This window comes from Lucilia sericata, unplaced genomic scaffold (assembly GCF_015586225.1).
Source record: "Lucilia sericata isolate MDLA Ls3-8-SP2 unplaced genomic scaffold, ASM1558622v1 Contig001680F_arrow, whole genome shotgun sequence".
Taxonomy (NCBI): domain Eukaryota; kingdom Metazoa; phylum Arthropoda; class Insecta; order Diptera; family Calliphoridae; genus Lucilia; species Lucilia sericata.
The window spans coordinates 39,667-104,861 of NW_023995590.1; the positions used below are offsets into that span (position 1 = coordinate 39,667).

Sequence of the window (65,195 nt, forward strand, 5' to 3'; positions counted from 1 at the left end):
GTTGTTCTTGCAGTTGCCAGTTGCTGTCTCTTAGTAAGTATACAGAACCCCACAACAATTTTAACCAAAATAGTATTTTTTGGGGAAGATTTGTTCCCTTCTTTTACAAAATATAAATGCATACATGCAACAAATATATGTACATACACACATATCTTTGACTGCATGTATGTATGTCAATCTCTCCTTCATTTTTTCATATATGCCGGGTTTAAAATGAGGAAAGACAATCTGGAATAAAACTAAACAGCTAAAGAGGTTCTCTATCCTTCTATTCTATCCTCTATTCGCTAAATTTTTCTTCTTATGATTGAGTTCTAAAGAAAACTGTTAACGGAGACTGTCATAAAGCACTGTTGACAGTTACTGTTATATAAAAACCTGTCATAACAGACATTGTTCTATAGAAAACTTTCTTAAGAGATAATGATCTATAGAAAACCGCTTTAACAGACACTGTCCTAGAGAAAACTATCTTAAATGACACTGTTCGGTAGAAAACTGTCTTAACAGACAGTGTTCTATAGATAACTGTCTTAACAGACACTGTTCTATAGAAAACAGTCTTAACAGACACTGTTCTAGAGAAAACTATCTTAATAAATGATGTTCTATACAAAACTGTCTTAACAGACACTGTTCTAGAGAAAACTATCTTAACAGACACTGTTTAATAGAAATCTGACTTAACAGACACTGTTCTAGAGAAAACTGTCTTAACAGACACTGTTCTGGAGAAAACTGTCTTAAAAGACAGAGAAAAATGTTTTAACAGATACTGTTCTGGAGAAAACTGTCTTAATAGACACTGTTCAATAGCAATCTGACTTAACAGACACTGTCCTAGAGAAAACTTTCTTAACAGGCACTGTTCTAGAGAAAACTGTTTTAACAGACACTGTTCAATGGAAATCTAACTTAACAGACACTGTTATAGGGAAAACTGTCTTAACAGACAATGCTCTGGAGAAAACTGTCTTAACAGACACTGTTCTGGAGAAAACTGTATTAACAGATACTGTTCTACAGAAAATTGTCTTAATAGACACTGTTCAATAAAAATCTGACTTAACAGCACTATTCAGTAAAAATCTGACTTAACAGACACTGTTCTAGAGAAAACTGTCTTAACAGACACAGTTCTAGAGAAAACTATCTTAACAGATACTTTTCTATAGAAAACTGTCTTAACAGACACTGTTCTATAGAAAACTGTTTTAACCGACACTGTTCTAGAGAAAACTGTCTTAACAGACACTGTTCTAGAGAAAAGAGTCTTAATAACTGTCTTAGCAGACACTGTTCTTTAGAAAACTGTCTTAACAGACACTGTTCGGCAGAAAACTGTCTTAACAGACACTGTTCTAGAGAAAACTGTCTTAATAACTATCTTAGCAGACACTGTTCTTTAGAAAACTGTCTTAACAGACACTGTTCTAGAGAAAAGTGTCTTAATAACTATCTTAGCAGACACTGTTCTTTAGAAAACTGTCTTAACAGACAATGTTCTGGAGAAAACTGTCTTAACAGACACTGTTCTATAGATAACTGTCTTAACAGACACCGTTCTAGAGGAAAATGTCTTAACAGACACTGCTCTAGAGAAAACTGTCTTAACAGACACTGTTCTAGAGAAAACTGTCCTAACAGACACTGTTCTAGAGAAAACTGTTTTAACAGACACTGTTCAATAGAAATCTGACTTAAAAGACACTCTTATAGGGAAAACTGTCTTAACAGACAGTGTTCTAGAGAAAACTGTCTTAACAGACACTGTTCTAGAGAAAAGTGTCTTAATAACTATCTTAGCAGACACTGTTCTTTAGAAAACTGTCTTAACAGACAATGTTCTGGAGAAAACTGTCTTAACAGACACTGTTCTAGGGAAAACTGTCTTAACAGACACTGTTCTAGAGAAAACTTTCTTACAGACACTGTTCTATAGAAAACTGTCTTAACAGACACTAATCTTAAGAAATCAGACACTGTTGTGTAGAAAACTGATTGCCCGAATAATATAAAACAGATTTTGTTGATTTCCGAAACATTTCAAAGTTCATTATGTTTTTTATTAGGTCTGCATTTTGGCCTTCAGTGTAAAAGACCGATTAAAAAACAACAACAAATATATAGAATTAAAAGAAAAAAAAAAACAAAAAAATATATTTTGCACAGTAGCAGTTTTTGGTGTTTAATGTGAGCTTGATTTTTACAGTGAAAACAGCAGCAACTATAACGAAATCAAGAACAGCAGCAACAACAACAACAACAACAACAAAAACATGATGCAAGTCAGACCAGCCAACCATCCACTAACTGACACTCTTAATGGTAGTAGTACAAGAATACAAGAAGTAGAAGCAATAGTTGCAGAAGTTGTAGAAGTAACATGCTCCAAAACCATAACAACCGTTGTTGGTAGCAGGCTCATAAACTACACCAACTAAAGCGGCGGCAGCAGCAACAACAGCAGTAGTCAACAGCCAAGCTCTACTACTAACAGAAGCCTAAACAGCAGCAGTTGCCACAATAACAACAAAACTCTTTCTCTTAAATGAATGAAGTAAGAAGCAAGAAGAAAATTTCGAAAGAACGAATGAAAAAAAGGCTTTTTGTTCAACATGCAACAGCATTCTTCGTGTCATTGCAATGTCTTGCAATTGCCTTAAAAAAATCTATATATTTACGAGCAACAACAGCAGCAATCAGAAGAAGAAAAAAATACAAATTCAAGCTGAAAAATATGAACGACAGGGAGAAGTTGGATGGACGGACGGACTTGCAAACAACCTAAGAAAGAAAAAATCCACCAAAAAAAGTAGATATATGCAACATTGTTGTTGCATTTTTTTGAGTTTTTAATTTGTGGCTACTCGTTTTGCGCTGCAACAATAACAACCAAATAAATAACAACCACGTAGAACAACAACAACAACAACCAAATCGAAAAACCTTTTATGCGACTCTAAAAATTCTACTCTAAAACGACATTGGTAAAAAAAAACAATCAAAAGAACAACCACACTAACCTCCTCCTGACTTGTTGCAGTCACTCAGCCCATGAGCCAACCATACCCAAACTGTTGCCAGTCTGACTGTCAGCCAGGCTGACTTGGTTGGTTGGTTAGTTGGTTTCTTTAGCTGCACTGCTGCAATGTTTTGCGGGTATGAAATATTATATTTATATGAGAATTTTTGATTAATGACCCATAATCAAAGTTAATGGACTTTTTGATTATCATGTTTTTTTAAACAACATGATGGAATGCCCGCGTCTACTCGAATACTTCTTCTACTTCTGCCTCTACTCCTTGGTATCTCTCTCTCGCTCTCCTACACGTATCGTTTCATCTTGAATTTTTTTATTTTGCTGACTTGTTATTGTTTTCCTTAACATTTTTTGTGTTTATTTTCAAAAGAAAGCTTTTGTTGTGTTTTTTTTTTTTTATTGTTAAAAATCAAATATTTTGAAGGACAAATTCAAATGGTATCTGTTTCCAAGAAAATATATAGAGTTAAGAGCAGTACTATGTTTAAATAGAAGGATCTTTAACTCTTCTATCATTCTTAACAGACACCGATGTATAAAAAACTGTTTTAACAGACACTGTTCTATAGAAAACTGTCTTCAGCAGACACTGTTCTATAGAAAACTGTTCTTTACAGACAATGTTCTATGGAAACATTGTTTTCTATAGAAAACTGTCAAAACGGACACGGTTCTAAAGAAAACTTTCTTAACACACACTGTTCTAGAGAAAACGGCCTTAACAGACACTGTTTTAGAGAAAACAGTCTTAAAAGACACTGATTTATATAGAAAACTGTCTAAACAGACACTCTTCTATAGAAAACTGTCATAACAGGCTCTGTTATAAAGAAAACTTTCTTAACAGACACTGTTCTGGAGAAAACTGTCCTAACAGACACTGTTCTAGAGAAAACAGTCTTAAAATACACTATATTGAAAACTGTCTAAACAAACACTGTTCTATGGAAAACTATATAAACAGACACTGATCTATAGCAAACTATCTAAACAGACACTGTTCTATAGAAAACTGTATAAACAAACACTGTTCAGTGTCTAAACAGACACTGTTCTATAGAAAATGGACTAAACAGACACTGAGCTATAGAAAACTGTCTAAACAGATTCTGATGTATAGAAATCTGCCTTAACAGACACTGTTCTATAGAAAACGATCTAAACAGACACTGATCGATAGAAAACGATCTAAACAGACACTGATCTATAGAAAACTGTCTAAACAGAAACTGTTCCATAGAAAACGGTCTAAACAGACACCGTTCTATAGAAAACAGTCTAAACAGACATTGATCTATAGAAAACTGTCTAAACAGATTCTGATCTATAGAAAGCTGCCTTAACAGACACTGTTGTATAGAAAACGGTATAAACAGACACTGATCTATAGAAAACTGTCTAAACAGATTCTGATCTATAGAAAACTGTCTAAACAGATTGTGGTCTATATAAAGCTGCCTTAACAGACACTGTTCTTTAGAAAACGATCTAAACAGACACTGATCTATAGAAAATTGTCTAAACAGATTCTGATCTATAAAGCTGCCTTAACAGACACTGTTCTATAAAAAACGATCTAAACAGACACTGATCTACAGAAAACTGTCTAAAGAGACACTGTTCTATAGAAAACGGTCTAAACAGACACTGATCTATATAAAACTGTCTACACAGATTCTGATCTGTAGAAAGCTGCCTTAACAGACACTGTTCTATAGAAAACGATCTAAACAGACACTGTTCTATAGAAAACGATCTAAACAGACACTGATCTATAGAAAACTGTCTCAACAGACACTGTTCTATAGAAAACAGTCTAAACAAACACTGATCTATAGAAAACTGTCTAAACAGGTTCTGATCTATAGAAAGCTGCCTTAACAGACACTGTTCTATAGAAAATGATCTAAACAGACACTGATCTATAGAAAACGGTCTAAACAGACACTGATCCATAGAAAACTGTCTAAACAGATTCTGATCTATAGAAAACGGTCTAAACAGACACTGTTCTATAGAAAACTGTCTAAATAGACACTGATCTATAGAAAACTGTCTAAACAGATTCTGATCTATAGAAAACGGTCTAAACAGGCACTGAACTATAGAAAACTGTCTAAACAGATTCTGATCTATAGAAAGCTGCCTTTACAGACACTGTTCTATAGAAAACGGTCTAAACAGACACTGATCTATAGAAAACTGTCTAAACAGATTCTGATCTATAGAAAGCTGCCTTAACAGACACTGTTCTATAGAAAACGATCTAAACAGACACTGATCTATAGAAAACAGTCTAAACAGATTCTGATCTATAGAAGGCTACCTATAGAAAACTCTCTAAAAAGACACTGTTCTATAGAAAACAGTGTAAACAAACACTGATCTATAGAAAGCCGCCTTAACAGACACTGTTCTGTAGAAAATTGTCTTAAAAGACACTGATCTATAGAAAACTTTCTTAACAAACACTGTTCAATAAAAAACTGTCATACCAGACAATGTTTCAAACATAAGGAAACTGTTATGAATTGACATTGTTCTATAAGAAAACTGCCAGAAAAAAACTGCTTTTAAAAATTTATGAAAAAAATATTAAAATTTTGTTTTTTTTGTTTTTTTTTTTCATTAAAAGTTTTTTTTTTTTCAGAAAATCATTATAAATTTAACGTTATTTATATTCTCTAAAAATTAAATATTTATCTAATGATTAATTTGTCAACATTCAAAATTATATCTAAAGAAATACAAGCTTAAACAAAAAAATACCTTAAATAAACAATTTATAATAAAAAAAATAATAAATATTTTATTTTAGATAAAATATTTTGTTAAAAAATTAAAATAAAGAAAACAAAATTAAAGTTAATTAAAGAAAAAATAAATATTGGTCAGGGTAACATGATATTAAAAGTAAAAGTAATGATAAAAAAGATTTAGAAGCAAAATGGTCTAAGTAATTTTAACAACTAAGCAGGAAAGACTTAAATAAAGTAAAGGGGACTTTAAAATTTTGTAAAAATAGGAAAACAAATAAATGCTTAATACGTTTATTAAAAATAAAAAAATTTCTTAAAATTTAACATAACCCTATTTGTTTCTAACAGTATGTTTGCAATAGTATTTGTCAATTATTATTATGAATTTAAATTTCATTTCTATTTATTGTAAAAAATCTTTAACATTTTGCCCCCAAACACTCCTTCCTAAGAGGGCTTTAAACGATCATTCATTCATTTCGTTCGTTCGATCGGTCGGTTCGGTCAATCAACTGACATTTTAAAAGAATTTTTCTTGCTTGAACTAAAATACGCCCACATTTTGTCCTTAACGATTAAACAACGATTTGAATTCAAATTTAAAATTTTAAAATGATAATTTATTTTATCTCGAACAACAACAAAAACAACAAAAATGCTGCTCCATTAATTTTCTGAAGGTTGTCAAATAAAATCTATCTCTATTGTATTTAAAAAGTACGACGTATGAGTAGACAAAAAGCAAAACTATGTTTATAAAATAGTTCCATTGTTGTTTGTTGGCTGTTTTAGCGGTACAATAATAATAAAACTAATAATGAATGACGACGACTGAAACGACTGACTAAATGGATGAATGAAGTGTATGAATTATCGAAATGACTGGGAGAGAGGCGTGTGTGAATAATTGCGTTTAGTTGTTTGTGAAGAAAGACACACTTTTTTTCTAGTTTTACCTTTATATACATATTTTAAAATATTAGTCTGATGATTTTGTGGAAAAAAATTAATAATAATAGTGTGATATTAAAATAAAAAACGTGTGATAGCACACTCTCTAAATTATATATGAATAGTTTTTCCAATATTCAGATGTGGGTGTTTGGAGTTATTTTGTTACGATAAAATGTTTTAAAACCCAATGGGAAATTTTGAGCATTCTGAAGAAACGAGTCATTTGCAACTAATATATTTTAACTATAGTCTAGTCTATAGTGTAGTCTATAGTGTAGTCTATAGTCTAGTCTATAGTGTAGTCTATAGTCTAGTCTATAGTCTAGTCTATAGTCTAGTCTATAGTCTAGTCTATAGTCTAGTCTATAGTCTAGTCTATAGTCTAGTCTATAGTCTAGTCTATAGTCTAGTCTATAGTCTAGTCTATAGTCTAGTCTATAGTCTAGTCTATAGTCTAGTCTATAGTCTAGTCTATAGTCTAGTCTATAGTCTAGTCTATAGTCTAGTCTATAGTCTAGTCTATAGTCTAGTCTATAGTCTAGTCTATAGTCTAGTCTATAGTCTAGTCTAGTCTAGTCTAGTCTAGTCTATCTAGTCTAGTCTTAGTCTAGTCTATAGTCTAGTCTAAGTCTAGTCTATAGTCTAGTCTATAGTCTAGTCTATAGTCTAGTCTATAGTCTAGTCTATAGTCTAGTCTATAGTCTAGTCTATAGTCCGTAGTCTATAGTCTAGTCTATAGTCTAGTCCTATAGTCTAGTCTATAGTCTAGTCTATAGTCTAGTCTATAGTCTAGTCTAATAGTCCTAGTCTATAGTCTAGTCTATAGTCTAGTCTATAGTCTAGTCTATAGTCTATAGTCTAGTCTAGTCTAGTCTATAGTCTAGTCTATAGTCTAGTCTAGTCTAGTCTAGTAGTCTAGTAGTCTATAGTCTAGTCTATAGTCTAGTCTATAGTCTAGTCTATAGTCTAGTCTATAGTCTAGTCTATAGTCTAGTCTATAGTCTAGTCTATAGTCTAGTCTATAGTCTAGTCTATAGTCTAGTCTATAGTCTAGTCTATAGTCTAGTCTATAGTCTAGTCTATAGTCTAGTCTATAGTCTAGTCTATAGTCTAGTCTAAAGTCTAGTCTATAGTCTAGTCTATAGTCTAGTCTATAGTCTAGTCTAGTCTATAGTCTAGTCTATAGTCTAGTCTATAGTCTAGTCTATAGTCTAGTCTATAGTCTAGTCTATAGTCTAGTCTATAGTCTAGTCTATAGTCTAGTCTATAGTCCAGTCTATAGTCTAGTCTATAGTCTAGTCTATAGTCTAGTCTATAGTCTAGTCTATAGTCTAGTCTATAGTCTAGTCTATAGTCTAGTCTATAGTCTAGTTATAGTCTAGTCTATAGTCTAGTCTATAGTCTCATAGTCTAGTCTATAGTCTAGTCTATAGTCTAGTCTATAGTCTAGTCTATAGTCTAGTCTATAGTCTATAGTCTAGTCTATAGTCTAGTCTATAGTCTAGTCTATAGTCTAGTCTATAGTCTAGTCTATAGTCTAGTCTATAGTCTAGTCTATAGTCTAGTCTATATAGTCTAGTCTATAGTCTAGTCTATAGTCTAGTCTATAGTCTAGTCTATAGTCTAGTCTATAGTCTAGTCTATAGTCTAGTCTATAGTCTAGTCTATAGTCTAGTCTATAGTCTAGTCTATAGTCTAGTCTATAGTCTAGTCTATAGTCTAGTCTATAGTCTAGTCTATAGTCTAGTCTATAGTCTAGTCTATAGTCTAGTCTATAGTCTAGTCTATAGTCTAGTCTATAGTCTAGTCTATAGTCTAGTCTATAGTCTAGTCTATAGTCTAGTCTATAGTCTAGTCTATAGTCTAGTCTATAGTCTGGTCTATAGTCTGGTCTATAGTCTAGTCTATAGAAGTCTAGTCTATAGAAGTCTAGTCTATAGAAGTCTAGTCTATAGAAGTCTAGTCTATAGAAGTCTAGTCTATAGAAGTCTAGTCTATAGAAGTCTAGTCTATAGAAGTCTAGTCTATAGAAGTCTAGTCTATAGAAGTCTAGTCTATAGAAGTCTAGTCTATAGAAGTCTAGTCTATAGAAGTCTAGTCTATAGAAGTCTAGTCTATAGAAGTCTAGTCTATAGAAGTCTAGTCTATAGAAGTCTAGCCTATAGAAGTCTAGTCCTATAGAAGTCTAGTCTATAGAAGTCTAGTCTATAGAAGTCTAGTCTATAGAAGTCTAGTCTATAGAAGTCTAGGTCTATAGAAGTCCGGTCTATAGAAGTCTAGTCTATAGAAGTCTAGTCTATAGAAGTCTAGTCTATAGAAGTCTAGTCTATAGAAGTCTAGTCTATAGAAGTCTAGTCTATAGAAGTCTAGTCTATAGAAGTCTAGTCTATAGAAGTCTAGTCTATAGAAGTCTAGTCTATAGTCTAGTCTATAGTCTAGTCTATAGTCTAGTCTATAGTCTAGTCTATAGTCTAGTCTAGTCTAGTCTATAGTCCAGTCTACAGTCTATTCTATAGTCTAGGCTATAGTCTAGTCTAGTCCATAGTCTAGTCTATAGTCTAATCTATGGTCTTGTCTATAGTCTAGTCTATAGTCTATATCCAAAAGAAAATATGAACATGTTCTTTTATTTAGATCCACTGTTCAACATTAAATATATCACCCCGACAACAAGAACTTTATTTTTTTCATCTTCAACTTTCCTGGGAATTTCTCAATGAAATTATCTCGAGTCTTTATTATGATAATTAATAACATAAAAAAACCAACACTGCGTGAGATTATTAGAATTTTTTGTGCAAAATTTTTGGAAGTTCTTTGTTTAAATGAATTTATTTAAATTTAATACGTTTTTTATGTAATTTCTATAAATTCTTAAAAACTGATGTAATAAATAGAGAAATATACCATTTGGGGTTTTTTAAATATTTTTCAACAAATCTCAAACAATTTTTTTTTTTTTTTTTTTTTTGTAAATTAATACATTGTTAGCAGTTAATGGTAATTTGCTATTGTTGTTGTTATTATTGTACTATTAAGTTAATATCGCCCACTAACAAAAGACGTCATTGTTTACAAAGTTATTCCAGAGAGACAGACAGACAACCAACCCGTCTACTTGTTGTTTCTATTTATTATTATTTATGCCGTTTATACCGGTATTTTGTCAAAAATGAAGTATTTGAAACAAAAACTACAACAAGATGTACGAAAAAATGCCGGTATTTGAATAAATAGGTATTTAATAAAATAAAATATAGAAAATGTGTTAAATTTATCATAAATATTTTTATCTACTGAATTGTAAAGTATAAAGAAAGAGTAGAAGAATAATATATGAAAGTTACATTATAAAAGTAGTATACAAAGGGAAAAAGAAATATACACGCCTGGTATAAAATTGACACCAAACTGTTTATAATTTTTCAATAACATCTGTTGTCAAAGTATATACATACGTGACAAACAATCCGTTGCCAATAATGAGTTTACCAAGTTTGTTAACATTTAGACAACGGATGTGTATAAAATTTAGATTTCAACAACGAATTGTTGCAATGTTGACAACGTTGCCTTGTCAACATTACATAATGTTGTCGTACGTATGTATATACTTTGACAACGGATGTTATTGAAAAATTATAAACTCTTTGGTGTCAATTTTATACCAAGCGTGTATATTTCTTTTTCCCTCTATATATAGATAAAGATGGATTGGGATCGATTTGTGATCATTCATATTTTAGCGCAAATATCAATTTTTATTGAAAAATTCTAAAATCGTTAAGAAGTTAGTAAATAAGCGTTTAAATAGAAAAAGGAGCTCGATCTGTGATCACTCATATTTTGGACCAAAAATAGATTTTTAGTGAAAAATTTTAAATCGTTAATAAGTTAGTAAATAAGCGTTTAAATGGAAAAAGAAGCGCGATCTCGATCTACTATGGACTACACTCATATATAGTCTAGTCCATAGTAGTCTATAGTCTAGTCTATAGTCTAGTCCAAAGTCTAGTCTATAGTCTAGTCCAAAGTGTAGTCTATAGTCTAGTCCATAGTCTAATCTATAGTCTAGTCTATAGTCTAGTCTATAGTCTAGTCTATAGTTCTAGTCTATAGTCTAGTCTATAGTCTAGTCTATAGTCTAGTCTATAGTCTAGTCTATAGTCTAGTCTATAGTCTAGTCTATAGTCTAGGTCTATAGTCTAGTATAGTCTAGTCTATAGTCTAGTCTATAGTCTAGTCTATAGTCTAGTCTATAGTCTAGTCTATAGTCTAGTCTATAGTCTAGTCTATAGTCTAGTCTATAGTCTAGTCTATAGTCTGTCTATAGTCTAGTCTATAGTCTAGTCTATAGTCTAGTCTATAGTCTAGTCTATAGTCTAGTCTATAGTCTAGTCTATAGTCTCGTCTATAGTCTAGTCTATAGTCTAGTCTATAGTCTAGTCTATAGTCTAGTCTATAGTCTAGTCTATAGTCTAGTCTATAGTCTAGTCTATAGTTAGTCTAGTCTATAGTCTAGTCTATAGTCTAGTCTATAGTCTAGTCTATAGTCTAGTCTATAGTCTAGTCTATAGTCTAGTCTATAGTCTAGTCTATAGTCTAGTCTATAGTCTAGTCTATAGTCTAGTCTATAGTCTAGTCTATAGTCTAGTCTATAGTCTAGTCTATAGTCTAGTCTATAGTCTAGTCTATAGTCTAGTCTATAGTCTAGTCTATAGTCTAGTCTATAGTCTAGTCTATAGTCTAGTCTATAGTCTAGTCTATAGTCTAGTCTATAGTCTAGTCTATAGTCTAGTCTATAGTCTAGTCTATAGTCTAGTCTATAGTCTAGTCTATAGTCTAGTCTATAGTCTAGTCTATAGTCTAGTCTATAGTCTAGTCTATAGTCTAGTCTATAGTCTAGTCTATAGTCTAGTCTATTGTCTAGTCTATAGTCTAGTCTATAGTCTAGTCTATAGTCTAGTCTATAGTCTAGTCTATAGTCTAGTCTATAGTCTAGTCTATAGTCTAGTCTATAGTCTAGTCTATAGTCTAGTCTATAGTCTAGTCTATAGTCTAGTCTATAGTCTAGTCTATAGTCTAGTCTATAGTCTAGTCTATAGTCTAGTCTATAGTCTAGTCTATAGTCTAGTCTATAGTCTAGTATATAGTCTAGTCTATAGTCTAGTCTATAGTCTAGTCTATAGTCTAGTCTATAGTCTAGTCTATAGTCTAGTCTATAGTCTAGTCTATAGTCTAGTCTAGTCTATAGTCTAGTCTATAGTCTAGTCTATAGTCTAGTCTATAGTCTAGTCTATAGTCTAGTCTAGTCTATAGTCTAGTCTATAGTCTAGTCTATAGTCTAGTCTAGTCTATAGTCTAGTCTATAGTCTAGTCTATAGTCTAGTCTATAGTCTAGTCTATAGTCTAGTCTATAGTCTAGTCTAGTCTATAGTCTAGTCTATAGTCTAGTCTAGTCTATAGTCTAGTCTATAGTCTAGTCTAGTCTATAGTCTAGTCTATAGTCTAGTCTATAGTCTAGTCTATAGTCTAGTCTATAGTCTAGTCTATAGTCTAGTCTATAGTCTAGTCTATAGTCTAGTCTATAGTCTAGTCTATAGTCTAGTCTATAGTCTAGTCTATAGTCTAGTCTAGTCTATAGTCTAGTCTATAGTCTAGTCTATAGTCTAGTCTATAGTCTAGTCTATAGTCTAGTCTATAGTCTAGTCTATAGTCTAGTCTATAGTCTAGTCTATAGGTCTAGTCTAAGTCTAGTCTAGTCTATAGTCTAGTCTATAGTCTAGTCTAGTCTATAGTCTAGTCTAGTCTAGTCTAGTCTATAGTCTAGTCTATAGTCTAGTCTATAGTTTAGTCTAGTCTATAGTCTAGTCTATAGTCTAGTCTATAGTCTAGTCTATAGTCTAGTCTATAGTCTAGTCTATAGTCTAGTCTATAGTCTAGTCTATAGTCTAGTCTATAGTCTAGTCTATAGTCTAGTCTATAGTCTAGTCTATAGTCTAGTCTATAGTCTAGTCTATAGTCTAGTCTATAGTCTAGTCTATAGTCTAGTCTATAGTCTAGTCTATAGTCTAGTCTATAGTCTAGTCTATAGTCTAGTCTATAGTCTAGTCTATAGTCTAGTCTATAGTCTAGTCTATAGTCTAAGTCTATAGTCTAGTCTATAGTCTAGTCTCTATAGTTAGTCTATAGTCTAGTCTATAGTTAGTCTATAGTCTAGTCTATAGTCTAGTCTATAGTCTAGTCTATAGTCTAGTCTATAGTCTAGTTCTATAGTCTAGGTCTATAGTCTAGTCTATTAGTCTAGTCTATAGTCTAGTCTATAGTCTAGTCTATAGTCTAGTCTATAGTCTAGTCTATAGTCTAGTCTATAGTCTAGTCTATAGTCTAGTCTATAGTTAGTCATAGTCTAGCTATAGTCTAGTCTATAGTCTAGTCTATAGTCTAGTCTATAGTCTAGTCTATAGTCTAGTCTATAGTCTAGTCTATAGTCTAGTCTATAGTCTAGTCTATAGTCTAGTCTATAGTCTAGTCTATAGTCTAGTCTATCAGTCTAGTCTATAGTCTAGTCTTAGTCTAGTCTATAGTATAGTCTATAGTCTAGTCTATAGTCTAGTCTTATAGTCTAGTCTATAGTCTAGTCTATAGTCTAGTCTATAGTCTAGTCTATAGTCTAGTCTATAGTCTAGTCTATAGTCTAGTCTAGTATAGTCTATAGTCTAGTCTATAGTCTAGTCTATAGTCTAGTCTATAGTCTAGTCTATAGTCTAGTCTATAGTCTAGTCTATAGTCTAGTCTATAGTCTAGTCTATAGTCTAGTCTATAGTCTAGTCTATAGTCTAGTCATAGTCTAGTCTATAGTCTAGTCTATAGTCTAGTCCTATAGTCTAGTCTATAGTCTAGTCTATAGTCTAGTCTATAGTCTAGGTTATAGTTAGTCTATAGTCTAGTCTATAGTCTAGTCTATAGCCTAGTCTATAGTCTAGTTTATAGTCTAGTCTATAGTCTAGTCTATAGTCTAGTCTATAGTCTAGTCTATAGTCTAGTCTATAGCCTAGTCTATAGCCTAGTCTATAGTCTAGTTTGTTAGTCTAGTTTATAGTCTAGTCTATAGTCTAGTCTATAGTCTAGTCTATCGTCTAGTCTATAGTCTAGTCTATAGCCTAGTCCTATAGTCTATAGTATAGTATAGTCTATGGTCTAGTCTATAGTCTAGTCTATAGTCTAGTCTATAGTCTAGTCTATAGTCTAGTCTATAGTCTAGTCTATACTCTAGTCTATAGTCTAGTCTATAGTCTAGTCTATAGTCTAGTCTATAGTCTATGGTCTAGACTAGTCTATGGTCCAAATCGAATTTTGTGCAAAATTCTAAAATCCTTGATAAGTCACTAAATAAGCGTTTAAATGGCAAAAGGAGCTCGATCTGTGATCACTTATATTTTTGATAAAAAATCGATTTTTTTAGTGAAAAATTCTAAAAACGTTAAAAAGTCGATAAATAAGCGTTTAAATGGCAAAAGGAGCTCAATCTGCGATCACTTATATTTTTGTTCAAAAATCGATTTTTTAGTGAAAAATTCTAAAAACGTTAATAAGTCGATAAATAAGCGTTTAAACAGAAAATGGAGTTCTATCTGTGATCAATCATATTTTTGACCAAAATCGATTTCAGTGAAAAATTCTAAAAAAGCTAATAAGTCAATTACAACTTTTCCTGAGTTTAGCATACAAATTGCAAACATTTCTATCTGTCGTAAGCGAACCCAAATTGATTACAAAACAATGTATGACTTTTTTGATTAAAATGAATACGAATACTTGAGCAATAGTTTAGATTCAAAGATACAAGTTTCGTTTTTATGCAATCAAACCCCAGAGTGAGTTCATACATATCTAGTATTCTATTACTAAATTAATTTCCTACAACAATTGGACACTTTGTCAATTTTATGCGCTATTTTTTTTTTCGTTTTGTTCAGTTTTTTTTTTTTTTTTTGCAATTGGAGAAAATGTGAAACTTATTCAAAATACAAAACACATGGAAATATTTTTTTTTTAAATGAATTGAGGACAAACAATAAAAATGAATTAAATGGGTGTGATGTGGAAATCATTTGAATTTAAAAAGAATACAAAAAGAAACAACAAAAGAATGCAGATTGTTGTTGGTTGTAATCAATTTGACAAATGTCATAATTAAAATAGAATTTTCGAAAAAAACAGTTGCAAAAGCTAATAGTATAGAACATTTTTAAAGCTTTACAAAATCAATCAATATTTATCACTCTATGCTCTTGTTCTTAACACCACTGTGTCTTTTATAAATTTATTTGGCAAATTTGCATATGAAGAAAAAATAAACGTCTCAACGAAATGATTAACTGTGTGATAAATTTTATAGTTTAAATAAAATATTTGATTTCAGGTTAAATGAACATAAAATTAACATTAACATTAAAATGTTTAGAGTTATACACACATGTTTGTCGTCTTAATAACACACACACACACACAAACATGCGTTAGATATTTATTGAGCCCTCATATTGTATTCGGTATTTGTTTATTATTTCATGGATTTTCTCATAATTTCGTATGCAAAAGTTTAAGAAAAAAAACGTTTGAATAAAGATGAGATGAGAAACGACATTAAAATCGTTGTCGTCACCTTCGCTCACTCTCCACCTCCTTTCATTAGTTTCAAGATACGATTTCTATTACCAAAACAAGAAAGATCACTGAACAAGATCCATTTTCCAAATCCATATGCTTATTTGCTAAATTATCAATGATTTTTGAATTTTTCACTAGAAATCGGTTTTTGGTTAGAAATATGAGTGATCACAGATCGAGCTCCTTTTACCATTTAAACGCTTAATTACCGACTTATTAAGGATTTTAGAATTTTTCACTAAAAATCGATTTTTAGTCAGAAATATGAGTGATCACAATTCCAGCTCCTTTTTCCATTTAAACGCGTATGATCAAAGATCGAGCTTCTTTTTCCATTTAAGCCCTTATTTACTGAGTTATTAACGATTTTAGAATTTTTCACTAAAAATCGATTTTTAGTCAGAAATATGAGAGATCACTGATCGAGCTCCTTTTTCCATTTAAATGCTTATTTACTGACTTATTAACGATTTTAGAATTTTTCACTAAATATGGATTTTAGGTCAGAAATATGAGTGATCACAGTTCCAGCTCCTTTTTTCATTTAAACGCGTATGATCAAAGATCGAGCTTCTTTTTCCATTTAAGCCCTTATTTACTGAGTTATTAACGATTTTAGAATTTGTCACTAATAATTGATTTTTGGTCCGAAATATGAGTGATCACAGTTCCAGCTCCTTTTCCATTTAAACGCTTATGATCACAGATCAAGCTTCTTTTTGAATTTAAGCCCTTATTTACTGAGTTATTAACGATTTTAGAATTTGTCACTAATAATTGATTTTTGGTCCGAAATATGAGTGATCACAGTTCCAGCTCCTTTTTCCATTTAAACGCTTATGATCACAGATCAAGCTTCTTTTTGAATTTAAGCCCTTATTTACTGAGTTATTAACGATTTTAGAATTTGTCACTAACAATCGATTTTTGGTCCGAAATATGAGTGATCGCAGATCGTGCTTCTTTTTCCATTTAAACGCTTATTTACTGACTTTTTAAAGACTTTAGAATATTTCACTAAAAATCCATTTTTTACCAGAAATATGAGATCTCACAGATCGTGCTCCTTTTTCCATTTAAACGCTTATTTACTGACTTATTAACGATCAATTATTTCATATAAAAAATCTATTTTTGTAAAGAAATATGAACAATCAAGTCCGCCAGACATTTTAAATTTAAAAAATAGATTTCAATTATGTGTCTAAAACCAGGGAATGCCCCAAACGATTAGATAAATAAGTAGTACTTAGAGGTACTGATAATCAAATTAACACGGCAACTCTATATGGTTGTTTACCTTAGTGTGTCTCCAAAATATTTATGGTATGACAGACAAACAGGGCAAAAGAATTCAGTTGACAAGCAGATAAAATAACTTTATACTTAGTTAAATATTATTTTTTGCGTGTGTGCTTTTTTTTTTTGCAATTCAACTGATAAATATTTATCTATTTGTTTATTTATTTATTATTTTAAAAATATTTTTTAACCATATTTTATGCATATTTCTATGATGAGTTCACTTCACATACTAATGGCAAAAAGGCGCTCACAGCTCAGCACACACACACACAATACGGTAATTCTGTTTGTCTGTCTTTTAGGCCGGCAGTTGAGTTAGTGATCCAGCCAAATAGTCAGTCAACCAGTTAGTTGTTCGTTCAGTCATTAAATCAGTCATTCAGTTAAATTGGTGTGAGTATGTATGATTGTTTTTTAACTGATGTTATTTATTAGAGTTGTCATTCCAATACTTTAGTGTTTGTGTTGGTATCATCATTGTTACATCAAATTTTATTCGTAAACATTTACTAGGTCCATCCCAACTGCCACACACAACCCACAAAAACAAAGTGAAATTATGTGAAGGTGATTTTATAAAAAGTTCAACTACTCAAGCAAGGATGAAGAACTGAACTAGAACTGAACTAGAACTGAACTAGAACTAGAACTGAACTAGAACTGAACTAGAACTGACTAGACTGAACTAGAACGAACAGACTGAACTAGATGACTAGAACTGAACTAGAACTGAACTAGAACGTGAACTAGAACTGAACTAGAACTGAACTAGAACTGAACTAGAACTGAACTAGAACTGAACTAGAACTGAACTAGAACTAGAACTGAACTAGAACTGAACTAGAACTGAACTAGAACTGAACTAGAACTGAACTAGAACTGAACTAGAACTGAACTAGAACTGAACTAGAACTGAACTAGAACTGAACTAGAACTGAACTAGAACTGAACTAGAACTGAACTAGAACTGAACTAGAACTGAACTAGAACTGAACTAGAACTGAACTAGAACTGAACTAGAACTGAACTAGAACTGAACTAGAACTGAACTAGAACTGAACTAGAACTGAACTAGAACTGAACTAGAACTGAACTAGAACTGAACTAGAACTGAACTGAACTAGAACTGAACTAGAACTGAACTAGAACTGAACTAGAACTGAACTAGAACTGAACTAGAACTGAACTAGAACTGAACTAGAACTGAAATAGAACTGAACTAGAACTGAAATAGAACTGAACTAGAACTGAACTAGAACTGAACTAGAACTGAACTAGAACTGAACTAGAACTGAACTAGAACTGACTAGACTGAACTAGAACTGAACTAGAACTGAACTAGAACTGAACTAGAACTGAACTAGAACTGAACTAGAACTGAACTGAACTGAACTAGAACTGAACTAGAACTGAACTAGAACTGAACTAGAACTGAACTAGAACTGAACGAACTGAACTAGAACTGAACTAGAACTGAACTAGACTGAATAGAACTGACTAGAACTGAACTAGAACTGAACTAGAACGAACTAGAACTGAACTAGAACTGAACTAGAACTGAACTAGAACTGAACTAGAACTGAACTAGAACTGAACTAGAACTGAACTAGAACTGAACTAGAACTGAACTAGAACTGAACTAGAACTGACTAGAACTGAACTAGAACTGAACTAGAACTGAACTAGAACTGAACTACTAGAACTGAACTAGAACTGAACTAGAACTGAACTAGAACTGAACTAGAACTGAACTAGAACTGAACTAGAACTGAACTAGAACTGAACTAGAACTGAACTAGAACTGAACTAGAACTGACTAGAACTGAACTAGAACTGAACTAGAACTGAACTAGAACTGAACTAGAACTGAACTAGAACTGAACTAGAACTGAACTAGAACTGAACTAGAACTGAACTAGAACTGAACTAGAACTGCTAGAACTGAACTAGAACTGAACTAGAACTGAACTAGAACTGAACTAGAACTGAACTAGAACTGAACTAGAACTGAACTAGAACTGAACTAGAACTGAACTAGAACTGAACTAGAACTGAACTAGAACTGAACTAGAACTGAACTAGAACTGAACTAGAACTGAACTAGAACTGAACTAGAACTGAACTAGAACTGAACTAGAACTGAACTAGAACTGAACTAGAACTAGAACTGAACTAGAACTGAACTAGAACTGAACTAGAACTGAACTAGAACTGAACTAGAACTGAACTAGAACTGAACTAGAACTGAACTAGAACTGAACTAGAACTGAACTAGAACTGAACTAGAACTGAACTAAACTGAACTAGACTGAACTAGAACTGAACTAGAACTGAACTAGAACTGAACTAGAACTGAACTAGAACTGAACTAACTGAACTAGAACTGAACTAGAACTGAACTAGAACTGAACTAGAACTGAACTAGAACTGAACTAGAACTGAACTAGAACTGAACTAGAACTGAACTAGAACTGAACTAGAACTGAACTAGAACTGAACTAGAACTGAACTAGAACTGAACTAGAACTGAACTAGAACTGAACTAGAAACTGAACTAGAACTGAACTAGAACTGAACTAGAACTGAACTAAAAAATGAACTAGAACTGAACTAGAACTGAACTAGAACTGAACTAGAACTGAACTAGAACTGAACTAGAACTGAACTAGAACTGAACTAGAACTGAACTAGAACTGAACTAGAACTGAACTAGAACTGAACTAGAACTGAACTAGAACTGAACTAGAACTGAACTAGAACTGAACTAGAACTGAACTGAACTAGAACTGAACTAGAACGAACTAGAACTGAACTAGAACTGAACTAGAACTGAACTAGAACTGAACTAAAACTGAACTAGAACTAAACTAGAACTGAACTAGATCTAAACTAGAACTAAACTAGAATTGAACTAGAACTGTTGCGACAACGATTTTGAATTATTATTTTTTATACATATTTGGGAGGGTCAACTTCTTCATCTTGAATAATTACTTTTAAAGCTCTGACACTTTGCAATTGACAGTTTTGGTGACAGCTTCTTAAGATGGAAATTTTTGTCTGTTTATGCTTAATAACATTGAGATGCCAAAAATTTTGTCAATTGTTTGAGTTTGCATACTCACTCGCAAAAGAAAACATTTTCATGAATAAATTATCACTTTCGATGAAGGTTTATTTGGTCGCATACCACCAGATGAGGTGTTGAAATCAGTGGATAGTGTGGGCAGAAAAAAATAGTTTTTTAAATTTTTGGTCTGAGTTTAGAGGTAATTGACAGATAATAGCTTTAAGATAAATTTAATAATATAAACAAATATTGCTTAATATTTAAATCGAAATCGTGTAGACATCGGGGTCACAAAATGCTTATGGCATTTAAACAATCGATTAAAAACTGAAATCAACTTTGAAAGTGTTTTTAACACAAAACAAAGGATACAGGATAACAGTCCCTAGAAACTGTTGGGTATGACGAACAATTAAACGAGTTCATTGATGATTACCCTCGTGTTTGTAATAATGTTTGTTATTTTCATATTCTGACTGTTCAAATTGTTTGGCTCAAATAACTTTTTTATCTTATCTAGTATTTTTAATGAGTAAAAATTCGCATTAATATTTTTTTTATATTTTAACAAGAATGCATTCACTACTTAAAACCACTCGGCCAAGCCATCTGCGAAATAGCTGAGAGTGGAATGGAAAATATTAAATTTTAGCAAAAGCTGAAGAGTGGAATGGAAAAATATTAAATTTTAGCAAAAGCGATAAAATCTAATTAATATTATTTTTTCAAAAGTTATGACAGCCTTGTTAGACGACAAGGAATTTTTAATATGTCCAGAGAAATATTTAAAGAATTTATTGCTGAAATTATTGAGATAAAATCAGGAATGTAGAAAACACTTTGTTTTTAAATGAGATTGGAATGTTCAGTTCAGAATTTTTCAAAATCTTTTCAAGGACATTTTTTAGCATAACAAACTAGTCGAGTAATCGAATAACTGTAATTGACAATTTACATTTATTTGTTTGTCTCAAATCAGTTACTATGACAACCAATATTTTGACAGTAGTTCAACGAAAAACAACAAACTAAAGACCAGAACATTTATAAACGATAAAACCCTCCGTATTGTGAAAATAAAAGTAAACTAAAGACGAAAAACCAATTTCAATAAATTATTTTCTCAGAAACAGAACAAATTAAAAATGTGTTGAAACGAAAATAATTAGTTAAACCAAAAAAAAAAAAAATCAAAAATAAAACAACATAAAAATTACGACACCAACAATTGCAACAACAAATCCAAACCCAAGAAACCCTAAAAGAATTTTAGCCAAAAAAGCTACAAAAAAGGCAAAGAAAAGAACACTTTTGAAAAATGTAAGAAAAGAAAAAAAAACACAACAGTCAAAGAAGAAGAACCAGAAATCGCGCAAACATCCGGTCTTGAAATTCCACAAGAACCACAAAAACAAAATAATAACATTAATATCAAACGTAGCAGGCAACAACAATTTATTTTAAGACTTTTTGAAAGAACAACAACAAAAACAACTGCAATAATAATAAAATATAACAAAAAAGGACGTCAAGCGGGAGAAAATTTAGCAACCGAGATCGAGAGATACACTGTTAAAAAAAACAGACCTTTGCGAAAAATGTATTTAAATTTTTGAACCATAGATAAGTTCAGTTCTAGTTCAGTTCTAGTTCAGTTCTAGTTCAGTTCTAGTTCAGTTCTAGTTCAGTTCTAGTTCAGTTCTAGTTCAGTTCTAGTTCAGTTTCTAGTTCAGTTCTAGTTCAGTTCTAGTTCAGTTCTAGTTCAGTTCTAGTTTAGTTCTAGTTCAGTTCTTTCAGTTCTAGTTCAGTTCTAGTTCAGTTCTAGTTCAGTTCTAGTTCAGTTCTAGTTCAGTTTCTAGTTCAGTTCTAGTTCAGTTCTAGTTCAGTTCAGTTCAGTTCTAGTTCAGTTCTAGTTCAGTTCTATTCAGTTCTAGTTCAGTTCTAGTTCAGTTCTAGTTCAGTTCTAGTTCAGTTCTAGTTCAGTTCTAGTTCAGTTCTAGTTCAGTTCTAGTTCAGTTCTAGTTCAGTTCTAGTTCAGTTCTAGTTCAGTTCTAGTTCAGTTCTAGTTCAGTTCTAGTTCAGTTCTAGTTCAGTTCTAGTTCAGTTCTAGTTCAGTTCTAGTTCAGTTCTAGTTCAGTTCTAGTTCAGTTCTAGTTCAGTTTAGTTCAGTTCTAGTTCAGTTCTAATTCAGTTCTAGTTCAGTTCTAGTTCAGTTTCTATTTCAGTTCTAGTTCAGTTCTAGTTCAGTTTTAGTTCAGTTCTAGTTCAGTTCTAGTTCAGTTCTAGTTCAGTTCTAGTTCAGTTCTAGTTCAGTTCTAGTTCAGTTCTAGTTCAGTTCTAGTTCAGTTCTAGTTCAGTTCTAGTTCAGTTCTAGTTCAGTTCTAGTTCAGTTCTAGTTCAGTTCTAGTTCAGTTCTAGTTCAGTTCTAGTTCAGTTCTAGTTCAGTTCTAGTTCAGTTCTAGTTCAGTTCTAGTTCAGTTCTAGTTCAGTTCTAGTTCAGTTCTAGTTCAGTTCTAGTTCAGTTCTAGTTCAGTTCTAGTTCAGTTCTAGTTCAGTTCTAGTTCAGTCTAGTTCAGTTCTAGTTCAGTTCTAGTTCAGTTCTAGTTCAGTTCTAGTTCAGTTCTAGTTCAGTTCTAGTTCAGTTCTAGTTCAGTTTCTAGTTCAGTTCTAGTTCAGTTCTAGTTCAGTTCTAGTTCAGTTCTAGGTTCAGTTCTAGTTCAGTTTCTAGTTTCAGTTCTAGTTCAGTTCTAGTTCAGTTCTAGTTCAGTTCCATTTCAGTTTCAATGTGATCCAAGCTTGGGATCTATTTCAGCTAACTTCTTGTTTCTGCTTCGCATTAGCAAATTTTTACTTGATCGGTACTACCGAGTCTTGCTCTCTTTTAATGATATGATCCTTGTCTAGATATTATATACGCGCCAACCCGAAAGATTATCAAAGTTTAAAATATCTTTCTTTCCGTGTACTTTAGATAAAAAACCTCTTTTATATCGAAAAGAATTGAAGGACGGACAAAAGGACGCCAAAAAAACAGAAAAACGAATAAAAAACAAAAACAACATACAATTATGATGGCTACTGTCTACAACATCAGCAACAACATTCCAAAGAATTTAAAACAAATGTTATGAATAATGATGATAATAATATTGTTGAATTGCAGTAACAACAACATCAACATCGGCACGTCTACTACCACTCTTTAGCTGATATTACTGGTCTGCTCTCACCACTTCAAGCTTCTATAGAAAAATTTGGCGACCATGGAATTGCAATATTTTAGGCTGTCTCGCTATATCGACGTCGAAATTATGAAAAATGTGTTGAGGTGTGCAATGCAATGTTACAAGCAGGTCACGAAAATAATGTCCAAATGTTTAATACACCACCGGATGAAGAAGAGGAAATGGTAATGGTACAGCAACAGTTGGCGGTAGTGGTGGTGAAGAGTTGTTATTGAACAATAGCTATGGCAGTAGTAGTGGTGGTATTGGTGTTAGTACTACCAGTGCCGGTATAAGTAACAACAGTAGCATTCAAAGATACAGTAGCAATTTGCAACGCATGGCCGTCAGGCAGGGTGGACGCCAACGTGGCATTTATGGCAACAATGTTTCTTCATCTTCTTCGTCTTCTACTTCGACAACTGCAACAACAATTGCTAACCAATTTCTACAACAATTTTCTTCTTCAACGTCGTCGTCATCATCGTTTAGCATCATGCCCCACGTGGATGATGGAAGGCGTTTGGCAATTAAAATGCGCGCACTTACGCAACGCATCTATATTGATGGACTTGGAAACCAATGATGCAGATGATGCCGGTAAGTAATGGTTGCTTGTTTTTTTTTTCATTGAATGTTTCAAGGATTTCCTTTTTTTATGTTTGTATTTATGTAAGTACTTTTACAAGACGTTTTTAAGTGTTTTTTCATTATAATTTAGAAGGAGTTTCTTCTTGGAGTAAATTGAGAAGAGTGTTTAGTAGCGCTAACATTTAAATAAGGAAGTTTATTTAAAAATATTTGGTTAACTACATAGTTTAGATTCTGAGCGTGTATTTCTAGTTCAGTTCTAGTTCAGTTCTAGTTCAGTTCTAGTTTAGTTCTAGTTCGGTTCTAGTTCAGTTTCTAGTTCAGTTCTAGTTCAGTTCTAGTTCAGTTCTAATTCAGTTCAAGTTCAGTTAGTTCAGTCTAGTTCAGTTCTAGTTCAGTTCTAGTTCAGTTCTAGTTCAGTTCTAGTTCAGTTCTAGTTCAGTTCTAGTTCAGTTCTAGTTCAGTTCTAGTTCGTTCTAGTTCGTTCTAGTTCAGTTCTAGTTCAGTTAGTTACTAGGTCAGTTCTAGTTCAGTTCTAGTTCAGTCTAGTTCAGTTCTAGTTCAGTTCTAGTTCAGTTCTAGTCAGTTCTAGTTCAGTTCTAGTTCAGTTCTAGTTCAGTTCTAGTTCAGTTCTAGTTCAGTTCAGTTCTAGTTCAGTTCTAGTTCAGTTCTAGTTCAGTTCTAGTTCAGTTCTAGTTCAGTTCTAGTTCAGTTCTAGTTCAGTTCTAGTTCAGTTCTAGTTCAGTTCTAGTTCTAGTTCAGTTCAGTTCTAGTTCAGTTCTAGTTCAGTTCTAGTTCAGTTCTAGTTCAGTTCTAGTTCAGTTCTAGTTCAGTTCTAGTTCAGTTCTAGTTCAGTTTAGTTCAGTTCTAGTTCAGTTCTAGTTCAGTTCTAGTTCAGTTCTAGTTCAGTTCTAGTTCAGTTCTAGTTCAGTTCTAGTTCAGTTCTAGTTCAGTTTCTAGTTCAGTTCTAGTTCAGTTCTAGTTCAGTTCTAGTTCAGTTCTAGTTCAGTTCTAGTTCAGTTCTAGTTCAGTTCTAGTTCAGTTCTAGTTCAGTTCTAGTTCAGTTCTAGTTCAGTTTTCTAGTTCAGTTCTAGTTCAGTTCTAGTTCAGTTCTAGTTCAGTTCTAGTTCAGTTCTAGTTCAGTTCTAGTTCAGTTCTAGTTCAGTTCTAGTTCAGTTCTAGTTCAGTTCTAGTTCAGTTCTAGTTCAGTTCTAGTTCAGTTCTAGTTCAGTTCTAGTTCAGTTCTAGTTCAGTTCTAGTTCAGTTCTAGTTCAGTTCTAGTTCAGTTCTAGTTCAGTTCTAGTTCAGTTCTAGTTCAGTTCTAGTTCAGTTCTAGTTCAGTTCTAGTTCAGTTCTAGTTCAGTTCTAGTTCAGTTCTAGTTCAGTTCTAGTTCAGTTCTAGTTCAGTTCTAGTTCAGTTCTAGTTCAGTTCTAGTTCAGTTCTAGTTCAGTTCTAGTTCAGTTCTAGTTCAGTTCTAGTTCAGTTCTAGTTCAGTTCTAGTTCAGTTCTAGTCAGTCTAGTTTCAGTTCGTTCAGTTCTAGTTCAGTTTCTAGTTCAGTTCTAGTTCAGTTCTAGTTCAGTTCTAGTTCAGTTCTAGTTTCAGCTCTAGTTTAGTTCTAGTTCAGTTCTAGTTCAGCTCTAGTTTAGTTCTAGTTCAGTTCTAGTTCAGCTCAGTTCTAGTTCAGCTCAGTTCTAGTTCAGCTCAGTTCTAGTTCAGCTCAGTTCTAGATCAGCTCAGTTCTAGTTCAGCTCAGTTCTAGTTCAGCTCAGTTCTAGTTCAGCTCAGTTCTAGTTCTAGTTCAGTTCAGTTCTAGTTCAGTTCATTTCTAGTTCAGTTCAGTTCAGTTCAGTTCTAGTTCTAGTTCAGTTCTAGTTCAGTTCAGTTCAGTTCTAGTTCAGTTCTAGTTCAGTTCTAGTTCAGTTCTAGTTCAGTCTAGTTCAGTTCTAGTTCAGTTCTAGTTCAGTTCTAGTTCAGTTCTAGTTCAGTTCTAGTTCAGTTCTAGTTCAGTTCTAGTTCAGTTCTAGTTCAGTTCTAGTTCAGTTCTAGTTCAGTTCTAGTTCAGTTCTAGTTCAGTTCTAGTTCAGTTCTAGTTCAGTTCTAGTTCAGTTCTAGTTCAGTTCTAGTTCAGTTCTAGTTCAGTTCTAGTTCAGTTCTAGTTCAGTTCTAGTTCAGTTCTAGTTCAGTTTCTAGTTCAGTTCTAGTTCAGTTCTAGTTCTAGTTCAGTTCTAGTTCAGTTCTAGTTCAGTTCTAGTTCAGTTCTAGTTCAGTTCTAGTTCAGTTCTAGTTCAGTTCTAGTTCAGTTCTAGTTCAGTTCTAGTTCAGTTCTAGTTCAGTTCTAGTTCAGTTCTAGTTCAGTTCTAGTTCAGTTCTAGTTCAGTTCTAGTTCAGTTCTAGTTCAGTTCTAGTTCAGTTCTAGTTCAGTTCTAGTTCAGTTCTAGTTCAGTTCTAGTTCAGTTCTAGTTCTTTCTAGTTCAGTTCTAGTTCAGTTCTAGTTCAGTTCTAGTTCAGTTCTAGTTCCGTTCTAGTTCAGTTCTAGTTCAGTTCTAGTTCAGTTCTATTTCAGTTCTAGTTCAGTTCTAGTTCAGTTTCTAGTTCAGTTCTAGTTCAGTTCTAGTTCCGTTCTAGTTCAGTTCTAGTTCAGTTCTAGTTCAGTTCTAGTTCAGTCTAGTTCAGTTTCTAGTTCAGTTCTAGTTCAGTTCTAGTTCAGTTCTAGTTCAGTTCTAGTTCAGTTCTAGTTCAGTTCTAGTTCAGTTCTATCAGTTCTAGTTCTAGTTCAGTTCTAGTTCAGTTCTAGTTCAGTTCTAGTTCAGTTCTAGTTCAGTTCTAGTTCAGTTCTAGTTCAGTCTAGTTCAGTTCTAGTTCAGTTCTAGTTCAGTTCTAGTTCAGTTCTAGTTCAGTTCTAGTTCAGTTCTAGTTCAGTTCTAGTTCAGTTCTAGTTCAGTTCTAGTTCAGTTCTAGTTCAGTTCTAGTTCAGTTCTAGTTCAGTTCTAGTTCAGTTCTAGTTCAGTCTAGTTCAGTTCTAGTTCAGTTCTAGTTCAGTTTCTAGTTCAGTTCTAGTTCAGTTCTAGTTCAGTTCTAGTTCAGTTCTAGTCAGTTTAGTTCAGTTCTAGTTCAGTTCTAGTTCAGTTCTAGTTCAGTTCTAGTTCAGTTCTAGTTCAGTTCTAGTTCAGTTCTAGTTCAGTTCTAGTTCAGTTCTAGTTCAGTTCTAGTTCAGTTCTAGTTCAGTTCTAGTTCAGTTCTATTTCAGTTCTAGTTCAGTTCTAGTTCAATTCTAGTTCAGTTCTAGTTCAGTTCTAGTTCAGTTCTAGTTTAGTTCAGCTTCCCAATAAACTATGAGAACATTTCCAAACGTAGAAATGGTTCGACCGGATATTATTCCAAAACGAATTCTGCGGCTAAAGCTTTATATGAGATGCCGTAGGTTGTAGTGTTGTGGAAATCTTCTTGGCAGTAGTAGTATCAATTTAAGGTCAGTAATTTCTATCAAATAATGTAACTCAATTCCTGTTTAACAATTCTCGTACATTCCCAATATCCTTTTAAATTCTTAACAACAAATTATCAAATAAAGAGTAAATTTCATCATAAATATTCTTCTCTAAAATGTCATATGAAAAATGTCTTTCATTACATCGAATCACCGACATAAAATAGAATTCATAAACAAAATAATATTAAAATATGGCCAACAAAATGACATTCTAATGTAAAGTTATGGCCAACAGTAACATCATATCAGCCAAGTTAATACAACTTAAAAAACGAACTAATACAATTTTTGTGACAAATAATAATACAAAAAAAAAAACAACTCACAAGAATGGTCAAGCGCATCAAATAACAAATCTAAGAAGTCATCACGATGTGAACGAACGTACAGGAGGGTTATTAAAAAATAAACCACAGAGTAATAGAATCTCTACTATGTTGTAAGCAACAAAATCATCACAGAAAAACCAACAACAAACATTACCTACATCAATCGACCAGTACCACATTCAAACAACTAGTACATTATAGTATTTGCGAGTAAAACGAACTAACAAAACATGTTAGGAGGCAAGTAGTAAGTAGAAGGAGTAATACATGTGCTGCATGGACAACACAACACTAACATCAAGAAACACACACAAGAATTGTGAAACACTTATACTTAATTATGATGATAATACATAAACCTTAACCTCAAGAAGAATTTAATCCAACAATATGACCGACATTCCATGTAATAATATGCAACTTTAAGAACTCAAGTGAGCAGAATTGAAAGAAGAATTTTCAAATAAAATTACAACGAGTTCTATATTCGGCTGCGCCGAATAGTATAAACCCTTCACCATAAGTAATATGCTTTTTTAAATTATTATCTTTTTTTTTACTTATTCCCAATCCTGCACAATTTTCCATAAATTTTTTTTACGAAATATTCAGCGGTTGCCTTGGTAAGAGATACACCTGGGGCATTCATGAAATAGATTTCAGCAAACATACAGTAGGACATGGCCTAATCGACTCCGTAAAATTATTGTCTATAAGTTACAAATGGAATGATAATATAATATATACCCTTCCCACTAAGGTGAAGGGTATAAAATTGTATGCTTCCAGTTGTATGTTTGAATATATGTATAATATATGTCCACAAGATGTTTTTCTTTTCTGCTCCTTTCTTGCATTCATCTTTAGTTCCTTCGTTGTTTGGTTCGTTCGCTTGTATTCTTCAGCTTGGTACTTCTTCTTAACCACATTACAGCAACCGCCGCGTCTTGATATTAGTGGACACGTCGATGTATAAAACTGAAAATGGACTATGGGGTTGTATGAACGAGTGTATGAAGGCAACAATAATGCACTATGGCTCGGATGCTAAGAAAATATGTTAAGTTTATTTGTACACATAGGTTCTGGCATTAGTTCAGTTCTAGTTCAATTCTAGTTCAATTCTAGTTCAGTTCTAGTTCAGTTCTAGTTCAGTTCTAGTTCAGTCAGTTCCAGTTCAGTTCTAGTTCAGGTTCTAGTTCAGTTCTAGTTCAGTTCTAGTTCAGTTCTAGTTCAGTTCTAGTTCAGTTCTAGTTCAGTTCTAGTTCAGTTCTAGTTCAGTTCTAGTTCAGTTCTAGTTCAGTTCTAGTTCAGTTCTAGTTCAGTTCTAGTTCAGTTCTAGTTCAGTTCTAGTTCAGTTCTAGTTCAGTTCTAGTTCAGTTCTAGTTCAGTTCTAGTTCAGTTCTAGTTCAGTTCTAGTTCAGTTCTAGTTCAGTTCTAGTTCAGTTCTAGTTCAGTTCTAGTTCAGTTCTAGTTCAGTTCTAGTTCAGTTCTAGTTCAGTTCTAGTTCAGTTCTAGTTCAGTTCTAGTTCGGTTCTAGTTCAGTTCTAGTTCAGTTCTAGTTCAGTTCTAGTTCAGTTCTAGTTCAGTTCTAGTTCAGTTCTAGTTCAGTTCTAGTTCAGTTCTAGTTCAGTTCTAGTTCAGTTCTAGTTCAGTTCTAGTTCAGTTCTAGTTCAGTTCTAGTTCAGTTCTAGTTCAGTTCTAGTTCAGTTCTAGTTCAGTTCTAGTTCAGTTCTAGTTCAGTTCTAGTTCAGTTCTAGTTCAGTTCTAGTTCAGTTCTAGTTCAGTTCTAGTTCAGTTCTAGTTTCAGTTCTAGTCAGTTCTAGTTCAGTTCTAGTTCAGTTCTAGTTCAGTTCTAGTTCAGTTCTAGTTCAGTTCTAGTTCAGTTCTAGTTCAGTTCTAGTTCAGTTCTATTCAGTTCTAGTTCAGTCTAGTTCAGTTCTAGTTCAGGTTCTAGTTCAGTTCTCGTTCAGTTCTAGTTCAGTTCTAGTTCAGTTCTAGTTCAGTTCTAGTTCAGTTCTAGTCAGTTCTAGTTCAGTTCTGAAGTTCAGTTCTAGTTCAGTTCTAGTTCAGTTCTAGTTCAGTTCTAGTTCAGTTCTAGTTCAGTTCTAGTTCAGTTCTAGTTCAGTTCTAGTTCAGTTCTAGTTCAGTTCTAGTTCAGTTCTAGTTCAGTTCTAGTTCAGTTCTAGTTCAGTCTAGTTCAGTTTCAGTTCAGTTCTAGTTCAGTTCTAGTTCAGTTCTAGTTCAGTTCTAGTTCAGTTCTAGTTCAGTTCTAGTTCAGTTCTAGTTCAGTTTTAGTTCAGTTCTAGTTCAGTTCTAGTTCATTTCTAGTTCAGTTCTAGTTCATTTCTAGTTCAGTTCTATTTCAGTTCTAGTTCAGTTCTAGTTCAGTTCTAGTTCAGTTCTAGTTCAGTTCTAGTTCAGTTCTAGTTCAGTTCTAGTTTAGTTCTAGTTCAGTTCTAGTTCAGTTCTAGTTCAGTTCTAGTTCAGTTCTAGTTCAGTTCTAGTTCAGTTCTAGTTCAGTTCTAGTTCAGTTCTAGTTCAGTTCTATTTCAGTTCTAGTTCAGTTCTAGTTCAGTTCTAGTTCAGTTCTAGTTCAGTTCTAGTTCAGTTCTAGTTCAGTTCTAGTTCAGTTCTAGTTCAGTTCTAGTTCAGTTCTAGTTCTAGTTCAGTTCTAGTTCAGTTCTAGTTCAGTTCTAGTTCAGTTCTAGTTCAGTTCTAGTTCAGTTCTAGTTCAGTTCTAGTTCAGTTCTAGTTCAGTTCTAGTTCAGTTCTAGTTCAGTTCTAATGCAGTTCTAATGCAGTTCTAGTTCAGTTCTAGTTCAGTTCTAGTTCAGTTCAGTTCAGTTTCAGTTCTAGTTCAGTTCTAGTTCAGTTCTAGTTCAGTTCTAGTTCAGTTCTAGTTCAGTTCTAGTTCAGTTCTAGTTCAGTTCTAGTTCAGTTCTAGTTCAGTTCTAGTTCAGTTCTAGTTCAGTTCTAGTTCAGTTCTAGTTCAGTTCTAGTTCAGTTCTAGTTCAGTTCTAGTTCAGTTCTAGTTCAGTTCTAGTTCAGTTCTAGTTCAGTTCTAGTTCAGTTCTAGTTCAGTTCTAGTTCAGTTCTAGTTCAGTTCTAGTTCAGTTCTAGTTCAGTTCTAGTTCAGTTCTAGTTCAGTTCTAGTTCAGTTCTAGTTCAGTTCTTGTTCAGTTCTAATTCAGTTCTTGTTCAGTTCTAATTCAGTTCTAGTTCAGTTCAAGTTCAGTTCAAGTTCAGTTCAAGTTCAGTTCAAGTTCAGTTCAAGTTCAGTTCAAGTTCAGTTCAAGTTCAGTTCAAGTTCAGTTCAAGTTCAGTTCAAGTTCAGTTCAAGTTCAGTTCAAGTTCAGTTCAAGTTCAGTTTCAGTCTATTTCAGTTCTAGTTCAGTTCTAGTTCGCTCGATGTCGAATCGATTTCGTTTTAAGTTTTGATTAAGTTTCAGACTTTCGATCATAATACATTCTCAAGCAGTACGCAGGGTATTATCATTATCCCCATAGTGTAATTCTAGTAAGTGCATTGATGGCATGATCATCATGATCATGCTGTAAGAAGAGGAAAAATAATATTGAAACGAAAATATAAAAAATAAAGGTTTAAGACACGCATCCGAAACTATGTACATATTTAAGCTCATAGTATCTTGTTTAGTACTGCCCACATTCCATTGTGTTCAATCACCTTGAATGGTTGGATATCTTAAAGGTTTTTTTGTTGCACAAAGAAAAACAAAATAAGTTTGGATTTTGTAAATGTAAAAATATGTAAGAGTGTATGATTTTTTTAGATTTTTTTTAGGAGTTTAAAATGAAATGTTTAAGATGTGGTGTGGTTGATACCCGTATTTAACTTGGAATTTAGTATTTTGGTTTTTTTGCTGTCTTTCTAGTAAACGAGGAAGTGGAATTTGAGCGTATTGCCACAACAGCAAGGCCCGGAACTTCGATAAAAACCGCATTTGTTCCGAGACCCAGTACGAGTAATTTAAGGGGCTCTACAGCTTCTAGTTTGCACCAGCGTAAAGCAATAGGAACAGCTGAGAGTATAAGTAAAAGAATGTTAACTTCTAGCTTGTCGTCTAGACCAACATCGGGCATGGTAAACTATTCTGTTTATAATGAAGTAATTAATTTAATTGAAAATACAAATAATTCCAAATTAGGTGCGTCCTGGTACTAGTAGCTTAAGCCGACCGGGTTCCTCTCTAGGTAGCCGTCCAGCTTCACGTTGTGGCACCGCTTCACGTGTACGGGCCAGCTCTGCAGCTGCTTTTAATATAGGAGATGCAACCGCTCCTTTATATCAGGCCTCACGCCTCAACCCCACCATTTATGCAGAGCGCAAAGTTTTAGTCAAAGCTCTCTTTCAATTTCTTTACTATCATGAAGCTGATGTCTTGAAAGCCTACTCTTTGTGTGAAGCTGTCATGGAAGTTCATAAGCAAAAACGTGGTTCGTCCGCCTCACTACGTTCCCTGGCCAATTGTGACGAATGGTGGTGGCAGCAACAAATGGGACGTTGTCTTTTAGCTTTGAAATATCCACGTAAAGCTGAAGTATATTTACAGCAATCGCTGAATGCTTTTCCACATCCCGATACTTATATTTTACTGGCACGTTTGTATCAGCGCCTAGATCAAACAGATCGGGCCATGGATCTTATACAGACCGCAGTGGATAGACATCCATTTGATGTTACTTTTCGCATCGAACAGGGTAGATTATTGGATGAGCAGGCTAAACCGGAAGATGCCATGCAAATGTATCGTTTAATATCCAAATTAAATCCAATAAATATTGAAGCTTTGGCCTGTATAGCCTTAAACTATTTTTACGATAATAATCCCGAAATGGCTTTGATGTATTATAGGTTCGTAGAAGATAACTCTTGAATTTATCACCAAAGTAATAACTACTTTTCAGACGTATTCTTTCCTTGGGTGTCCATTCCGCTGAGTTGTATTGTAATATTGCTTTATGCTGCCTTTATGGTGGGCAAATTGATCTTGTTCTGCCTTGTTTCCAAAGAGCTTTAGCAGCCTCAAAATCCTCAGAACAAAAAGCCGACATTTGGTACAATCTCAGTTTTGTGGCCATTGTAAGTACCCTACTAAAAAGCTTATAAATCGATCCAACTAATCTTTGTTTCATAAATTTCAGACTACAGGCGATTTTAATTTAGCCAAACGTTGCCTACAGCTTTGTCTCACTTCCGATGCTCGTAATGGCGCCGCTTTGAATAATTTGGCTGTTTTAGCCGCTTATACTGGTGATGTTTTAAAAGCGAAATCGTACCTGAATGCTGCTAAGGATGTTTTGGTTGATTCAATAGAAATTGAAAATAATTTAAAATATATGGATGATCACTATAAACTTTAAGTAGAAAATAAGTTTCATATCTCTATAACAGTTATATTTGTTGGTTTTAATAAAGAAATTGTTGGAATCAAAAACTATACCTATTCGATTTTAGAAGTTCTAACCAAAATAATATAGTTCAGTTCTAGTTCAGTTTTAGTTCAGTTCTAGTTCAGTTCTAGTTCAGTTCTAGTTCAGTTCTAGTTCAGTTCTAGTTCAGTTCTAGTTCAGTTCTAGTTCAGTTCAGTTCTAGTTCAGTTCTAGTTCAGTTTCTAGTTCAGTTCTAGTTCAGTTCTAGTTCAGTTCTAGTTCAGTTCTAGTTCAGTTCTAGTTCAGTTCTAGTTCAGTTCTAGTTCAGTTCTAGTTCAGTTCTAGTTCAGTTCTAGTTCAGTTCTAGTTCAGTTCTAGTTCAGTTCTAGTTCAGTTCAGTTCTAGTTCAGTTCAGTTCTAGTTCAGTTCTAGTTCAGTTCTAGTTCAGTTCTAGTTCAGTTCTAGTTCAGTTCTAGTTCAGTTCTAGTTCAGTTCTAGTTCAGTTCTAGTTCAGTTCTAGTTCAGTTCTAGTTCAGTTCTAGTTCAGTTCTAGTTCAGTTCTAGTTCAGTTCTAGTTCAGTTCTAGTTAAGTTCTAGTTCAGTTCTAGTTGAATTCTAGTTCAGTTTAAAGATTTATTTTTCAGAAATACAACCAATCGCAGATCAAGCTCCATTGCTCAACTAAAACACCTTCCTAAATCGTTGAAAATTAATTTTTTTTTTGATTTTATATAAAATAGCAATTTTAAGAAATTGTTAACAAATTTATTTTCACATATTTTTGGTTTACTTAAGGTATTTTTAACCAATTATAAATGTCATCCAACCCCATTTTACTAACAGGACTAACTTCGATTATAGTCACCCGTTGTCTTATTTCCTTTTCCAATTTGGACATTTGTAGCATTAGTAATGCCTCATTACGCATCTGACGATAGGCATAGTCCATTTTCGAAAGAACCAATAAAATACGCACCTTCTGTATACGAGGCTCAGCCAAAATCGAATAAAATAAAACACCTACAATTTAATATAACTCCAATAACACGAATACTCTTTCTTCATCACAAAAATTCCATTTACCTGCTGCGGATATTTGACATAAATTAGCAGTATCAACGACATACATTAGTTTCTTGACATCATTAAAATATTGACGCCATATGGGTGCCATACTGCCGCCAATTTCCAAAATACGTATAGACTTAAGAGGCGGTAAGGATTTTTTCTTTTTCGACTGCTCTCCATCAAGCGCTTTACCATCCGCATCTACAGCAGGAGGTGGTGGTTTTGGTTTCATACCCTCATCATGTTGATTTTTTGTGGGAAATACTATGTGATATATACTGGTGCCATTAGTGGGAGTTGAATAGCTATTCTCATCAATGGAGTCGTTATCCTGTAATGCTTTTAGTAAATGAGTTTTTCCCGATCTTTTGGGTCCCAAACAAATGCAGGATATCATTTTGGCAGAAGTAAACTTTAGCTTTTTTTTAATTTTAAATATTTACGAAATATAAATAGATTTCTAGCTGTAGTTGCTATGATACCGTTGCACTATATTGTCGAGTAGTTCAGAAAGCGCCAACAGTCAGACTGAATCATAATAAGGAACGCCCATCGTATATAGTCTAGTCTATTTTCTAGTCTATAGTTTAGTCTATAGTCTGGTCTAGTCTGGGCTATAATCTAGTCATTAGTCTATAGTCTAGTCTATAGTCTAGTTTATAGTCTAGTCTATAGTCTAGTCTATAGTCTTGTCTACAGTCTATAGTCTTGTCTACAGTCTATAGTCTTGTCTACAGTCTATAGTCTAGTTTATAGTATAGTCTAGTCTAGTAGTCTAGTCTATAGTCTAGTCTATAGTCTAGTCTATAGTCTAGTCTATAGTCTAGTCTATAGTCTAGTCTATAGTCTAGTCTATAGTCTAGTCTATAGTCTAGTCTATAGTCTAGTCTATAGTCTAGTCTATAGTCTAGTCTATAGTCTAGTCTATAGTCTTGTCTATAGTCTAGTCTATAGTCTAGTCTATAGTCAGTCTATAGTCTAGTCTATAGTCTAGTCTATAGTCTAGTCTATAGTCTAGTCTATAGTCTAGTCTATAGTCTAGTCTACAGTCTAGTCTATAGTCTAGTCTATAGTCTAGTCTATAGTCTAGTCTATAGTCTAGTCTATAGTCTAGTCTATAGTCTAGTCTATAGTCTAGTCTATAGTCTAGTCTATAGTCTAGTCTATAGTCTAGTCTATAGTCTAGTCTATAGTCTAGTCTATAGTCTGGTCTATAGTCTAGTCTATAGTCTAGTCTATAGTCTAGTCTAGTCTAGTCTATAGTCTAGTCTATAGTCTAGTCTATAGTCTAGTCTATAGTCTAGTCTATAGTCTAGTCTATAGTCTAGTCTATAGTCTAGTCTATAGTCTAGTCTATAGTCTAGTCTATAGTCTAGTCTATAGTCTAGTCTATAGTCTAGTCTATAGTCTAGTCTATAGTCTAGTCTATAGTCTAGTCTATAGTCTAGTCTATAGTCTAGTCTATAGTCTAGTCTATAGTCTAGTCTATAGTCTAGTCTATAGTCTAGTCTATAGTCTAGTCTATAGTCTAGTCTATAGTCTAGTCTATAGTCTAGTCTATAGTCTAGTCTATAGTCTAGTCTATAGTCTAGTCTATAGTCTAGTCTATAGTCTAGTCTATAGTCTAGTCTATAGTCTAGTCTATAGTCTAGTCTATAGTCTAGTCTATAGTCTAGTCTATAGTCTAGTCTATAGTCTAGTCTATAGTCTAGTCTATAGTCTAGTCTATAGTCTAGTCTATAGTCTAGTCTATAGTCTAGTCTATAGTCTAGTCTATAGTCTAGTTGTATAGTCTAGTCTATAGTCTAGTCTATAGTTAGTCTATAGTCTAGTCTATAGTCTAGTCTATAGTCTAGTCTATAGTTTAGTCTAAAGTCTAGTCTATAGTCTAGTCTATAGTCTAGTCTATAGTCTAGTCTATAGTCTAGTCTATAGTCTAGTCTATAGTCTAGTCTATAGTCTAGTCTATAGTCTAGTCTATAGTCTAGTCTATAGTCTAGTCTATAGTCTAGTCTATAGTCTAGTCTATAGTCTAGTCTATAGTCTAGTCTATAGTCTAGTCTATAGTCTAGTCTATAGTCTAGTCTAGTCTATAGTCTAGTCTAGTCTATAGTCTAGTCTATAGTCTAGTCTAGTCTATAGTCTAGTCTATAGTCTAGTCTATAGTCTAGTCTATAGTCTAGTCTATAGTCTAGTCTATAATCTAGTCTATAGTCTAGTATATAGTCTAGTCTATAGTCTAATTCATATTCTAAACTAGTTTTCGAGCTCGAAGCCAATAGATTATAAAATATATAAAGTTTATATTTTTCCGATATTTCGAATATCATTTTCTATTTGTATTTTGTACAAATTTTCAATTTTCAAATAATGCCCTTAAAATGCAACCTTACCAACATGTTACTCTAAAATACAACCCTGAAATATGTAAACAAATAGTTTTTATCTGACATTTAGATGAAAAACATAAACATACAGAAAAAGAAGTTGTTTTGAGCGCCACAATAAAAAAGAAAACTAATAAAATAAAATAATTGCAATGAATGATGAAAATAATAGCAAAGTATACAATCATTATCTGGAATTAAGTGTAAGTTTATAAATTAAATATTTGCAAATAACTAATACAAAAATATATTTACAGAAACCTACCAAAGAGGATTTAAAAAGAGTCTTCACAGAAGCCGAACTAAAAGAATTATGTTTAAAACACAAATGTCGTGTGAATATGTGGCGATGGAATGTGGCCAATGAGTATCGTATAGTGTTCACAGAAAGTCTATAGTCTAGTCTATAGTCTAGTCTATAGTCTAGTCTATAGTCTAGTCAATAGTCTAGTCTATAGTCTAGTCTATAGTCTAGTCTATAGTCTAGTCTATAGTCTAGTCTATAGTCTAGTCTATAGTCTAGTCTATAGTCTAGTCTATAGTCTAGTCTATAGTCTAGTCTATAGTCTAGTCTATAGTCTAGTCTATAGTCTAGTCTATAGTCTAGTCTATAGTCTAGTCTATAGTCTAGTCTATAGTCTAGTCTATAGTCTAGTCTATAGTCTAGTCTATAGTCTAGTCTATAGTCTAGTCTATAGTCTAGTCTATAGTCTAGTCTATAGTCTAGTCTATAGTCTAGTCTATAGTCTAGTCTATTGTCTAGTCTATAGTCTAGTCTATAGTCTAGTCTATAGTCTAGTCTATAGTCTAGTCTATAGTCTAGTCTATAGTCTAGTCTATAATCTAGTCTATAGTCTAGTCTATAGTCTAGTCTATAGTCTAGTCTATAGTATAGTCTATAGTCTAGTCTATAGTCTAGTCTATAGTCTAGTCTATAGTCTAGTCTATAGTCTAGTCTATAGTCTAGTCTATAGTCTAGTCTATAGTCTAGTCTATAGTCTAGTCTATAGTCTAGTCTATAGTCTAGTCTATAGTCTAGTCTATAGTCTAGTATATAGTCTAGTCTATAGTCTAGTCTATAGTCTAGTCTATAGTCTAGTCTATAGTCTAGTCTATAGTCTAGTCTATAGTCTAGTTTATAGTCTAGTCTATAGTCTAGTCTATAATCTAGTCTATAGTCTAATTCATATTCTAGACTAGTTTTCGAGCTCGAAGCCAATTGATTATAAAATATATAAAGTTTATATTTTTCCGATATTTCGAATATCATTTTCTATTTGTATTTTGTACAAATTTTCAATTTTCAAATAATCCCCTTAAAATGCAACCTTACCAACAAGTTACTCTAAAATACAACCCTGAAATATGTAAACAAACAGTTTTTATCTGACATTTAGATGAAAAACATAAACCAACAGAAAAAGAAGTTGTTTTGAGCGCCACAATAAAAAAGAAAACTAATAAAATAAAAGAATTGCAATGAATGATGAAAATAATAGCAAAGTATACAATCATTATCTGGAATTAAGTGTAAGTTTATAAATTAAATATTTGCAAATAACTAGTAATACAAAAATATATTTACAGAAACCTACCAAAGAGGATTTAAAAAGAGTCTTCACGGAAGCCGAACTAAAAGAATTATGTTTAAAACACAAATGTCGTGTGAATATGTGGCGATGGAATGTGGCCAATGAGTATCGTATAGTGTTCACAGAAAGTGGACGCTATCAAAGATGGTCGGAACGTGATCGTTTGCGTATGCTGGCCAAGGCGGTGAATAAAATGAAACCGTCTATTCTCTACGATGAAGAGGAGATACTAAAAACAAGAAAAGAAGAATGGGCTTTTCAATTGAAGGAGAATATTTTATCATTGGACTATTGGCGGCGGGAGGAATTGCGCAGTAAAAGTCCAAGACTTAGAGTATCTGAGTCTGAGGAATTCGAACAAGAGGAATTATCGCAAATGGCTGTGAATACAGAATCTATGAATGCAAACGAATTGTTAACAGAAAATCCAAATGAAAATCAAGACTTTGATTTAGAAGTAGAAAGAGATATTGAAGTTCACACAGAATCTATGAATAGCAGTGAATTGCTGACACAACAAACTCAAGTACAGAAACAGACAACAAAAAAAGTATCTTTCAACAACAGTCTACTAAAAACACAAGTTCAGGGACAGGAAACTTATCAAGAAAATACTACTGCAGTCAACCGTCAAAGCGTTATAACAGAAAATGTTTTAAGCCAAAAAGAACTAGATCAAGGAGTCGAATCGCAACTTGAAGTCAATACTGAATCTATGAATGTCAACGAACTGTTGACACAAACCGAACAAGAGCAACTACAGCCTTTAGAAGAAATGCCCGGTATAGTACTAACACCAGCAACATCTACCCAAAGTGATAATGGTGATATTTTATTGGCCGACATAGAAGACGATGATGATATAATGGAAGACGAAGAGGACTCTGAAGATTCTATTGAGACGGTACAGCTCAACAGTAATGAACGTCAATTACACTTACAAGTTGCAAAAGGTGAAACGTTACAATCTCAAGAAGTTGCTCCCGAAATTGAAAATCTTTACGATATTAACACTATGTCAATGAGCATCGATTCCCAAATGGTCAGTCAAAGTCAAGAGCTGCCATATCAACAGTCTCAAGATGTAATACCGGCTAGTTATGATAATTTTAAAAATATTATACCCGTAACCTCGACACAGTCGCAAAGTTTAGAATTATCACAGGAGATTGTATAATGTGTTCGGAATAAGAATTTATTTAAATACCTATTTTGTTCTTTTAATTAATAAAATTTATACAAAATTAAAATGGTTTAATAAAAAAAAGCACAAATAAAATGCTATTGCGTTTATCTATGTTTATGATAGGAACTTTCTTATATGGGATCGATTTGAAGATTGGTAATATGTACATCCTAAAAGGAATTAATTCAACTAAATAGAGATTTATGGAAAATTTCTCGTGCTTTCATTAGATTTCGGTCATGGTTAGTTAGATTTAATAATACCAGAACAATATCAGCTCATACGAACAAAATAAGTACTTACTGCGATAGCAGTGTCAATAGAAAGTTTGCAACATTCCCCGTGATAGAGTAGCAAATGATTAAAAACTTACAGGAGGTGGGGACAGCTAAATTTCTATTTTCTAGTAATACTATCTTTATTTGGTTGCTTGAAATGGGAATTAAAAGCCTGACTTATGTACCTATGTTATGTCAAGGCAGCCTAGTCAATAGGAAGTCTCTTCTACTCCCACAGAAAAGTCAATTTCTAAAAATCACAACCATTTCCTGTCGCTCGATATTAGGAACTATACACCAGCACGACTAGCAGCCAAAAATTATTAAGATACATATTAGGTTAATACAGTCTGAGTTTCTTTGTGCCAGGATTGGGGATTCCCCTGACAGAAACTTTTAGTTAAAAAAAACACTTTTTGTTGTATCTTTTCTACATATAGACTTATGTTTATTGTACAATAACTCTATACTGAGCCAATATTATGGAAAAAACTTCCCACCTTTCCCGAATTTTCCATAATAAGCAAGAAATTCCCGGAAACAAACAATTTATAACACTTTTAAACTTATTAACTTTAAAATTCTAAAAATATCAATTAACTACATGGAATACATCATATATGGAAGATATTACAAAACAGTTATACATACCTACTTGCTGAATTATTTAAACTTTTATCAACTCCGGCCAGCTGCCCAGCAATTGCACATATACATTTTTTTCTTTTCTCATATAATTTTGTTATATATAAATTTGTTATTTTATACCACACACTAAACTTTATGATTAATTTCCATGTTATTATTATATTATGGTTAATTTCTATAACTTTTTAATATTTTAAAAACTTTTTTAAACACTTTACAATATAAAATCACTTATTTCATGTAATTTTTAACTCTTAGGACAAATTGAAAGTTTTCTGTCAAAAATGGCGGTTTTTCTGTTTACATTTTCTCAGAGTGTTAAAGTGTTGCCAGTATAAATTAAATGTCATCTGTTTAGAATAACGGTATCAATTGGGGACATAAAAAGAAGCTGCCAGCTTAATATTTTAACGGAAATAACACTTTTTGATATTGTCAGTTTTTAATTACAAAAAATTAACCTTTAAATGTATTCCATATATGGTACAATAAGAGAAATTAAGTTCAAGTGTGAAATGATATGTCTCATATTAATTTGGATAGTATAACGGTTCTTACAAATACCACATGGAATCTTTTTCGATTTAAATCAATCAACAGTAACCTGACAAAATGCTATATGTACATAATTTTAAAATTAAATTTCAATAGAGCAAATCTCATGTAAAATATTTACAGATAAATATCTGAGCACTGGTTTTTAGATATTTCAAGTCAAAACTTTGTAACGTCAACCTATTTATTTCCAGTTTCATTCATACTTATTTTCAATCATTCAGTGCGTGCCGGACGGATATTGGGCTTATAAATTTTATGGGTTAAGACAATTTGTAGAAAATTTCATTCCTAGCTATTTGTTTTCAATAAATCTAAAAGTCGGACAGACGGAATAATGTTTTTCTGTTTTTTTGATCCAATATTGCTCATTTTTAATACTAAACAAGTCTAGTTAATAGAGAAAATTTGTTTTAAATTACATCTCCCTAGAACCTCCCATTTGGAACTTATTGAGCTTTCAATAATAAGACAGAGGGTCATATCCAGAACAGAACTTAAAAATCTATACACGAATTATCTTTTTTATGGAAGACTTTATAAAAATCATACTTTTTATTAATTTTCCAATCTGATTTTAAAAAAGTTTTCAATAGAATATAGTAATAAGACGGATGAAGATTTTGTAGTTCTAAAAGTAATGTGGCATTTTACTAAATTAAAAGAATATGAATTAAAAATTAATTTAATATTGTTTACAAAAAAACACCAGTGATGTTATTTGTTCATATATTTGTTTAACAAATTTAGATCTTTTTTCAAACGAAGCTTAATACTTTCTTATGATTTCAACACATAATTTTAAAGTTCGTTATAAAAAAGAAAAATTTTATGAAATTGTACTTGAGGGACTGAAAAAGTAGTTAGTTTTATCCGAGGATTCGTAATAACATTTGCAAAAAAAATCCCATTTAAAAAAAATATTAAAAACAAAATTGGAAACAGTAAAGAAATAGCTATCTAAACTACCTTGGACAATTTTTGCTAGGATCAATAGGTAAAAAGTTACGCTAATTTGAAAAAACCCTGTATGACCAAAATGTCCAACTTTGATCCCCTCTAATTCCGCCAGTTCTTGACCGATAGAGCTAATATCCAATATGTAGTACTAACCTTGGTAAATTTCATCCAAATCGATTTTCTGTGTCATTTGTCGAGTTATGTGGTAAAAAAGCATTTTTCGAATATTTGACATTTAATAAAACATGGACGTTGCTAATTTTTAACATTTTAAAAGATTATGACTATAATTCTGTAATGTATAAAAAAATTAAGAAAATAATCCTTGGATCCAACATTTTTTGGAAAAATTCGACTGAATAGTAAAACAGAAAAAATCGAGAAAACCCTAATACTTTTGCAAAAAAAAACGTGTTTCAAAACACTTTCTTAGCTTTAGGCACACAATGGGTTAATAAATCCACGACCTTGATACCATAACAATATTTTTAAAATCGTGTAAGCCGTTCCCGGTTTTTAACTTAATATGTACAGTTTTATAACTAATTAATTATAACAGAGCAAACAAAAAAACAAAAAAAAAACATTTAGATTCGTAAATGAGTTCCCCAATCCATAACACACAGGATTTTCACGTTTATTTATAAATTTACTTTAATTTCCTTTTATTTAAACTCCCACATCTGAAAATATCATACATCTGCTATTATTTGGTACTTCCTTTTCAAATTTGCATCTGGCAACTTTTTTTAAAGCAAACAATTACATGCCGTTACATTTTTATTTTTTTACTGGCAACTCTATTATTGCAAGCAAAAAAAAAACATAAACAAAAGAACCGCCATTTGTTTAGAAAAAAAGAAGCTTTTCTGCACTTGCTGCAAGGATTTGTGAAGTTAATGTTCTTTTTCAAAAAATCAAAAGAAAAATGTTGTAAAATTAAAGAAATTAGTTAAAAAGTGTTGTGTTTATTGTAAAGAAAAAGAAATTATGTGAATTTGTGTTAAAGGCCTGCACAAGACAACAATAATGCGGCGATTTGCTAAAAAATTCCGGGTGTACACGATATTTTTTAACAAATTGTCGCAATTTTGTTGTATTATGCAGGTCTTTAATTTGTGTAAAAGAAATATAGAAAAATGGGCTGCTGCAGACGGAGATTCGCCATAGAGTAAAAAGTTTGTAAGTACAACTTATTATTTATAGCTACATCACTGATATCTAGGTATTTTTTTGCCAAATATGTTGAAAGTTAGTAAAAATGTTGAGAAAAACTTGCTTTAAAACTGAGTGTTCTGACTAGTTTAACTTAAGTGGTTCCGGAGTTAACGCCGGTTAATAACCAATTAAACTTCTTACCTTTTGTATTGGTTATAAAGCTGCAGATTATGTAAACGACTAGAATTAAATTTACCATTTAAGATTATGATATTCGATATCGACCAGGAATAATACAAATAGAAGTTTTATATATTTTCTACATCCTTTTTTTTATTCTAATCTTCAATTTCTCCCAAGTACAAATTCTTATCACTAGACCCTGATACAATCAGTGGTTCTTTGCCACTAAAATCTACATCATTGACACTGCCATTATGGCCCGGCAACTTATACAATATCTTACGACTTGTAGTATCCCAAATGTAGACATAGCGATCAGCTGAACCGGCCGATATTTTACTACCATCCGGTGACCAGGCACAACGTAAAAGATTTTTCTCAAAATTATGTTGATGGCCCTGGAATATCTTAACACAACGCTCACCCGGCACATAGGGGCGTATATCCCAAATGCGTAAAGTATTATCCATAGAATTCGATAAGATATAGGAACCATCGGGTGATAGAGAAATGCCGGTAATAGTATCCGTATGACCCTTTAAACTGTGCAGCACTTGCTGTTTTCTTATATCCCATACCTTCAATTCATTATCAATACCGCCTGATATAACTTGTTCGGCCGTATCGTTAAAGGTCACTGCTGTAACTTGATAGGGTGCTTCTAGTGTGTGTACGGACAGCTTTTTGCGTGCATCCCATATACGTATAGTGCGATCATCAGAACCAGAACATAACATTTGTAGCCCACGACGAGTACCATGCACAGAATTAACGAAATTATTATGACCCTTTAAACGTCTAATGCGATTGCCGGTTACTATATCCCATACGGCCAAAGTTTTATCTGTGGAACAAGTGAAAATTTGCGAACCTTCTGTATTAAAATGAGCCTCTAAAACAGCACCCGTATGACCGGACATGGCCAAAATATTTTCACAGTCACCATAAACATTCCAAATGTCTAGAATTTAAGAAATTTAAATAAAAAATTGTTTTAAGGTGCAAATTTACTTACATATCTGCCGGTCGAATCCAGAGGATAGCAACATTTCACCATCCGGATGAAACTCGGTACAAAATATTTCACCCTGATGACCTTCCAATAGCATAATAGGAGCCAATAAGTTGGAGGTTCTTCTAACTCCCTAAAATATAAATATTTTTTTAATAATTTGTTATTTTTTAGGAAATAGATTTTTACTCACTGCTTCCATTAAAGCCTTATCACGATTTGTATAGGCTATTAAGTCTTGTTTAGACTTTTTCGGGTCTTGCATTAGCACTAAACTGTTACTTGGTCTCTTAGCCATGTTTTATTTTTAAATTATTTAATTATTCCTTTAAAATTTTAGCAAAAAATCTATTTATAAAGTGAAACGCCGTTGCCTGTAGTGTAAAATTACAGGCAAACAAAAGAAAACAAATAACAGATAGAAGTGCTCTTTGATACAATAGAGAAAGTGACAGTTTAACAGTGTGATTCATGTAGCAATCATACTTAAAAAAAGCAGAGTTTGTTTGAAAGGAGAGTTTTGTATTCACCAAATGGTGGCAAAGTTGATGAGTGAATAAGAAATATGGAAAGTAAGGAAGGAATTAGGAAGGAAGGAAGTAGGAAGTAAGGAAGGAGGAAGTAAGAAGAAGTAAGGAAGGGAAGTAAGGAGGACGTAAGGAAGGAAGGATCAGAAGGAAGGAAAGGAAGGAATGAAGGAAGGAAGGAAGTAGGAAGGAAGTAGTAAGGAAGGAAGGCGGAATTAAAGGACTGACTTAAGTGGAAAGGAAGGACAGTAATCAGATGGAACGTACGTAAGTCCGTCCTCCAGTCCGTCCGTTCCCGTCCGTCCTACGTCCCTTCCGTCCGTCACGTCCGTCGTCCTTCGTCCGTCGTAAAGTCCGTACGTCACGTCCGTACGTCCGTACCGTCCGTCCGTCCGTCCGTCCGTCCGTCCGTCCGTCCGTCCGTCCGTCCGTCCGTCCGTCGTCCGTCCGTCCGTCCGTCCGTCCGTCCGTCCGTCCGTCCGTCCGTCCGTCCGTCCGTCCGTCCGTCCGTCCGTCCGTCCGTCCGTCCGTCCGTCCGTCCGTCCGTCCGTCCGTCCGTCCGTCCGTCCGTCCGTCCGTCGTCCGTCCGTCCGTCCGTCCGTCCGTCCGTCCGTCCGTCCGTCCGTCCGTCCGTCCGTCCGTCCGTCCGTCCGTCCGTCCGTCCGTCCGTCCGTCCGTCCGTCCGTCCGTCCGTCCGTCCGTCCGTCCGTCCGTCCGTCCGTCCGTCCGTCCGTCCGTACGTCCGTCCGTCCGTCCGTCCGTCCGTCCGTCCGTCCGTCCGTCCGTCCGTCCGTCCGTCCGTCCGTCCGTCCGTCCGTCCGTCCGTCCGTCCGTCCGTCCGTCCGTCCGTCCGTCCGTCCGTCCGTCCGTCCGTCCGTCCGTCCGTCCGTCCGTCCGTCCGTCCGTCCGTCCGTCCGTCCGTCCGTCCGTCCGTCCGTCCCGTCCGTCCGTCCGTCCGTCCGTCCGTCGTCCGTCCTCCGTCCGTCCGTCCTCCGTCCGTCCGTCCGTCCCGTCCGTCCGTCCTTCCGTCCGTCGTCCGTCCGTCCGTCCGTCCGTCGTCGTCCGTCCGTCCGTCCCGTCCGTCCGTCCGTCCGTCGTCCGTCCGTCCGTCGTCCGTCCGTCCGTCCTCCGTCCGTCGTCCGTCCGTCCGTCCGTCCGTCCGTGCGTCCCTCCGTCCGTCCGTCCGTCGGTCCCTCCGTCCGTTCCCTTCCGGTCCGTTCCCCGTCCCTCGTGCTCCCCCTCTCGCCGCCTTGATCCATTAGCCCCTAGCTTCGTGTATAAAGGCATCTTAGGAAAATTGCAAACATTTCAGAACCCCCATAAGGACCTTCAATCCCTTAAAAAAATCATCTTCATAATATATCTATTATGTAGTTAGAAAAAAATATATATTATTTTATTTCGAAATATATTCCAAGTCAAATACATCCATTACATACTACAGCTACAGTGGAAAAAAATGAACGTACACGTATACACTATATTTACAATCATCGAGAGAGGAGATATCAATATTAATCATATGATATATTAAATATATTAAGAGTCCACCAGTAGAGTGGCAGCGGCAGTAGCAAACCTAAACTGGCAAAGCACTCGAACCCGACGAACTTACACTACTCTTGAATAAGGAACCAAACAGTTTTATACCCGACGAACCGCCCGGTACTGTGCTAATGACCATAAAAGCTAAAGCAATCATTTGTAATAGAGCAAATAAAACAGTTAAGGCAGTACTTTGCGCCCATAAAGCACAATACAAGGTGGCAAATAAGCAGCTGAAATAGGCCGACGATACCAGGGCTCTTTCTTTAGTGAACAGAGTCCTAAAGAAAGCCATAAAACCGGAGAGAAAACAAAAACTTAGAATGAAAAATAAACTGCCCATGGTGTAGAGTAAGGAGAATTTTCTGGTCTTCAACAGCAATAATGGTATGTAAAACATGGAGATGGTCATGCATAAGGTGCCCATGCCCAGACAGGCCACAAAGCCCACTATGCGTTGTAAGCGCGACTAAAAATTACAAAGCAATCATTTAGCATTACAAATATGTATGTTAATTTTACAATAGTAATTACCAATTTAGGACAGCAGGAGTCCTGTGTTTCTTTTAACCAACTATTGGCTTCTGGTTCTGTGTTTCTGCTGAAAATATTACCAAATTCTGGTACCTTAAGTTGTGGCACTTTTACATTGAATTTTTTCTTTTGATCACTTTGTAGCAATAAATATTGATCTAAATCATCCTTTAGATTTGCCATTTTATTTCTTATAAACTTTATTTTAACTATATTAAATATTTGTTTAAAAACATTTGCCACGAATTTGTTTATTTTGTTACTTTTTCGTTTGGCATGCAACTTATTCGTTGTCGTTTTATATTTTCCAATTGCTCTTTGTTTTGTTTTTTTCTTATTCTCAGCTGTTGTATTACTCATACAATGGAAAAGCAGGGTTGTATTTTTTTAATCTACACTTAAAGAAATTTTAGCTGTAAAGTTATGGAGTTGAATTAATTGTTTAAAGTTGAACATTAAAATTATGATTAAGGGTATAATCGTGAAATGATAGTCATTGTTTTTCTGAGTACAAAAATGGAAAAATTGTTTTCTGGTCTATTCAGATCTGGGAGTTATGGACTGTTTGATGGACTTTGATACATAATTGAACATATCTCGATAACTAATTAATAATCCGATATGTTGATAAGTTCCTGAAAAGTTCCTGAAATACCTTTTTATTGAAATATAATTTATGTCATTACTATCAAAATCTATTATAATCGGACTCTAAAATACCTTATATCATATAGGATACTGCTAGAGAGACTAGTTTAAAATTAACATAAAATTTGGAAAAAAATCGAAAGCTAGAGAGCAAAGTATAGTTTACTAAAGTAATGAATACGAATCTGGTTTTAGAATTTATTCAATCATTACTATTTGCATACCCTATAGTCACTGATGCTCCAAATAAACCTAAAAAAAATTGGCTCAAAATAAGGAGGTTTATTCCATATTCGGATAAAAGTAGAGTAAGTAAGAAGATCAGATGCCAATCTTTTACTCCCTTTCAACGGGCGAAGATATTTAACCCTTTAGAAGTGAAGGACATTATTTGTCTTAAAATATCGAGACTTAATTTTGTCTATAAATCTAACCTTAACGTCTCTGGTATGATAAATTATATAAAATTACTAAGAGGAAGGATGAGATTTCGGATAGGTGTCCGACAGGGTGTATTGTCACCACTTCAGGGCCGCCTGAACCATCTTGATTACGAGGACAAAGTGGTATACAGCTACTCACATCTGGGGCCAAACCTATGAAGCATAACGTAATCCTGACAATTCTGTTATCATATCAGTAATGGCTACTAAAAATCTAATTGGAAATCATCTTCTCTATCTTTGCGCTCTGTTCATGCTTCGAAGAGAGCGATTTAAGCCGAAGTCAACTACAGAGGAAAGAATTGGGGAGAAGAGAAGGCGTTGGCATAAAATAGAGCTATGTCTATCTCTCTATCTAACTTCAGACAGCGTCGAACTAAGTTTATCTAGGATAGCTAAGAATTTAGGAACTTTCCTTGATGGTTGCATTGTCTGGTGGGAGGCCTCGAGAAAGGATAGTTACAGAAAGATGATCAATAAAGCTCAAAGTTGTGCCTCTATTGGCATTACTGGTGCCATTAGAAGCACTCCACTAGTGGCCTTGGACCTGTCATCCATAGACAATTCTGTAGCGGGCGTTGCGGCTAGGAATCTGCTAAGACTCCACGAGTCTTCTTTAGTTAAACCTTCGCGTGACGACCATACAAAAATTCTGTACGAAGTTGGCCTACTTAATCAGGGTAATTCCCCTCGCGGAATTACGGATTATGATATTACGACTCTAGAAGTCGTCGAAACACCTCTGATAAAATTTCCAACTAGGTATGATTGGCTTGTATCCGATATACTGTTTGATGGGTGTGCAGTTTTCACCGGCACCCGTGCCGGTATTTATATCGCTGATATCAACATAAAACGGTCCTTCAGACTCCCTGACGAATGTAGTGTCTTCCAAGCAGAGATCGTAGCGATCTGGAAAGCGACGGAACTATTACAGTATCATATCGATCCGGGGTCAGTTGTGACAATTTATGTTGATAGTCAAGCTGCTGCTGATTGTAGAAATGCCCTTAGGAACATTATGAGACTGTTTATCATTAGATTGTGTTGGGTGCCGGGACACTGTAATGTGAGCCTTCGAGCCTTGATATAGATGACAGAGAAAGGATGGTAAAACCAAAATACTTATAGGTATGACTGGATAGACGCAGTCTAAGAATTCTGATAGGGATGCTAACGGGGTACTGCTCAGTTAGGGCCTTTCTCAGTAAGTGGGACAGTAATACACCGGATTATTGTAGGTTATGCGAGGATGAAGAGGAAGTGGAGTTGATCGAGCATATAATTTGCCACTGTCCTATGATACAGAGTCTCAGGCGGAAATGGCTTGGAAATAGTTTCCACGACGAAATTGGGGATATTGCGGGTCTTGACCCTCGCAGTTTACTAGGTTTTGTCAAGGGCATAAGTCACTTCTTTGACTGGGCTTTATAGGGGGACGAAGACTTTCTCTTTTTTTTTTTTATTCTTTGGGGTACTGACTTGTTAATTATATGTATCCTTTACCTTCTTCTCTCTATCTATCTATCTATCTATCTATCTATCTATCTATCTATCTATCTATCTATCTATCTATCTATCTATCTATCTATCTATCTATCTATCTATCTATCTATCTATCTATCTATCTATCTATCTATCTATCTATCTATCTATCTATCTATCTATCTATCTATCTATCTATCTATCTATCTATCTATCTATCTATCTATCTATCTATCTATCTATCTATCTATCTATCTATCTATCTATCTATCTATCTATCTATCTATCTATCTATCTATCTATCTATCTATCTATCTATCTATCTATCTATCTATCTATCTATCTATCTATCTATCTATCTATCTATCTATCTATCTATCTATCTATCTATCTATCTATCTATCTATCTATCTATCTATCTATCTATCTATCTATCTATCTATCTATCTATCTATCTATCTATCTATCTATCTATCTATCTATCTATCTATCTATCTATCTATCTATCTATCTATCTATCTATCTATCTATCTATCTATCTATCTATCTATCTATCTATCTATCTATCTATCTATCTATCTATCTATCTATCTATCTATCTATCTATCTATCTATCTATCTATCTATCTATCTATCTATCTATCTATCTATCTATCTATCTATCTATCTATCTATCTATCTATCTATCTATCTATCTATCTATCTATCTATCTATCTATCTATCTATCTATCTATCTATCTATCTATCTATCTATCTATCTATCTATCTATCTATCTATCTATCTATCTATCTATCTATCTATCTATCTATCTATCTATCTATCTATCTATCTATCTATCTATCTATCTATCTATCTTTCTATCTATCTATCTATCTATCCATCCATCCATCCATCCATCCATCCATCCATCCATCCATCCATCTATCTATCTATCTATCTATCTATCTATCTATCTATCTGCCTATTAAAACATGCATCCGATAATTCCGCGCGGTTTTAAATTTACACAGGACGGCAACACAGAAACTGAGAACAGCGGCGCAAGATAAACAATGGTTCTCACACTCGCTCTCTCGTTCATCGAAAAAATGCGGTTTCTTTTTTTTGCCATTTACGAAGGCGAGTGCTCTCTTTCTCACTAATGCTCTCTTCTATGCGACAGATACAATTTTTTGAATTTTCAATTTAGTCATTGAGTAAATCGCGATGAATATGCATCGTTAAGGACGGTTACGTACGCGTTTTTCCCTCAAGTAAATGAAGAAAAACAACAACAACTATACTAAATTAAAGGTTTGTGTATGTAGTTATCTATCTATCTAAAACATACACACAGATACAAATATGTATAACATACACATATATACAACAACAACGGCAAGAAAATATTCATCAACAACAACTAAAAGAAGAATAATACAATAAAGTGAAAAAATTATATATAAATTATCATCTATGTATAAGTATAATTAAAACAATTACAACAACAAGCAAGAAAAAGCAAAAGAAAATAATCAAATAAAAACAAATTACAACAAATATTTAGAAAAAAGCAAAGAAAAAAAATTAATAAAAAGAAAATTAATTTATAATTAAAATTAATGAAGAAAATTAAAGCAGAAAAAAAACAACAATTTCAAAGAAAATTTAACAAATTTTATTACAAAATACAAAAAGTAAAGTGAAGAGCCAGAAAGAGGAAAAATATTAAAAAATTAAAATAAATTATAAAAGAAGAGAAGCAGTAATAAAATAAAATCAAGTATAAATTAAAATAAATTTTAGTGTAAAATCAATGAAAGAAGAAATTTAGAAAAAAAATAATAAAAAATTGCCAATGAATAATTTGTTTAAATACAAAAAAAAAAAAAGAAAATAAAGATGAGAGTGTAAATTATTTAAAAAAGAAATTTAAAATAAATTATAAATAATAAATACCAATCACTCGTCAAGAGAAAAATTCTTCTCTTTGGAAATAAAGCAAAATTTCAACAAAATTTTTATTTTGCCAAAAAGTGAAAATATAAATAAAATAATTTTGAAAAAAAGCCCATCATTATAAAATAAATAATATTTATAAAATCTTTATTTATTTATTGTTGCAAATTTAAGTTTTATTATTAAATCATTTCTTATTCATATATATTTTTTTTTAATTTGTGTTCTGAGAAAAAAAGCAAAATATTTATGATTTGTTTTTTTTAAATTGTGATGGAAATTTGTATTTTAGTGAATGAAATTCACTTAAAATTTCAAAGGAAATTATTTTAAAAGAATTTGTAAATAGGAAAATATAATTTAAAAAAAAAATAATAATAAATAAAAGAAATTTAAGCTTAAACCGGTTGCGGTATAAAAGTTAATTCCGAATTTTAAAAACTAACGTGTCTGATTACAAACAAAAAAAAAAAAGAGTCATATTTTAGCATCCTGGTCTGTTGGAGGTTTTGTTAAACTGTGGATTATATAAAACAGTTCAAAACCAGGACACTAAAAATAACTAATAACTAACTATAGATGTTTTATTTGCATCAATATCAGCCACAAAGAGGATTACTTTTAAAGGTATAATTAATATTAATTTTAAATTTAGAAATTTATTGACCGCTCAACTTTGTAGGTCTCAGTACTTTAGTACTTTTCGATATTGAAAAATATCTCGGTATTGTCAAGACATTTTCGGTACTTTTTCTAACTTAAAAAATTTTGATAAATGGACCAAATAGTAGTCTATAGTGTAATATATATTATAGTCTAGTACATAGTCAAGTCTATAGTACAGAATATAATCTACAGTCTCTTATATAGTCAAGACTATAGTCTATAGTATAGTTTAGGGTATAGTCTAGACTACAGTCTATAGTCTACATATACATATGTAGTGTAGTCTATAGTCTAGGCTACAGTCTAGGCTACAGTCTATAGTCTAGTCTATAGTTTAGTCTATAGTCTAGTCTACAGTCTAGTCTACATTCGAGTCTATAGTCTAGTCTATAGTCTAGTCTATAGTCTAGTCTATAGTCTAGTCTATAGTCTAGTCTATAGTCTAGTCTATAGTCTAGTCTATAGTCTAGTCTATAGTCTAATCTATAGTCTAGTCTATAGTCTAATCTATAGTCTAGTCTATAGTCTAATCTATAGTCTAGTCTATAGTCTAATCTATAGTCTTGTCTATAGTCTAGTCTATAGTCTAGTCTAAAGTCTAGTCTATAGTCTTATCTATAGTGTAGTCTATAGTCTAGTCTATAGTCTAGTCTATAGTCTAGTCTATAGTCTAGTCTTTAGTCTAGTCTATAGTCTAGTCTATAGTCTAGTCTATAGTCTAGTCTATAGTCTAATCTATAGTCTAATCTATAGTCTAATCTATAGTCTAGTCTATAGTCTAGTCTATAGTCTAGTCTAGTCTAAAGTCTAGTCTATAGTCTTGTCTATAGTCTTGTCTATAGTCTAGTCTATAGTCTAGTCTATAGTCTTGTCTATAGTCTAGCCTATAGTCTAGTCTATAGTCTAGTCTATAGTCTAGTCTATAGTCTAGTCTATATTCTAGTCTATAGTCAAGTCCATAGTTTAGTCTACAGTCTTGTCTATATTCTAGTCTTTACTGTAGTCCATAGTCTAGTCTATAGTCTAGTCTAGCCTAATAGCCTAATTTATAGAATAGTCTAGTCTATAGTCTAGTCCATAGTCTAGTATATAGTCTAGTCTATAGTCTAGTCTATAGTCTAGTCTAGTCTAGTCTAGTCTATAGTCTAGTCTATAGTCTAGTCTATAGTCTAGTCTATAGTCTAGTCTATAGTCTAGTCTATAGTCTAGTCTATAGTCTAGTCTATAGTCTAGTCTATAGTCCAGTCTATAGTCTAGTCTATAGTCCAGCCTATAGTCTAGCCTATAGTCTAGCCTATAGTCTAGTCTATAGTCTAGTCTATAGTCTAGTCTATAGTCTAGTCTATAGTCTAGTCTATAGTCTAGTCTATAGTCTAGTCTAGTCTATAGTCTAGTCTATAGTCTAGTCTATAGTCTAGTCTATATTCTAGTCTATAGTCTAGTCTATATTCTAGTCTATTGTCTAGTCTATATTCTAGTCTATAGTCTAGTCTATATTCTAGTCTATAGTCTAGTCTATATTCTAGTCTATAGTCAAGTCCATAGTTTAGTCTATAGTCTTGTCTATATTCTTGTCTTTACTGTAGTCTATAGTCTAGTCTATAGTATAGTTTAGGGTATAGTATAGGCTACAGTCTAGTATATAATATATATATTCTATAGTCTACATATAGTTTAGTCTAGTCTACATATAGTCTAGTCTATAGTCTAGTCCATACTCTAGTCTATAGTCTAGTCTATAGTTTAGTCTATAGCCTAATTTATAGAATAGTTTTTAGTCTAGTCTAGTCTAGACTATAGTCTAATTTATAGTATAGTCTAATTTATAGTATAGTCAAGTCTATCGTCTAGTAAAGTAGACAATAGTCATTTTAACAATAAATTAAAAATTTTAAATTTTCAATATTTTTCTTAAAAATTCAAATATTTAATTAAAATAAAAATTTTAAATAAAATTCAAACTTTTAAAAAAAAATTTAAATATTCTACAAAATTCAAATTTTTATTTTCAATAAAAAGATTATTGAAAATTCAATTTTTTTTTGAAAAATTCAAAATTTTCCTCAATATTCAAGATTTTTCTAAAAATTCAAAATTTTTTAAAAATTCAAAATTTTCTTAAATATTCAAAGTTTTCTTAAAAATTCAAAATTTTCTTTAAAATTAAAAATTTTCTTAAAATTTCTAATTTTTCTAAAAATTTCCAAATTTTCTTAAAATTTCTAATTTTTCTAAAAATTCAAAATTTTCCTAAAAATTTAAATTTTTCTAAAAAATCCGAAAATTTCTTAGAAATTCAAAATTTTTCTAAAAAGTTAAATATTTTTTTTTAAATTCAAATTATTTTTTTTAACTTCAAAAAAGTAAACATTAAAAATTTGAATTTTTACGAACAAATTTAAATTGTTACAGAAAATTAATTTTTTAAATCAAATTAAAATTTTAAATAAATACCTATTAAAATTTATAACAAAAATATTTAAAAAAAAAATTTCAAAAAAATTAAAAGATTTCTAAAATTAAAATTTTCTTTTTAAAGTTAAAATTTTAACTAAAATATCTAATTTTCAAAAAAAAAAAAATAATTTTAAACAAATTTTTATACAAACACCTACAAAATTTTAATGAAAATTCAAAATTATTCAAAAAATAAATTTTATTCAAATATTTATTTATTTTTTATTTCCAGCTTTAAAACTACCACAGAAAAAGGAATAATATTAACTCCCATCAAAACCACAACAGAATAAAGTAAAAACTTTTCCAAATCGAAAAAATCGGGCGCGTCTCATAACGATCGATCTCTTAAAAAAGTGTTGAAATTACGGTCGGTATGCAGAACAAACAAGTAATATTTTTAAAAATGTCGCCTTACAAATGCTCGAAGTAATAAAACAGTTATAAATTTTAAAAAAATCAAGTGTTTTAAATAAAAAAGTAAGTATTTAAAAAAAATTGAGTTTTTAACAAATAATCTAAGAAAAAAACCGAAAAAGTAGTGTTTTCTAAATGTGGACAGTGGAAAAAACCAAAGACCCAGAAATTAACAACCAAACGTGTTAAGTGCTAAACAACAATTAAATCAAACACTTAAAAAAAATAAAAGAAAGAAAAAAACAAGAAAAAATTTGAAATATTCTTGCTTTGCAAACGAAAAAACGTCCAACAACGACCAACAACACAGCACGAATAAAGAATCAAAAAAAATGGCACAATCAAGAAAACAAACAATTCATGTGAAACCCATATTCAGATACAAAATACACACGCAAACACAAACACACACACAGATACTTAAATATGTATCTAGCAAAGCTACAACAAATACCACTTTAACGCTTTGTAGTTTTACCAAGAGTTAAACTACAACAGAAAAGCCACACAAATTCATTTATGAACATATTCAGACAAACATGAGTGTAAAAATTGTATGTAAAATGGCAAAATAAAGGTGTATACAACATGGTTGGTGGTGGTGGTGTTGTCGATGATGAATAAAGCAAAAGCTACAAAAATATAAAATATTTTATTAGTATTATACAAAGAAAATTGTGTACAAGAAAAAAAAACCCTACCAAAGATATCAACCAACATTATTAATAATGTAAAAAAGAGAATTATTAAAATACCAAAGCAACAACATACAGTGACAGCTCCCCCATAATAGTATAGCACTTATTAAAAGAGGGTACAAATAACATCAGCTACAACAACAACGACAAACCGGGAATATTAAATGATTTCCCTATATAAACACAGGGCGAAACAACAACAAAAGCAATAAAATTCAAAACACATAAATAAAACAAAAATACAACATTTACTGCATTAAAACAAACAACTCACAGATACACACATACACTCTTAAAAAAGCCGCCAGTGTTGCTAATTTTTGTTCACCATTTCTTGTCAAATCATGTACCAACACCGCTGGAAGTCATCAGAATCAGGTTTCTTCAAAAACTTGGAAAATTTATAATTTATTTAATACCAAGACAAGATTTTAGACTAGACTATAGACTTGCCTATTGACTAGTCAATAGGCTATAGACTAGAATATAGACTTGGTTATAGGCTAAACTATAAACTGGAAAATACACTAAAGACTAAACAGTAGACTAGACTATAGGCAAGACTATAGACTAGGTTATAGACTAAAGACTAGACTATACACTAGACTATAGATTAGACTATAGACTAGACTATAGACTAGACTATAGACTAGACTATAGACTAGACTATAGACTAGACTATAGACTAGACTATAGACTAGACTAGACTATAGACTAGACTATAGACTAGACTATAGACTAGACTATAGACTAGACTATAGACTAGACTATAGACTAGACTATAGACTAGACTATAGACTAGACTATAGACTAGACTATAGACTAGACTATAGACTAGACTATAGACTAGACTATAGACTAGACTATAGACTAGACTATAGACTAGACTATAGACTATAGACTAGACTATAGACTAGACTATAGACTACACTATAGACTATAGACTAGACTATAGACTAGACTATAGACTAGACTATAGACTAGACTATAGACAAGGCTATAGACTATGGACTAGACTATAGACAAGGCTATAGACTATGGACTAGACTATAGACAAGGCTATAGACTATGGACTAGACTGTATCTTAGACAATAGACTAGAAAATAGACTAGACTATAGACTGGACTAAAGACTAGACTAGACCTGACTATAGACTAGACTACACACTAGACTATAGACTAGACTATAGACTAGACTACACACTAGACTATATCTTAGACAATAGACTAGAAAATAGCTAGTCTATGAAGACTAGACTATGGACTAGACTATAGACTCGACTATAGGCTAGACTACACACTAGGCTATAGATTAGACTATACTATAGACTAGAATATAGACTAGACTATAGACTAGATTATAAACTAGACTATAGACTAGACTATAGACTAGACTAGACTAGACTATAGACTAGACTAGACTATAGACTAGACTAGACTATAGACTAGACTAGACTATAGACTAGACTATAGACTAGACTATAGACTAGGCTATAGACTATAGACTAGACTATAGACTAGGCTATAGACTAGACTATAGACTAGACTAGACTATAGACTAGATAGACTATAGACTAGACTAGACTATAGACTAGACTAGACTATAGACTAGACTATAGACTAGACTATAGACTAGACTATAGACTAGACTATAGACTAGACTATAGACTAGACTATAGACTAGACTATAGACTAGACTATAGACTAGACTATAGACTAGACTATAGACTAGACTATAGACTAGACTATAGACTAGACTATAGACTAGACTATAGACTAGACTATAGACTAGACTATAGACTAGACTATAGACTAGACTAGACTATAGACTAGACTATAGACTAGACTATAGACTAGACTAGACTATAGACTAGACTAGACTAGACTATAGACTAGACTATAGACTAGACTATACTATAGACTAGACTATACTATAGACTAGACTATACTATAGACTAGACTATAGACTAGACTAGACTATAGACTAGACTATAGACTATAGACTAGACTAGACTATAGACTAGACTATAGACTAGACTATAGACTAGACTATAGACTAGACTTAACTATAGACTAGACTATAGACTAGACTATAGACTAGACTATAAAATAGTCTATGCACTAGGGCATACTATAGACTTGATTATAGACTATACTAGATTATAGACTATACTAGATTATAGATTAGACAATAGACTAGACTACAGGCTAGACTAGACTACAGACAATACTAGACTACAGACTAGACTAGAAAATAGACTAGAATATAGATAATACTATATTCTGGACTATAGACTAGAATATAATATAGTTTGTGCTAAAGCATACTATAGACTAGACTATAGACTAAACTATTGACTAGGCTGTAGATTATACTATATTCTAGACTATAGGCAAGACGATAATATAGTCTATTGACTAGAGCATACTATAGACCACACTATAGGTTATACTATAAACTTGACCATAAAGTAGGTTATAGATTAGATTATATATTATTTTCTGGACTATAAAATAGTCTGTGCACTAAGGCCTACTATAGACTAGTTTATAGACTATACTAGGCTATATACAAGACTATAGACTAGACTATGGAATAAGCTATAGATTAGATGTAAACTAAACTAAGGACTAGATTATGGACAAGTCTTTAGACTAGACTATGGACTATACTTTACATTAGACTTCAGAATAGAACTTGACTGTAGATTAGTGCCCAAATAGGTTAAAAACCAAAAAAATTTTCGTTAACCGCCTAAACGAATTTCATTTCCAGTTAAAAAAAAAACATCAGATTTGACAGGAAAAATGTCATATTGTTAACAGTGCACGCATCCTACAAAATAAAACCCTCTCTCTTCGTTTATTCAATCAATCGCTAGCTCACACATTTACTCGTTTTTTCCCGGAGATAAAGTTGAAAAACTACTTTGTTTTGTGTATATTTTTTGCTGAGTGTTTTTTTTTACACGAAAACGAAAGAGTCCGACTTATATGTTTGCTTCAAGTGTAAAAGAGATATATAAACAATAGAGAGTAGTATAATCAAGAAAACTAAAAAAGTATATGAAGGTTTGTGTGTATGTGTACGCTGTAGTATCTGTGTAGTATTGTAGTTAATGACGGCAGAGAAAAAAAACATAACAAAACAACCTCACACCAATTCAAAACCCCATTCAGCAGTAATCATCAAATAATATCAAACAGATGAAAAAAAACTAGCTAAACTACTTGCCACTACTTGATGTCGTTGTTGTAGCTGTAGCTTTTATTATTTTTTTTTTTATTTAACAAATTTTTGCAAGTGTAGTTTTGTGCATGTGTGTGTTTTCCCCTCAACTCTCATTGAGCTCTCAAGCAGTACCCCCCCCCCAAAAAAAAAGAGTTCTTATAAACATTGGACTTAAGGCAGCAAAACAAATAGGAATTCATGAAAAAATTTTATTATGTTTCGAAACTTAGAGTTGTCTGATGAAGGAAGGAAGCTTCCTATAAAGCCCAAGATGCTCTGATATTTTCGTTAAGTTAGATATTTAGTTTTTAAAAGGCTTAGTAGATTTTGGGTTTAAATTGATCCAAGAACGACTGAATGTCGTTCTTGTAGCTGACACATATGTATTAGCGGCGTAGTATCGGTATTGCGACTGTTTTCATATCGCCAAGTCGGCTGTTAATACAAATGCTGAAAATATCGATTGTTTGATGAGCTGTACGACAAGCAGGATATTCCCCTCCTAAAACCAGGGCATAAACAATTTATGTATCATGTTAAAGTCCGTAAAATTAACATAATCATGCGCTGGCTTTATCAGACTGTCTATCTCTGTGTCTTCACAATAATGAAGGTCAGGTTTTCCGATCACAAGATGCCACTGAAAATGCTACACATCAAAAAATATGTGATTTTCTACCCCAAATTTGATGTCCAATTGAGGCTTCTGTCTTCCAAGTTACTACTGAGAACGATAGCGATTCGATGTCCTTAGATTCACACACAAGCCGAATCTTGGCGGAGCTCACCGCATAACATCGAGGACCACCAGTGTCGTCCACTAGCAAGCCATTGTGATCGAACAATCCGAGGCCATTGGGAAAAAGTATCATTATGCTGCAGCAATAGTTATTGCGATCGGTGATTCCGTTTGGTCATGGCAGCCACATTCTAGTCAACATGCACCGTATGATAGGGCAAATATCAGGGATCAATGCGATCGTAAAAAGAAATCGAAAACTAAATCTCCAGACGTGGACCACTATCATCTACGTGAACAGTATTGCACCTATTAAAACTCTTAACTCGAACTTATAAAGTTCTCAACTTGAACTTTTTAATTACATTCACAACCTTTGTCCAATTGATATGAACAAGAAAGCAATCGAGGAAATGAAATTGCCAACAATGGCATCATCTTTGGAGAAATCTAATTTGTTTTTCCTTACCACATTATCGAACATAAGCGACGCATGAAGGGTCAAAGGAAATGAAACTGAAATATACCACTTGGAGAATATGAAAAATGCTCCCCTAACTGCCTTTCATGTAAGAGAAACTTGATTTTGTTGATCTTAGAAGAATCGTGAAAAATAACAACTTGTTACAAGAACTTTTCATGATCGGATGTAGTGCGAAAGAATGTAAGCAAATTAGTCAAAGAAGTCCTATAGGAAAGAATCTAATGAAATTTGTCAGAGAAATACCGGTTGGTTCTCTAGGGAACCACAGGACTCACAAAAGGAGCCAAATGGTCTCCAAGTATTATCACAAGAGGACAAGAGGGCATTCGAGTAAATGCTATTTCCAACATATTCGTACATAACGGATCATCTTTGAAGGAGACTGTTATCCCCTTACCACATTATCGAACTTGATCAACGAACGGACTTCAAAGGAAATAGAACAGAAATATAATAGGGGAATATTTCTGTTCTATTTCCTTTGAACTCCGTTCGAGAATATAAAAATGCACGGATCATCTTTGAAGGAGACTATTCTCCCCTTACCACATTATCGAACTTGATCGACGAACGGACTAAAAAGGAAATAGAACCGAATTATAACAGGGGAATATTTCTGTTATATTTCCTTTGAAGTCCCTTCGAGAATATAAATGCTCTTGCACTGGCTTTCATGGAAAAGAAACTTGAATTATTGGCTCCTGATGGAAATTCGCAAATGATCTTTGAAGAATCGGGAAAAACAACTACTTGTTGCAATAACTTTTCATGATCGGATGTAGAGCGAAAGAATCTAAGCAAATTAGTCAAAGAAATACTGGTTAATCTTCTAGGAAACCATAGGACTCACAAAAGAAGGAAACGAATGATCTCCAAGTATTTTCACTTAATTATCCAAAACTTTTACACTCTCTATTGTGAGAGAATATAGTGATCTATGATAACTGCATTCATTTCTTACTTCTGATCGAACAGAAATTTTGCTGTGATTTCAACTATTAAGATTTCTATGTACATTAAACCCAATATTTGGGAACTATTATGGGATTCCATGTGCAAATCTAAATCTTTACCTTATAATGGAATCAACTGTGGTATAAGACTTTTTCGTGATCGGAAATGTCTTAAGGATGTTGCGCAAAAGAATTTAAGCAAATTTGTCGAAGAAGTACTGATTAGTTGTCTCAGGAACCACAGGAGTCACCAAAGAAAGAGCCGAATGAACTCCAAGTGTCAAAGTTTAATTATGATCGTCTTATACAACATTATCTAAAACTTTTACACTCTCTAATATGAAAGGAAATAGTGATATATGATAACTGCATTAATATCGGCCGAGTGTTGCTACATTCCTTACTTCTGATCGAACAGAAATGTTGCTGCGATTTAAACTACATGAAAGCCTGATCAGAATTTAAGCAAATTTATCGGAGAAGTAGTGGTTTGTTGTCTCAGGAACCACAGGAGTCACAAAAGAAAGAACCGAATAAACTCCAAGTGTCAAAATTTAATTATGATCTTCTCATACAACATTATCCAAAACTTTTACACTCTCTAATATGAGAGGAAATAGTGATATATGATAACTGCATTAATATCGCCCGAGTGTTGCTACATTCCTTACTTCTGATCGAACAGTAATATTGCTGCGATTTAAACTACATCAAAGCCTGATCAGCATATGATAGATCAATCTGATCAATGAACTAAATATTATAGGATCGCATGTGCTAAAACTAAATCTTTACTTTATAATCTTAACCACTGTGCATGATTCAGGTATAGTCATACCAATCATACGTTTGTGTTAGGCTCTCGTTTTAGTTGTTGTTCAACAACAACAACAGATTTTAGCTGCTGCTGTTGTTTATAGAAACAAAAAATCAATGTATGTAATGTTGGTGTATTTTTTTTATCAGTCGGTCACGTATACACTATCGCTTTTAGCAAAAAATAAGTATTTTTATACAAAAAAAAAAAAAAAAATCTGCTGTAGTTTTGTAGCAAATCCAAACCAACCATCTTTTGTTTATCTAATGACATTGCACTACACTACACAACTTTATGTACGCTCTCACATACGAAAATAACTTTGGGCCACCAACCCACCCCAACCAGTCAGTCCGCCAGTCAACCTAACAGACAGACAGACAAAGAGTCATCCAACCAGCTATGTATGGATATACACACTTTTTCCATTACATTTTGCTAGTAATATTTGTAATTGAAGTAGTTTCTGGCTTAGCTGACAGCAGCAACTATAAAACCAGAAGAAACTTTTAGTGGAAGAAGCGCAAAAAAAATGAAGAAGCAAATGTTCGCAGCAATAACCATTGTGAAAATTTTAAGTAATAAAAAATGTTGAAAACCCCAGAAAAAAAAAATAGAAAGAAGTTTAAGCTAAAGATATAATGAAGTATAGTACGTTTTTGTAGCATAGTGAAGCCCAAGAAATAAAAACTTCTAGACTACTTTGTTGCGCGTTCCAAAACCATTCAAGCAAACCAATATGAACGTTCAACCAAAATAGTAGTTCTTCTTTATTATATTATATTCCTTTCCTCATACTTTTGCCATATACAAGTTTCTTCTTCATACATTCATAGAAATACATTCTTCTTTTTTTTTTTTTTTTTTTTTTCTTGTTCTTATTATGAACATTTTTCATTGTATGTATCTAGATATTTTGTCTATATATGTATATATTTATACCAGAAATGGTTATATACATCCGTAGATTTAGATACAGAATGTATCTTATAAATATCGCAACATCTAAACATACTCATATACTCGTTTAATTTCGTACTCTACGACATCGTTGTATATCAATTTAATGAATCCCCACAATAATAACGTTCATTTATTTTCACACACCAGAAAGACACCACCACCAGCAGCAGCAGCAACTCAAAACCTTTCAAGTTGCTTGGATCTTTTTCGACTTCTTCTTCATCATCTTGCTTTAGTCTTCTTAAATGTATAAAAAAAAAAGTAAATAAATGCAAAATTGTTGTTGTTACTGCTGAAAATATTACCATTACCTCTCAAGCTAAAGAAAATCGTATATTTAATCTTTGACAATATAAAAAAAAATTTATATAAAGAAAGAAAACCTTAAATGGGGTGGTTGAGAGTTCTCCTACCGGGCAAAATGTCAGTCAAGTCATTGTTTGTTGTAGTTTTTTTCTTCTTTAATATAAATTTCTTGAGTTTTTTCTTTTTAAAGGAAATTCTTGAGATTCTTTATATGTTATGTTTTTTTTCATCTTTATATAAATGTGAGTAAAAATTTACGACTATGGACTTTTGGTTATGAAGACAATGGAATATAATGAATATTATTAAAAATAGAGAGGGGGTCGTGGAGTTTAAGTTAAGTTTAATAAAATTTAATATTTGTTCAATTCACAATCGATGTTGTAGCGTTGTATGTCAAGCAGCTGCTACAATAGTCATAACAATGTTGTTGGTATTTTTCTATGCAAAAGCTTTATACAACTCCTACGACAATTTTTCATATGTTTTTCGAATGTTGTAAGAGAAGTTTAGTGTTGCCAATTGTTTATTTCGACATATAAACAAAAAATTCAAACGATTTTAGCATAAAAAACCGATAAAGTGGTAACACTGAAATCAAAAAACAAACAGCTGTTTACCAAAACAAAAAAAACTAAAATTTATTAAAAACAGTTTATTTATTAGTTTAAAATGTGGAAATAAGAAAATAAATGAATTGAAAATTCAAAGAAATAATTTTGTTTATTTCGCATGTTTAATTAATTTAATATTTTTTGATTTTTTTATCTTCTGACATTCTTATGTATATTGTTTTGATTGTTTTTTTTTCATTGAGAACATAAACTTATGACTTTCTGCAAAGATCTGTTCACAATCACTGTTACTACACTTTAGTAGGTACAATATACAACTTGATTGTGAATTGAACAAATGTGTAATAAAGTATAAAATTTAAGCTATAAACGTAGTTTATCTTCTAAGTTCTTAAGTTAAATAGAATTTTAAGAAAATTGATTTTAGGTATCTGGCTAGCTTAGTTATAAGTTTTAACTATCTTTAGGGCCCTATGCTCCCCGAGGAGTGAAAGGAACACAAAATATATCTTATTCACTTGCACTCTCTGTTTGGGGAAACATTGAGTTGGAACTCTAACAGACTTCAGGGACAGAAAAGATAATATGGATAAACCATGTGCACGACCTCTTCAATAAACGGGACAAGACAAAGTTCACAATTCTGCACTGTGGGCTGCCGGTTTCCGTGGTAACAGATGTTATAGCTCTAGTTCAACCCCAGGTCAAATCATACCAAGGAATGATAGAGGATACATTTGATACCAACAACTTATAAAGCCGGCAGATAAGAAATACTTGTAGCAACTCTTTTCATGCGGATTACAATCACATCTTGATGGGGGGAAAGATCGTTAAGCTAACATGCCCCGAAGGTGAATGAATTTGATGTCAAGGAAATCGGGTTTATTTATTAACTCCATAACTCTTAACTTCTGCTCCGCACATTCAAAATAAAAAAAGCTTTTGGAAAGGTGGATCAGAATAGAGATCTGCAAGAAGATATCCGTAAAGAAGTAATGATATTTTTAATTCAACATTATTCTTAGATTCTTCTCATGAACAATCTGATCGAAATTACATCTTATCCAATTGGTTCTACTTTAAAGTTAAGGAATTTCAAACTGATTTTTGTATTGCATTCAATTCTATTGAAATATCGGAATAACTGCCGACATAACTCGATAATAATCCTGTTCCCCGATGGGAATAAGTCGTTAATTCATACATTTTTAAATTTTTAATGCAATTGTGGGAAAATTTAGAGGGAATTCTCATTCCCTGGAATGAAGAGTTTCGGAAAAACAGCCGTAACACTGGTATCGAACATGATAGTCAAGAGGGCGACAGAAAAGTCAAATTCCACTATTACCATACTAAGAACATTCACAATTCTGTAGCTCTCGGCTGGCCTTTACAAATTTGGTCATGATTAGTTAAAAAGCTTTTCAGATCGTCTAAGCTCGTCTACGTAGCAGTTACTGTAAAAGTTGTTTACACGAAGAAAAATCTGTAAAAGACATTCTATGTGAATGCCTCAAACTGCAAGGCCGGAGAGTGACAAGTCTTTTTTATGATTGACTTGGACTTATTAAAATAGTTTTCTAGATTATCACACGTCAAACTATGGATGAAGAATTCTGCAGGTAATTACCTTTAGTTTGGAATACTGACAAGTTCAATTTACCCTTAAGACTCGATGAGTCCCTCAGAGATACTATAGAAAGTTTAGAGAAGTGATTAATATCCATTTTTGACCGATATTTAATACCAGTTCAGCGTCTTATAAAATGAATGAACAAAGTTTTAATGTGAATAAGTTGAAGACCAATAGTCCGATAAATACGTTTCTTCTGTTATTAGGAAATGAACCATAGATACTCTAGCGCAGCAGATCTATTAAGTTTAACTTATGAG

At 33.0% G+C, this 65,195-nt stretch overlaps 6 protein-coding genes and 1 long non-coding RNA gene across 7 annotated transcripts; 4 read left to right on the forward strand and 3 right to left on the reverse strand.

Annotated features, from left to right (window-relative positions):
- Positions 1-2,282: 2,282 nt before the first annotated feature.
- LOC119612394 (tetratricopeptide repeat protein 8) lies at positions 2,283-32,908 on the forward strand. The gene is given in 9 exon segments (XM_037968200.1): positions 2,283-2,384; positions 23,059-23,092; positions 23,095-23,214; positions 23,217-23,533; positions 23,535-23,634; positions 31,346-31,554; positions 31,619-32,325; positions 32,379-32,553; positions 32,616-32,908. Coding segments are annotated over 9 exon segments (1,983 nt in total). The 3' UTR covers positions 32,835-32,908.
- Positions 32,909-33,538: 630 nt separating this feature from the next.
- LOC119612396 (ADP-ribosylation factor-like protein 16) lies at positions 33,539-34,341 on the reverse strand. The gene is made up of 2 exons (XM_037968202.1): positions 33,927-34,341; positions 33,539-33,863 (listed from the first exon to the last, which is right to left on the reverse strand). The coding sequence occupies exons 1-2, from the start codon at positions 34,306-34,308 to the stop codon at positions 33,634-33,636; spliced, it is 612 nt and encodes a 203-aa protein (XP_037824130.1). The 5' UTR covers positions 34,309-34,341; the 3' UTR covers positions 33,539-33,633.
- A 2,025-nt stretch (positions 34,342-36,366) lies between these two features.
- Positions 36,367-36,696, forward strand: LOC119612395 (telomere-binding protein cav-like). Its single transcript, XM_037968201.1, has 2 exons — positions 36,367-36,501; positions 36,556-36,696. The coding sequence occupies exons 1-2, from the start codon at positions 36,451-36,453 to the stop codon at positions 36,694-36,696; spliced, it is 192 nt and encodes a 63-aa protein (XP_037824129.1). The 5' UTR covers positions 36,367-36,450.
- Positions 36,697-37,657: 961 nt separating this feature from the next.
- On the forward strand, positions 37,658-39,098 carry LOC119612398. Its single transcript, XM_037968204.1, has 2 exons — positions 37,658-37,828; positions 37,886-39,098. Exons 1-2 carry the CDS (start codon positions 37,778-37,780, stop codon positions 39,065-39,067), a joined length of 1,233 nt encoding a protein of 410 aa, XP_037824132.1. The 5' UTR covers positions 37,658-37,777; the 3' UTR covers positions 39,068-39,098.
- Positions 39,099-42,990: 3,892 nt separating this feature from the next.
- Positions 42,991-44,216, reverse strand: LOC119612397 (U5 small nuclear ribonucleoprotein 40 kDa protein-like). Its single transcript, XM_037968203.1, has 3 exons — positions 44,064-44,216; positions 43,874-44,003; positions 42,991-43,819 (listed from the first exon to the last, which is right to left on the reverse strand). The coding sequence occupies exons 1-3, from the start codon at positions 44,166-44,168 to the stop codon at positions 43,014-43,016; spliced, it is 1,041 nt and encodes a 346-aa protein (XP_037824131.1). The 5' UTR covers positions 44,169-44,216; the 3' UTR covers positions 42,991-43,013.
- Positions 44,217-45,761: 1,545 nt separating this feature from the next.
- Positions 45,762-46,804, reverse strand: LOC119612400 (protein transport protein SFT2-like). The gene is made up of 2 exons (XM_037968206.1): positions 46,477-46,804; positions 45,762-46,411 (listed from the first exon to the last, which is right to left on the reverse strand). The coding sequence occupies exons 1-2, from the start codon at positions 46,657-46,659 to the stop codon at positions 45,977-45,979; spliced, it is 618 nt and encodes a 205-aa protein (XP_037824134.1). The 5' UTR covers positions 46,660-46,804; the 3' UTR covers positions 45,762-45,976.
- A 4,463-nt stretch (positions 46,805-51,267) lies between these two features.
- Positions 51,268-55,238, forward strand: LOC119612399. Its single transcript, XR_005232138.1, has 2 exons — positions 51,268-51,619; positions 54,348-55,238. It is a non-coding gene; the product is annotated as an uncharacterized LOC119612399 (long non-coding RNA).
- The last annotated feature ends 9,957 nt before the right edge of the window (positions 55,239-65,195 follow it).

Coding starts and splice junctions, on each gene's coding strand:
- LOC119612396 (XM_037968202.1), bottom strand. CDS start 34,308: ATGATATCCTGCATTTGTTTGGGACCCAAAAGATCGGGAAAAACTCAT. Junction 33,864..33,926: donor ATGTCAAATATCCGCAGCAG/GTAAATGGAATT, acceptor ATTAAATTGTAG/GTGTTTTATTTTATTCGATT.
- LOC119612395 (XM_037968201.1), top strand. CDS start 36,451: ATGAATGATGAAAATAATAGCAAAGTATACAATCATTATCTGGAATTA. Junction 36,502..36,555: donor ATCATTATCTGGAATTAAGT/GTAAGTTTATAA, acceptor ATATATTTACAG/AAACCTACCAAAGAGGATTT.
- LOC119612398 (XM_037968204.1), top strand. CDS start 37,778: ATGAATGATGAAAATAATAGCAAAGTATACAATCATTATCTGGAATTA. Junction 37,829..37,885: donor ATCATTATCTGGAATTAAGT/GTAAGTTTATAA, acceptor ATATATTTACAG/AAACCTACCAAAGAGGATTT.
- LOC119612397 (XM_037968203.1), bottom strand. CDS start 44,168: ATGGCTAAGAGACCAAGTAACAGTTTAGTGCTAATGCAAGACCCGAAA. Junction 44,004..44,063: donor ATAAGGCTTTAATGGAAGCA/GTGAGTAAAAAT, acceptor TTTATATTTTAG/GGAGTTAGAAGAACCTCCAA. Junction 43,820..43,873: donor TGGATTCGACCGGCAGATAT/GTAAGTAAATTT, acceptor CTTAAATTCTAG/ACATTTGGAATGTTTATGGT.
- LOC119612400 (XM_037968206.1), bottom strand. CDS start 46,659: ATGGCAAATCTAAAGGATGATTTAGATCAATATTTATTGCTACAAAGT. Junction 46,412..46,476: donor ACTCCTGCTGTCCTAAATTG/GTAATTACTATT, acceptor TGTAATTTTTAG/TCGCGCTTACAACGCATAGT.